This window comes from Enhydra lutris, unplaced genomic scaffold, assembly GCF_002288905.1.
Source record: "Enhydra lutris kenyoni isolate GAN:26980312 unplaced genomic scaffold, ASM228890v2 scaffoldscaffold43, whole genome shotgun sequence".
In the NCBI taxonomy this organism is placed as follows: Eukaryota; Metazoa; Chordata; class Mammalia; order Carnivora; family Mustelidae; genus Enhydra; species Enhydra lutris.
Genome location: NW_019154127.1, coordinates 1,556,095 through 1,628,183, shown reverse-complemented (window position 1 = coordinate 1,628,183; position 72,089 = coordinate 1,556,095). Strand labels below are relative to the sequence as shown.

At 36.6% G+C, this 72,089-nt stretch overlaps 3 protein-coding genes across 3 annotated transcripts; 2 read left to right on the top strand and 1 right to left on the bottom strand.

The window, feature by feature from the left end:
* Positions 1 to 51,109: 51,109 nt before the first annotated feature.
* LOC111155799 (keratin-associated protein 14-like) lies at positions 51,110 to 51,622 on the top strand. The gene has a single exon (XM_022516205.1). The coding sequence runs from the start codon at positions 51,119 to 51,121 to the stop codon at positions 51,620 to 51,622; it is 504 nt and encodes a 167-aa protein (XP_022371913.1). The 5' UTR covers positions 51,110 to 51,118.
* A 7,134-nt stretch (positions 51,623 to 58,756) lies between these two features.
* LOC111155656 (keratin-associated protein 13-1-like) lies at positions 58,757 to 59,332 on the bottom strand. The gene has a single exon (XM_022515950.1). The coding sequence runs from the start codon at positions 59,279 to 59,281 to the stop codon at positions 58,757 to 58,759; it is 525 nt and encodes a 174-aa protein (XP_022371658.1). The 5' UTR covers positions 59,282 to 59,332.
* Positions 59,333 to 65,663: 6,331 nt separating this feature from the next.
* On the top strand, positions 65,664 to 66,227 carry LOC111155801 (keratin-associated protein 13-1-like). The gene has a single exon (XM_022516207.1). It carries the CDS (start codon positions 65,715 to 65,717, stop codon positions 66,225 to 66,227), a length of 513 nt encoding a protein of 170 aa, XP_022371915.1. The 5' UTR covers positions 65,664 to 65,714.
* Positions 66,228 to 72,089: the final 5,862 nt, after the last annotated feature.

Genomic DNA, 72,089 nt, shown 5'->3' with positions numbered 1-72,089 from the left:
GAAGGAAGGAAGGCAGGCAGGAAGGGAGGAAGGAAGGAAGGGAGGGAGGGAGGGAAGGAAACTACACAAATATAGATTTACCAGAGCAAAATAGTAAATAAATTGTGCTTTAGTCATACAATGGGCTACTTTGCAGTAATGAAAACAACAAAACTAAAGTTATATGCAACAATGATGTATCTCACAGAGACAGTGATGAACAAAATCATTCAGGAGATAAAAGCTGCTGGTATACCATCTGATGCCATTCATGTGATGTCCAGATGAGACAAACTTCTAGAGAGTAATACTAACTTGGTAGGGTCAAGAGAAAATTTGGGGAGCTTGAGTGTGATCAATGTAGGTGGTCTGTCAATAAAAGCAAAATATCACTAACTTGTACACTTAGGACTTGGGTATTTTATACTATGCTTTAAACAACAACAACAAAAGCAAATGAAATGATGGCTATACGTTCCTCTAAAGCAGGAAAACTATTTGAGACAATCCCCCTTTAAATCCTCAGATGCATTTATAGAGATATCCATGTCTATGGAAGATGTGATCTTTACCTGTAAGAATCTTAGGGTGCATTCACCAGTTTAACTCGTCCTTACTGGTTTTCTGCAGCATGCTAGTAGTTGTTCATCAATCAACAAGTCCAGCTGGGAAAATACATCATTTTTATAAGCTCAAAAAAGCTGGATGGTATATTTGAAGCCATGAGAGTTTGAAAAGAATTTAGATGTTCCATTCAAATTAAAAATGTATCTGGTGGGGCTCAAGCAGGATTCAGGTCAGTCTTGGGTTTAAGTGATTAACTGCTTGGAGTAAGCTGAAGGACTTTTTGCCTTCAGTGGGTCTTTTACTCTACCCTTTTTACATTATACTTATATTTTTGGAGAGTCTAAAGACATTTCCAATGTTAAGACCTCTTTTTCACATGGTATTGGGCATTTTTTTTCTCAGCATCTAAGATCTTAATAAGCATTTCATATCTTAGTAGACACTATAAGCTATTTTCTGAAACAGAAAACAAAACACACAATAGGCAAAAAGATGTAATGAGTACTGGGTGTTACATGGAATTGATGAATAACTGAACTTTACGTCTGAAACTATTGATATACTGTATGTTAATTAATTGAATTTAAATAAAATAGGATAAAAAACTTAGGCAAAGAGAATACAAAGGCAAAAATATTATGGTAAGAGTGAAGATATATATGGAAGAATTTAAGTATGAATTGTATAAAAAATGGAGGGAAGCCAAAGAGAAATTGTATATATTTCATTTTTCCCCTATTTCCCACACCCTAGTGGGGACTGAGAGGAACTGAGGCAAAGTGATATTTGAAAACTGATTGGATAAGAAGGTAAATAATGGATTAGGGGAAAAGGAGGAAAAGGTGTCTATACAGCAGGAGGCAGATGTAATCTATTTTTGGATAGAAGATATACCAGAAAGGGAGTCTAGATGTGAAAAAAAGGAATTTTGAATAATCTTTAATGTTGCTTATGATTTTTGATTACTTTGATTTGTCTTTAATATTTGAGCAATATTACTTCATGTTGTTAATCCAAATGTTCATTTTCCAAACTAGTATGCAAAATCAGAAAAGAGAATATTTTTATGGTGGCCAATGATATAAAATAAGAGAAAAATGATAGCTTTATTTCAACTTCCATTTTTTCCCCTGAAGTTCTATACTGGTGTTCACAGCAGGTGAGCTAATGCCTCCAGACTTTCAAATGTTTCTTTAGCTTTGAAAAAAGACTTTACCATGAAGTATTAGATGCCTTTGAAGGGATATAGTAAATTTTAGCACCTTGAATTTAACCGATTTCTTTCATTTAATCTTAAGTGAAGCATAACAATTCAAGATAAGCCAGAGATGATGCAATATTTAATTTTAAAACATAACACTACCAAATGTGTTATTTAATATCCCTGGCTATAAGGAATTTTATTTTGTCTGGGATGTCCAGACTTTGAAAATACAGCAATTCTTTCTCATAAAAAGGATGCAGTATATTTAAGGGACACCATGCCTAGGCAACAATGCAAATTCAAACACTTTCATGAGATTGAGGGGCTCTTCATATGTCAAGATTGTGTCAAACAGGGGTAACACATAGAATGACTCAAAAATAGGTGGTATGTATTTTACCACGTGATCTGCTCAGGGGATATAAGCATCACTCTAGACATGTTGCCACTGATACTCAAAATCTTTGAACAGAAAAACAACTCACCACCCCTGATGCCAAGAGCCATTGCACCAACTACTATGGAGGCCTAGGTTGTGGCTGTGGAAGCTTTTGTGGCCTGGACTGTGGATATGGCTGGGGATGGGCCAACTTCCCCAAACTGGGCCATGGCTGTTGCTGGAGGGGCCACAGATATGGCTGCTGCCTCCCGCTGTGTTATGGAGGATACAGATTCTCTGGCTTCTACCAAACTCCTGTGTCAGTAACCCAACATCTAAAATTACAAGGGACTTCCCAAAACTGAGTGCAGTATCTGAACATTTAATATCATGCTGGGATTATTTCCACAAATGTACTTATCTTTTCAGAATTTTGGACTTTTCAATATATTCCTACATCTTCCTCATAATTTAAGCATCTTCTTCTTTTGCATTTATAATTGATTAAATTATCTGTTCCCTTTCTAATAAAATATCAACTTTGAATATGAAATATGGTTTTTATTTTGTTCATGGAACTCAAGTACATGAAAATGATATACTGTTTTTATTTTTAGCCCTATAAGACACATCCTCAGACTTTGGAACCATTACCTGATTAAGTGTGGAGTGACGGGGACTCAATAGTTATTTTACCTGCTCTGTACATTGAGACTCTACAAGACTGAAAGGAAAATGTTACTCAGTTGTCAATGAGGGAAGCAATCTCCCTGGTTTAGAATCTTTTTTTTCTCATATACCTCACAAATATGCATATAACTAGATGTAAAAACTAATAATTCTAGACTGAAATGAAAAAAAAGTTTAAATGGTTGTAATTTAATATTTTTCAAACTCTTGCTTTTATTTAGATAATGTTTAGATTTAAGTCAACAACAAAAAGCTAAGGCAATTTAATATATCTATGTATTTATTTATCAAATATATGTGTTTTATATAAGTCAAATCACATTTTTAATTCAGAATAATGCATAATAAATCTTTCCACTTATTCAAAATTCATTTGGCTTTTTTTATTTTAAGGACAATCAAATGATAATAGATCAAACATTTTCACTAGTCTAATTATGAAATAAATCGCCTTTCCAAGAATTTTTGAATTTGAATAATCTCATCCTGTGTATCATACTCTTCAGCACATTATTTCATTTGACATTTTGCATCAAGCAGCTGACCTATAAGTCAGTAATGAATTGGGGTAAATTTTTTCCTGTGAGATCATTTAACTCAAAGCATTTTAATTAAGACTTTTTAGTTAGTTCTCTTACATTCTTACTGTATCTTCACAACTAGTCACGGCATTATTCTCTACCACCATTCTCATATTGAAGAATTTTTTTAGCTCAATAAGGGAAAGAAACAACCAGACATAATTTTGAACTAATTTATTTTTTAGCTTAAACTGATGCTAAACACAGCTGAATCCACAGAGTCTTCTAATAGATCTGAATTTTCTTTGATAAAAATAAACAGGAGTGGAGATCTTACTGATGAAATAAGAAAAAAGATATAAGAAAATACCAATTTTTTTTCCTAAAATCAAATGATATATTCAGGTAACAGCAAAAAATTAAGATTTTTTTTAATGTGTCAAAATTGGTAAAATATATTTGATTCAATTAGATAGTAGTGTCATAAACTTGCCAAAACCAGATATTAAATGACAGCAAGGCTATGCATCATATCTTGCAGGTAAACACACACACACACACACACACACACACACACACACAAGCACGCACGCACACCCTCAGAAAAGTAATAGGCTTCTACAGAGTTAGGTAGGCTCTAGTAACAGAATCAGGACCAAGGCCAACGTCTTCTGAATCTAGGTGCAACAATGTAGCTTTCTCTGCCCTGTATTTTCTCCCTGTATTTTGAAAGTTCTGCTGAGCGTCCATGAACATACATGCCTTATGAGGATGTGAAGGATTACATTTTTTAAATAGAAAAACCATTTCTGTAACATTTTGTTATGATATAGAGAATTAAAACTTACTTTCAATGTTAGTTTTATCTGGATTTCATCTATATCTCTATGCATCTATCTCTATCAGAAGTCTTCCTTCAAAGGCATAGACTTATTCAGTCTACATAAAAATAACTTTTCTTGGCCATCAGTTATCACCTAGCCTTTTAGTTAATCCAGTCTGGGTGTTGTGGACTATCAGTGTACACAGCAAATGAGATACAGTTGTATCTCAGGAGTAGAGCTCCATTGTTTCACACTTGAACAGGTAATAGTTCCACAGTCTATAAACATTCCTTATAGGGCTAAAAAAAACCCACAAAAAACACAAAAAACGGCCATCCATGTCATTAGATTGAGAAACACTGTCTATGACACTCCTAGTAAGGTACATTATCATATACTATTACACCCTATTTTATGATTTAATTAATTTTTGTCTGAGTGAAGGAAAAATATTTTGAATTTATAACAGAAGTGCCACTTTGGAAAACAGTGTGGAGATTCCTTAAGAAATTAAAAATAGAGCTTCCCTATGACCCTGCAATTGCACAACTGACCCAAAGATACAGACTAGTGAACAGAAGGACCATCTGTACTCCAACATTAATAGCAGGAATGGTCACAGTCGCCAAACTGTGGAAAGAGCCAAGATGCCCTTCAACAGATGAATGGATAAAGAAGATATGGTCCATATATACAATGGGGTATTATGCCTCCATCAGAAAGGATAAATACCCAACTTTAGTATCAACATGGACGGGACTACAGGAGATTATGTTAGTGAAATAAGTCAAGCAGAGAAAGTCAATTATCACATGGTTTCACTTACTTGTGGAGCATAAGGAATAACACAGATGACATTGCGTGAAGGAGAGGAGAAGTGAGTTGGGGGGAACCAGAGGGAGAGATGAACCATGAGAGACTGTGGTTATCTGAGAAAAATACAAAATACCGAGGGTTTTGGAGGGGTGGGGGTGGGGGGTTGGGTGAGCCTGGTAGTGGCTATTAAGGAGAGCATGTATTACATGGAGCACTGGGTGTAGTGAATAAACAATAAATATTGGAACACTGAAAAAATCAAATTAAAGAAGAAAAAGTGCCCTTAACTTTCAAATAAAAACTATAATTCGGCCAGTGGAGAATATATTTTCATCATTTCATACATCAGTACAGGATCTGAGTTTCACATCAAGTCATTGCTTCCTTGTAGAAAGTTTCTGAAAAGAGAATGACAAAGAATCATCTAAGTCATTGAATCCACCAAATTAAGAGAAAAACAAACAAAAACTTTCAAAAAAATATACATTCTCAGTTTTCAAAGATAATTCATATCCAAAGGATACTATCATTTTTCTATTTTTTAACTCAGGGAAAAAAAAGCAATAAAAATATTTAGTTTATATATTTGATGGTATTATTTCACAACTTTTTGTTTTTAATCTCATACTCCTTTTCTTCTTTGAAAATACCTGAATAAGGATACATTTCATTATTGAGATTTTTAAAAAATTTGTGAAATATATTGATTTTTATCTTATACGGACATAGTTATTTGCATTAGAAATAAGTATATAAATTAGTCATCACAGTCAAACAATCTCGCAGATTTACTTAACCATTCATGGGATTCTTAAACTCACTAGATTTATTTGTGATTGTTTGGCTTCAAAATGACTTTTTGAGAATTAAAAAATTTTCCAACTTTTTTTCAAAATGAAAAGTAGAAATAGAACAAATTTTGATAAGAAGGCAAAAGGATTTAACAGTCAAGGCAAATACTGGGTTAAATATTCCTTTAAAACTTGAAAACCATTTTAATCCATATTCCATCTTAGAGAATTGCTACAAGTTATAGCTTGTAGAATACAATTTTTCATTAATTCATCAAATGTTTTTGTTTGTAAGAACAATTAACAAATCCAGCTGGGAGAATGAATTATCAAAAATGGTATTGGAGCGCCTGAGTGGCTCAGTTCCTTAAGGGTCTTAAGTGTTTGCTTTCTGCTCACGTCATAATCCCAGGGTCTTTGATGAGCCCCAGCATTGGGCTCCTTGCTCAGCAGGATGTCAGCTTCTCCCTGTCCCTCTGCCCCTCTGCCTGCTTATACTCTCTTTCTCTTACTTTCTCTCTCTTTCAAATAAATAAATAAAATATTTTAAAATGTTACAAAAACACTAAGTCAGGAAGTTCTGTACACCCATGTTCTTTGCAACATTATTTACAGTAGTCATGTGTGTAAGCAACCTGCGTCCATCAATGGATAAATGGATAAAGAAAGAATAATACACACACACACCACACATAGAATGGAGTATTACTCATCCATAAAAAAAGAAGGTAATCTTGCCATTTATAAGAACATGGATGGACCTTGAGGGCATATGCTAAGTGAAGTAAGTCAAGAGAAAGACATATATTGTATGATCTCATATATATGCAGAATCTAAAAAAACTAAACACTGAGCTCATAGATTGGTGGTTGCTAGAAGCAGAGGATGGGGGTGGAGTAGTAAAAATGGGTGAAAGGGGTTAAAAGGTATAAATCAGTTATAAAATAAGTAAGTCATAATGATGTATTATACAGCATGGTAACTATAGCTAATACTACTGTATTGCGTATTTGAAAATCTCTAGGAGAGTAAATCTTAAAAGTTCTCATCACAAGAAGAATTATAACTGTGTATGGTGGTGGGTGTTATTTAGACTTATTGTGATCATTTCACAATATATACAAATATCAAAACATCATGTTGTATACCTGAAACTTGTGTAATATTATATGTCAATTACATTTCAATAAATAAAATGTTACTTATAAATGTAACTTATAATGTTACATTTATTTAATGTTACTTATAAATTGTTACTTATAAATGTTATTTATAAATTTCAAAGCCAAAATAATACAATACAACAATAACAAAACAAAATGTTCTGTAACATGTCTAAGGTCATGTAAAGTAAACACACTGTTAAAAACCCAAGTCCAAGATCTGATCATGCTCCAGTGGGGCTTAAACTTTGGATTTGGCTTACTGTCTTCACAGAGTGAGCTGAGCAACCAGTGAGCAGAGGCCCTCTACTTTCCGTGTTTCCTGACTCAGTTATTTCCTGATTGCACATTCATTCTTGGGGATTTTCAAGTTAAGAGATTCTGTTAAAAATGTTATACAATTTTAAGAGTATATATGTTAAAAAAAAAAACTAAAGCCTTAATAAATAAGTAATAGCATAAAAAAGTTTGCATATTGCCTGAGAGAAAATAAAAAGGTGGACACACACATAATTGTAAAGAAAATATAAGAATAAAGATACCATGATGAAATTAGGGATATGAACAGAGGGATGAAATACTGAATGGAACACATGGGTAAGAACAAGAGTCCTAACTGCTGCAAGTATGTATTGGGGAGAAATGTAGAATGAGATTATGAGGTTTAAGGAGAGGTTTTATAAAATATATGACATATGGATTATGAAGAAAGGTAAAGAAAAAAAGGATTACTATAAATCATGAGGCAAGGTCATCTGCATTTTTAACTAATACTTTGGGGATGGCCTGATCTGGACAAATGAGTAGTGTGTAAAGAAAATATTTTTGAACTGCTTACAGATTGATTGATTGATTGATTGATTATAAAAGTGAGTTTAGTCTCTTGGATGGTCTCTCAGTTTCTGAAATAAATTTTCCTATGTTGATTAACCAAAAGTATGTTTTACAAACTGATGTATAAAGTCAAAATAGTTTTCTTTTGTGTGTATGTGTGTATTCAACTTGAGAAATAAACTTGACATTTGGAGAATTTGATAGATTTAAGAATCTTAAATGTGATCAGTATATTTTAATCTAGATGGAAGTAAGATACAAGTACCTAGAGAGTGCTATGAAAATGGGAGATGAGAAAATAATGAGAAAACACCATCAAATATGAATGATGCAATATGTTTAGTGATGAATTCTATGTAGGGAATTTTTATTTTGTGACTTTGAAGACAGATTTCTTTTCTCATTAAAACAGAAAGAATGTAATGAGTTCAAGGGTGTTCTAACAAGGCAACTAAGCAAGCTCAGAAATTTTAATGAGTGTGCACCTCCCCTTGTGTCAGCAAACAGATTAATGAGTTGCCTCAAGTGAATGAATAATTTGTAATGATACAAAGGAATGGCCCCATGTTTTATCACACTTTCTGCTCAGGGGATATAAGCACAGCTATATGACCTTCACACTCAGTATTTTGCTTTAAACAGCAAATGAGCTCACCACTCCTGACACCACGATTTTCTATGACAGCTATTACGGAAGCCTGAGCTATGGCTTGGGGGTTCATAGTCCAGGCTGTGGCTGCCGCTGGAGACATGGCAGCTTTCACAGATGGGGCTGGGGCTGGGGAGACCACAGATATGGTTGCCACTGCCCATCATGTTATAGAGGATATGGATTCTCTAGCTTCTACTAAACTACTGCCCTAATAACCTGAAATCTGTTGCCATGAGCAGATTGACCACACATTCTTCAGTCAACACACTGGATTACCCTTGGTTATTTGCCAAGAGAAATCTGAGAATTTCAGAAAATTTATTATTTTAAGGTATCTGCATTATGTCCTCTGGCATCCCAAGTTTGGGCACTAACAGATGATTTATGTTGAATACCAATAAATGACCTAACTTGAAATAGAAAATATGGTTTAGCGGGGTGGGGAGTTGTTTTACTCAGTTATGTGCACATACTTATATGTAAGTTTTGCCCTTTATAATTAGAAATACAGTACACACAATTACAGATGTGTGTGTACATATTAATGTATACAAAAGAACTCTGGTTTGAGAATTACTAATTCAAAACAATAGAATGTTATTCTTTTTCTTTACTTTAGTTATAGCTTTCAAAATTGAATTTGGCAGCAAAAAATCAACTGTGGAGTGTTAAATCTTCCTGTATTTTAAAAAAATAGAGTTGTTTTACACATTTCATATTTATTTACTTCTATTTTTTAATAGAGCTCAAAATTTGCAACTAATCTTCCATGTCTATTGTCTTCCTTTATTTTGTTTTATAAAAACAAGTGGTGTTCCATCTAGATATTTGTAGTTGCTAGACAACCACTCCATTACAACTCCAATCAGAGCAAACTTTCCACAAATCTCATAATCTACATTGCCAAATTTTCATAGAAAATAAACTCTGTTTTCCTATGAATCTTTTAAATATATATTATCTTCCATTATTCATGGTCTGCTTTCATCTATTTGTTATGCATGCAAAATAAGACAGACATGAAAGTTATTGATAAACTGGATAATCAAACATGAACTTGGGTCATTCATCTCCCTCATCTCACTTGTCTCATGGGGACCCTGCTCATCATCATCATCATAATCATCATCATCTTTACACTGGTTTCTGTAGTCCAGTAAGAATAATATACAAACAGAAATATCATTATGAAGCAAAATGTTGTGTGGCTCCAACTGACCCAAAATACCATTCAATAATTGTTTTAAAAAATTATATCCCATTCATCCCTTCAAAAATGACCATCCTATTGACATTGGACAGTAGCGCGCCCCCCTTTAATTATCAGTGGTTTTATTTTTTGTGGTTTCAGTTACCTGAGGTCATCCATAGGTGGGAGCAAATGATTCTCCTTTAGGCACATGGTCAGAAGATCAAAAGCAGCCTCACGCTACCTCCAACGCCTATGTCACTCACCTCATGTCATCTCATCACGTAGACACTTAATTATCTCAAGAAGTAAGATGAGTATAATAAAGGTATTTTGACAGAAACCACATTCACATCACTTTTATTACAGTATATTGTTTTAACTGTTCTATTTAATTATTAGTTACTACTGGTAATCTTTTCTGTGCCTAATTTATAAATTAAACTTTATCACAGGGATGTATGTATAGGAACAAACATAGTCTATGTAAGATTTGGTATTATCTGTGGTTTCAGGAATCCACTGAGAATCTTGGGACATATGCCCTGTGAATAAGAGGGGATTACTGTATGAGAAATAAGAAATAAAATAGGTAAAATACCAGAATTTCTAAATTTTTCCTAAAACTGAATAGCATCTTCAGGTAATGATATGAACCTATTGATACTTAGTATAAGCTGGGCCAATGTAATAAAAAAGGGATAAAATGAAATTACAGAGTTACAGATCTGAAAGGGACATTAAACTCTGTAATGCTATCCCATATCTGCTATTGCGGGCAGGGAACCTCAGAATAAGCCATTTTAAGGCTAGAGTATTCGATTGTACTATGGTCCTACTCTTTTTATCTATTTTCTCCTTGAATGTTGTCAAATAAACCATTTTGAAAGTTCTGGTAATGCTTATAAGAAAAGCTAAATTGTCACAGCTGATTTTATGGAAATTGATCCCTACTTAGATTAAGACTTTCTTTCTTTAACACTTTTGTTGTTCTGATATAGAGAACTGCACCTGTCAATTTGTAGGTTATCTGCCTTTGGATATAATTAAACAATGAGCAGTGCTAAAATTCAACTTTAGGTAACAAAACAAACTAACATAAAAACCCACGATGACCTCTTCTTTCAGTCTGTGCTATCTAGGGGTTGTTGGTAGCATCACTGGGCTGAGCAGGGGAAACAGAGCCAAGTCACTTACCCTACTGAAGGATCACACTGTGGAGTTTGACATTTCCATTTGGTTAGTTACCTCTAAGGACTGGCACTTTGGGCCTGACGAGCAGTAATCAATACAATTATTACTGCTATTGACATTTTTAGTATAATCAATATTATCATAATTTTGTCTGCTTAGATTATATGAATATGCACCTGAGGTGAGATAAAATGTTTGGAATTTATAAAAGACTTCTTCACTGCTAGGGAAATGTGAGAACATTTTTCAGTCCTCCATCCAACAATGTGAATAGCAACTTGGGCCATGAGTGAAAACATAAGACAATAATAATAATAATAATAATAATAGCGATGATCCACATCTGCTTTTGATCCACTGAATGGATGAAAAATAATAACCCCCAAAGAAATTTCCAAAGTACATTTTTCACTTATGCATATACATTTTTTCACTTGTTTCATATTTTTCAAATTCTTTTTTCTTTTCTTTTCTTTTTTTTTATAATGGATGGACATTTATAAGTGATGAATAACAAAGTCTTGTGTTTTTTTTTTTGAAAATACATTTAGCGTTTATTGTTAATGAGGTTTTTCATTTGTGTCCCATATTGTTTCCATTTATAAAGCAGAGATAGTCTTAAATGTTAAAAAAATAATTAAAAGCTTTTAATCATAGTTACATGCTCTGACAGAGCTACACAAGGAGACTGTGGAATCCTTAATGCTATGCAATTTATTCATAGTTCTAAATGATTCATTAAAAATGAAAATATTCATTCTATCAATTGGCTGATTTCTGAAATGAGGAATAAAAATGGAATGCAATTGGGTTGGAATAGCATGGAGATTAAAGGCTAATATTGGGGTTATTGCCACTCTGAAACCAGAAAGCCTGTTGGGACTCATGTCAGCTGTAAAACTTTTCCTACAATAGCAGATCAGTTGCTTAGGTTATGATATGCATGATCCTTGCTTTAATACCAGTGAAAGTCACACAACTCTTTCAAAAAATACTGAGTGCCACTAAATGCCAGGTTTTATTTAGATACTAGATCAGGTCAGTGGAGAGATCCATCCAAAGACTGTGTTATATTACTTATAAATCTCAGCAAAAGCTTAGTAAATGGTTATTGTTATAGAAAAGTTTCTGGAGTCCCAAGTGTCGAGGTATGGGCACGTTTGCATAGGGCTTTAGGTATCACTGACCAACTCTCTAGGCTCAGGTGAGGAACTCTGTGAATATCAGGCCATCTGTTTCCAAAGAGTAATTCCTTATTTTCTTCTTTTTATTTTTTTAAAGTGTTTATTTATTTATTTGAGAGAGACAGAGAGAGAATGCATGATAGAGAGAGCACATGCAGGGTAGAAGGGCAGAGGGAGAGGGAGAAGCCGACTCCCTTCTGAGTGGGGACCCCTCCACCAAAATGGGGCTCAATCCCAGGACCCTGAGATCATGACCTGAGCTGAAAGCAGATGCCCAACCAATTTAGCCACCCAGGCCCTCTTGTCCTTCTTTGAAATCGTTCCACACATGTAGGAAATTTCTTAGATATTCCAGGTTGTACACATTCTTCTAAAATTTAAGATGATTTTAGGAGTTTTAAAAACATTGTCAATATCCTAGAAAGTTCTAGTTTATATCTCAGGAAAGACAAGTTAGAAGTTACCTATAGAGAAAAAATGGGCCCAGAATAACCAAAGTGAAGACAGAGGCAAATCCATAATATTGACTATGGAGATATAGAAGGAAGGATGTTGTGTTCCTTTGAACATAGAGTTAGAGCCAAAACCATTTTTCTCACTTCACACTTATACCTAAATGCAGTAGTGAATCATGGAGGAAGAAAGTTGGGTGATGTTTGGAGTAAGATTTGAAAAATAATCTAAGATACATAGATAAATGATGAAGGGCAGAGAAAGACAGGAAAATGATGTAGGGAGGCAAATATAATCTGTACTTGTGGTAGCGGGAGACTAGAACGTATTCTGGAGAAAGGGCCCAGGATTTAAAAAAAAAAAAGGTAATGTGGGAAGGCTTCCCACAAGATGGATTTTTGATTGCTGTGATAGGCTTTCCATGAGTGATTCCAATTCCGTATTTAAACCCAAACAAGTATGCTGGCATTTAAAGCCGAAAATAAATCTATTAATTGTACATGACCAAAAATTTTAAACTGTAGAAGTAAGGTGCCCTTTTGTGGTGGTTGTTTTCTGGTACACATAGCAAGTGAACGAAATCTGTCTTGACAGAAAGTGTTCTTTTATATTCCAAAGAGCGGTGCATCTTTGTTTCTCATGATACAAAATACATGTGCCTTTTAAAGAAATTGATAAACTTAAGAGACTTGACTTTAATTATTATTTTGTGTGTATGTTTTGTAGAACCAATTACAACAACCCTCAAATGTCAGTGAGGAGAAGATATTTAATTAGAAATTCAACAATATTTAATGTGACTGATGTCAAGTGACTGGCAATCAATTATATTATTTAGGCTTTGGTATATCAATACTTTGAAGAAATAACAATTCATTCTAAGATTATAGCAGCAAGCTCTGCTCCACAACCTAACTATGTAGCCAAGCAGGTTCAGACAGTCTTATGCCTGTGGTCGGGGGACCACAGATTGATTAATTGTGTCAGGCAAATATAATTCATGGAATGACACCAAAGGAGGGGCACATGTTTTGTCACGTTCTCTGATCAGAGAATATAAGTCTCCTTGTAAAGAGGTTGACATTCACACTCTGACTCTTGCATTGAACCAAAAACCAACTCACTACCCTTGACACCATGAGCTTCTACTATGGCAACTACTACGGAGGCCTGGGCTATGACTGTGGAGGCTTCGGTAGCCTGGGCTATGACTGTGGAGGTTTTGGTGGCCTGGGATGTGGCAGTAGCTGGGGATGTGGCAGCTTCCCCACACTGGGCTGGGGCTGGGGAGCCCGAAGATATGGCTGCGGCCTCCCACTGTGCTATGGAAGATATGGATTCTCTACCTTCTACTAAAACTATTGTTGAAACTGGACGCAAAGGGAAAGCCTCCACATTTATTTGGTCCTATTTTTGTACTTCAATTCCCAAAACATCTATCCTATCTTCTCCAGGACAAATTGATAGCTATTTAATGGTTAAACTGCTTTACAAATATTTGGTGCTTTTACCTCCAGAGCCCAACATATTTTTTTTGAAGATTTTATTTATTTATTTGACACAGAGAGAGACAGAACAAGTTGCAGGAATGGCAAGCAGAGGGAGAGGGAGAAGCAGGCTCCCCATGGAGCAGGGAGCCCAACAAGAGGCTCAATCCCAGGACCCCAGGATCACAACCTGAGTTGAAGACAGATGCTTAACTGACTGAGCCACCCAGGTGTCCCCAGAACCCATCACCTTAAATGAATATTCAATATAGAAAGCCACCTGAGTTTGCCGTCCTCATTCGGTTTACTTCTCTTGCCACCATTACCATAATGGTATCTTTCTAGAAGGTCTTAAAGAAACTTTGTATTTTGCTTTGTCCAATAAGATGGTTTCTTGAAATCTAAATACTTTGGTTTTGTTTGATGTTTTAATTTTTATTATGTTTCAGCTTCTTTTGCAACTAATATAAAAAATTGCTTATGAAGCATTAAGGTCTGTGGCTATTGGTATACAGAGTATGATGCAACAGTTTCTAGTTCACCACATTATACAAGCTTGAGAACACATACGGAGTAATACTAAGTTAATGAAAATGACTTGCCCTATCTCTTCTTTAACGTGTGTGTGTGTGTGTGTGTGTGTGTGTGTGTGTGTGTGTGTGTATCACTCCGCTCAAATATCCTGTAAGTGTTTCTGGAACAGGGCGCCTGGGTGGCTCAGTCAGTTAAGCATCTGCCTTCAGCTCAGGTCATGGTCTCAAGGTCCTGGGATGGAGCCCCACATGGAGCTCTCCCTTTCTTTCTCCCCCTGCTTGAGCTTGTTCTCTTTCTGTCAAATAAATAAATAAAATCTTCAAAAAAGAGAAAAAGTGTTCCTGGAACTACTAAGGATTGTGTCATTCTCATATTTCCATTCGAGTACATGTTTCTGTGTGACATTGCTACTAGCTAAATATTTTCTTTCTTTTTAAGGCATTGTGTTAGTTTCACAATGTAACCAAGAGGAAGGTACTGAGATTTCCTACATACCCTCTGCTTCCACACCTGCAAAACATCCCCCAATATCAATATGCCCTACGAGAGTGGTACATCAGTTATAACTTATAAACCTGCATTGACACATTACCATCACCCAGCCCATACATGAGGGTTGATTCTTGGTGTAATACATTCTATGGTTTGGGCAAATATATAATGACATGAATCTATCATTATAATATCATACAGAATATTTTTACTGTCCTAGATACCTCCTTTTTTAAAGTTTTTATTTAAATTTCAGTAAGTTACCATACACTGTATTGTTAGTTTCAGATGCACAATGTACTGATTCATCACATTAAGTGTAATCCTTAATACCTACCTCCTGTGGTCTTCCTATCCATCCCTTCCCTTGCTGAATACCTTCTTGGTACCACCAGTCTGGCCAGACATGTCTTTGCTTTTTTATAAATTTTGTATATGAGCAAGGGAGGAGATTGGAAAGTATCACTCATTTCGTGGGCAGGAACTATATTTCTGTAGTTGGTATCTACTGAGGGCTATTGTCCCTTATAAGGCTGGTCTATCTAGCATTGTCATGGTGCACTGGAACTCAATGGTACCGTGTCCTATGGAAATAAAGGTGTATGGGAGGGTTCTTTTCTGATTTCTTTTTACACTCTGTCAGAAGGCTCTTAATATTTTGTAGATCTTCTCATGAATGAACAGAGTCAAACCTCAGGCACATACAAGATGCTTTACTGACAAAAGTGTCCCATGGATGGAAACTCTGGCCCCATTGCTCAGTCAGGGCCAAACAACCTAGCTCTTTCTTTCTTCAGAACTTATCCTCTCACAGAAAATTCCTCAATCTCTCATGAGGAACTTTCTTTTTGGCTTTTTTCATCAGTTCACCCTTTGGAACAAGCCTCTTGGAACATCAACAGTGAGCACAGATTGCATTCTCTTTTAGAAGGTTTCTTAGCCAACTTTTAAAGTGCCCAGAACAGCCTGTTTCACCAGTTTGTCTGACATGACTGGACATGTCTGAATTCACTCAGATTCATACTTGGACCCCTATGACTTATGTCTTAAGAAATTCTTTTTATCCTTCTGTAAACTGAAAGGGAAAACATTACTGTAAGAACAATTTGCCACAGCAAGAACTGATACCTTTTTACCTGCAGTGTAGTTTAGATTTTAAATCAGAAAAACCTAACAAGGAAAGTAAGAGAAAAAAAAAAGAGAGAAGAATTCATAGATCAGGGCCTGGTGACTTACAGAATATGCTTTACATATTTATGTGAGGATGACCTGAGAACCAGATGATTACCTGCCCAAGAGCTGTGAAACTAGAAGTTGTCAATTCAAAGGATCTCCAAAAGATCCCTTCTGCATGCATTTAATCTCACTATTAATGCATAAAGCTTAGTATGTTCATACATAAAACTTAGTGTGTTCTAAATCCCTGTGATAAAATAGAAAAAAATTTCAGGTGATTAGTTTATGCTCTAACCAAAAAGTACAATGGCATGATCCCTGTAGATTAATAATAATGATAACTATAGCTATTATTCTATATGATTTATAAATTTGGTTGTTTATTTTCCATTGTCTAAAATGTAACAATATGTGAACTAGTTTACACACTTATGTGAGCTCTATAAGAGGTGTAGGTATATATAAAGTTTGCCTTGACAAACATACGTAAGAAATTATAGGCCTTTTAAAGAACCATTACTTGGAACACAGAGTATGTGATTGCTCAACATAATTACCTCCAGATGGACAGTACACTGTACTGAGTTTGACCTTGTATATCATGCATATTAGATTTAAATGCTGCCCTTATTTGAAGGTCTTTTTGATTTTTGATCTGAACTGTCCAGATGCTATTAAATTTGATCTGTGGCCAAACATAATTAGTGATTCTCCTGAATGTCATGGCTTTCAGAAGCATATTGCAAAAGCTATGTTGATGTTCTGGGTTACATTGTTAGACACTTGGAAGCTGGGAACATGAAACACATTTCTAAATTGCAGTCACTAAATAGTGCTACTGAGAGAAATTTTGTTTACATCTCTTACATCAGTAAGATGTTACATTCTTCTGAGTGTAAGCAGGGGGAAAATATCCTGATTAAAGATAAATGTCCTCATTTCAAAGAAGCCATGACAGTGTTAGGTGTGCCCCTTGGGTGCTAGTGAATAGAAATCACATAATTTAGGATCCAGGATTAATGTTAAAGGATAGAATGAGAGAGAGAATAATTTCTTGAAACCTGGATGCAAAAAGTAAAATGTATTACCTCCACTGAAAATAGTTTTAGACATAATAATCATAATCACATCTCATTACTGACTTCAAATTGGTTATAGGCAATCTAATGATAAAAATCAATATAAATGGGGTGCCTGGGTGGCTCAGTGGGTTAAGTCTCTGCCTTTGGCTCAGGTCATGATCTCAGGGTCCTGGGATCAAGCCCCGCATCAGGCTTTCTGCTCAGCAGGGAATCTGCTTCCCCCTCTCTCTCTGCCTGCCTCTCAGCCTATGTGATCTCTGTCTGTCAAATAAATAAATAAAATCTTAGAAAAAATCAATATAAAAACTCTTTAACCAATAAAAGCTGTTTTATTAATATGAAGGGAGAGTTTAGTAAATATTTTATCATATATCTGAATAGAATAAAAGCAGTATAACTGATCAATTTTCTAAGTCTGAATAAAAGGTTTTTTTTAATATTTATAATTCAAGAAATATAATTGCTGGTCTCCAGAATGTGGAGGACTAGGGTGAAGCTATGGATCTCTCTATGGCTCTAACTATGAACTTGAAGATTTTGAGGCTTAATATTGTTATACATTTGGTTATGTTTCCACCAAGCACCTTGCTATGGGCTATAGGAACCATCTATAGGTTTTATAGTCCAATTGGTTGACAGTGATATTCTGACCCATACAGCCACTTAGGTCAGAACTTGTAGAGGCTTCCTGTATCTCTTCTCTCATCTCTGCAAGCAACTGGTAACTTTTGTGCTACGTCCTTAATATACTTACAGTATTTTACCCATTTTCTTAAGTCTGTGGTGACCATTTGCCCCTTGGACCATGGCTATACCTTCTCATCTATTGGTTTCCAGTATGCCAAGCTTCCCTTCACCCTTTAGTCTCTTTGTTAAAAGCTCTTTGTTTGATATGGCTCCTTATGTGTCTTGGGATGGCACATAATTTTATTATGAAGAAAACAACGCAGCTTCCAATGTGCTAGAATGGAAGGAAATCTAAGACAATTAAGTTAAAAATCAACTTGCAAAAGAGCATGGACCAGAGAACTGGTCCATGAGACGTGGGTTCAGTAGACATCGGCTGTATTAGTGTGTGTCATTACCTAAATAATCCAGAATTCTTCTTAACTATTTGCCTTTATCCTAGCTCCTGCATCACCTCAGGTGGTATGCTCTCTCTTTCCATCATGAGTTCCTACTCAACTTCAAAAATCAACCCAATTTTTATCTTTGTTCTTATTGCTCAAGATATCTGGTAGCATAATTTATGACAGTATCATGTGACTTCCTGACTATGCCACTGGCCTCTAGTCCCTTATATAGCTCTTTTATCATAACACTTATCACCAATAAGTATTATATATTTGCTTGTTTGCTCATATATTTTGTGTCTTTCTCAGAGAATGCAAAATCCTTATGGGCAAGGACTTATTCTGTCGTATTCACCGCTGAATCCTAAGTGCCTAGAGCAATGCCTGATCCATTGACAGTATTTCATAAAATATGTACTGAATAAATCTGTGATAGTACCAGCCTATTAATTATTTATCTATGTATGCCAAATTACCCATTACATTAGGAGTCTTCTTATTATAATATGAGCCTATTGATAAAAAAAGCTTTTATTTTTATTTTAAACTTTATACTTCATTCATCATTTCCATAGATACAGATAAACCATTTACGATACACTAGGCACTCTGCTTGGTGTAAAGTCATAGCCACAAGCCAGTGTCAATACAACTAAAAATGATAACTTATATTCATTGTGTACTTAATCTGACATTATTACCCCTAAACTTCAAAATTTAAGAGATAGTTATTGTTATTCCATTGGAATAGGTGAGAAAATTGTAATTTGGAGAGTTGAAATTACTTTTCCTAAATCATACAACAGTGAGCTATGAGTTAAGAAAAAACAATGACAAATTTAAAAAATAGAGGGTTTTCAACCTCAGCACAAGTTTGTGTACCTCAGTACACATACTGCACATGGTTATAAGAAGGCTTCTTGCCTGTTACTATGACAACCACAACTACCTCAGTGTTATATAACCATAAGTTTGATACTCATCCGAGAGCTGGGTTCACTAATAGGACTGGGGGTTGGCTGACAGTTGGTGTGGCTACGTGTGTTACTTGGCTCTGCCCCACAAGTCTCTTATTCTGCGATAGATGACCAGATGTGTTCTCATGAAGATGGCATGAGTATGACAGCAAAATAGACACCTGCAAGGATATTGGACACCTATACCTAGAACAGATACACCATTAATTCTGTCTTGCATTACTGGTCAAAGCACATTATATGGCTGAGCCAGGAGGCAGACTGGGAGAACACCACAAAGTCACAAGGCAGAGTAGATGAGACAGGGGCAATGCTTTGCCTTCTATCACAGACCCCACACTCTACCCTCTCTTTTGAGAAATTCTTTTTCTTAGGTTAATGTCATCTACTCAGAGCAAACCATGGTCTCCTCTCTGTAAGCTGATGACTCTCAAATCTGTAACTCCAGGCTGTGGAGATGCCAGAAAAAAATAATAGGACAACCCGTGAAACTTGCATTTCAGATAAACAAAAAAATGTGTTTTAAAAATAAGAATGCAATATATCACTTGGAACATACTTATAGTAAAAAGAAGTCATTTGTCTGAAATTGAAATGTAACTGGCACTCTGTATTTTTATTTGAACAATACAGTATCCCTTTCAATCTTGTCTCTCTTCTGGTGTTTTCCTGCTTGAAGAATGTTTCTGAATGTGTGTCAAAATAGGCAACTGAAACTTAACATGTTCTGACAATAGATTATTCTCTCACGTTTCCATTTCTGCCCCCAGACCTTCCATTCCAGCATTTCTATGACCTGGTACTCCAAGATTGAAAAATCAGTAATGAAAGTAATTTTCAATTTCTCTCCTCTCTTCATTCATTGATTATTAATTCTCCTTAATTCTGCCATTTAAATCTTACAGAAAGAGGGGGTGCCTGAGTGGCACAGTCGGTTAAGTGTCAACTCTTGGTTTTGATCAGGTTGTGATCTCAGATGGTGGGATCAAGCCCCACCTGGGGGCTCACTCGGAGTCTGCTTATGATTCTCTATTTCCCTGTCCTTGTGCCCCCTTCCTGCCATGTATGCATGCTTGCTCTCTCTCTTTCTTTCTCAAATAAATAAATTAATTTAAAAAATAAAATAAAATAGATCTCACTTGAAGAGATCCCATCTTTTTCATCACCAGTTCTCCTTCCCTCTTTCAAGTCTTTCCATATCTTCATACCCATTTTCTCTCTTAAGGGTCATCCTAAATCCTCTTTTATCCTGTTCACATCTTAAGGTTCTTCTTCATGGCCATCTTATTGGTTAGAAACCCAAATTTTGAAGTCAGACTGCTTGAGTACCAATATCAGTGTTGACTAACTCCAAGACCTTGGGCAATTTATTTTACTTCATTAAATCTCACTTTTATTATTTTTATATTGAAGATGATTTCACTGTTTTCCTTATAATGTGAAGAGGATTAGTGAGCTAAGGTTCATAAAGCACAAAAGAATGGCCAGACACAGTCTAAACAATATTAGCCATTATTATTACCTTAATGATTTTATCTCTTTAAAATATCTCCCTCCCCGCATATTTCACTCCATAAAATACCTCCTTAAAAACTACCCTTATGTCTCAGTGGGTTAAGCCTCTGCCTTCGGCTCAGGTCATGATTCCAGCATCCTGGGATCAATCCCTGCATGGGGTGGGGCTCTCTGCTCAGTGGGAAGCCTGTTTATACCCACCCCCCGCCTGCCTCTCTGCCTACTTGTGATCTCTCTCTCTGTCAGTTAAAGAAATAAAATCTTAAAAAAACAAACAAAAAAAAAAAACCAAAACAACAACAAAAAAACTACCCTTATGTCATGGGGGGAAAAGCCTATCCTCAATGTTATTCTTTTCACCTACTTTCTTTTTTCACAACAAACTTTATTATACCAAGTGATGATTGCTTATCTTTCTCTCCTTCTCAATAGCGAGCTTTTCTATTGAAATTTGAATTCACTCAGCTTTAATGCATCTGTGCTGAAATTCATTACAGACTCATGTGGTGAAATGTCTTACTTTCTTATTTCACTCCTGGCTATAATACTAGATGGTTATTAAACTTGATATAATCCTGTTGTAAGTTGAGTTTCTTTCATGCTATATTTTTATGTTGAAATGATAACTGAAATAATTTGCTAAAAAATTTTAAATAGCCCATATAGAACACTGGATTGTTTCTGGGCTGACAGTAAATGTACAAGGCAAGTGCAATAAATTATTAGAAACTTCATTTCAACCTCCATTTGTACCATATGAAGAGACCCAAACCCAAATTCTCCCCACCAGACTACTCCAAGGCTCTGTTCAGGGGTCCCAGGGCAGTGCTATTAAATTTGCAAGGAAGTAATTAAAGGAAAGATACCAGGCCAGTATCATTGTCTTCACTGTGTACTTTTCTTCCAGAGGTAAGACTGTGAAGAAAAAGACAATTTACCTGACATGGTTCTTCATTGAAAGAGATGGAAATCATTTTTAAAAAGAGAAACTTTGAGAATGTGGGTAACTCAAAGAACCTGTTGGTAAGTGGGGGGATGAAGTTGACAGGGTATCCAGGACCCAGGGATGTAAAGACTGCTGGAATAGTGACCAAACTAACACTACAGTAACAGTTTTGTTTTGATACCACTTTTTCCTTTACTGTCACAGCTGCTTTTAGCCACTACTGGACACCACTCTGAATGAATGAATTTTGAATTATTCTTTTGTCTTTTCATCACTTTGTCTCAGATCCAAGACCAAGTGACATCCTAATTCTTAATTCATGGATCCAATGATATCACTACTAGGAATAATAAAAGGAATTGTTTAGTCCTCCTCAGGGCCTGTCTATATTGGGAATTACAACATTTCCTCATTCTGGAACAAAGCTTAGCTACTGAAGAGCCCCTTCCCCCTCCCAAAAAAGTAACATCAATGACACAGAGCTGAAATTAATCTACATTAGATGTTTTCTTCCATACCAGATTCAGCTCAGAAAATACGAACATGGTCCTCTTAACTAAGTGAAATGGTAAGCTATTTGATCTTTCCATTATACCTCCTGTGATGGCTTGTTTTATGTGTCAGTTTGACTGGGCTATAGTACTCAGTTGATTTATCAAACAGTAATCTAGGTGTTATTGTTTTTGGGTGCTGGTCTTAGCCTACAAATAACCAATGTTGTGGTTCGGCTAGCCTCTGTAGTTCTTATTAAGATTGAAAGATGCCCTTCAGTGATAACCATGGTGAAACTTAAAAAAAAAGGAAGGGTTATTACTTATAAGATCTAAAAATTACACAGCCTATCTGGGACCATACAGTGAGGTCATCGGAGGGGGAGAGAAAGAGAGGTGTGTGCAAGAGAGAGAGAGAGACACACACAGAGAGAGAATGGACCTGGGCTTCTGCTTTTATTTGCTGTTGGTAAACTTAAAACATGAGAGGGAATTTAAAGCCAGGAAAAAACAAATGGCCAAATGGGCAGCTTCTGCAATCAAGTAATATCCCTCAAACCAAGAAGCCTTAGTGTGGGAAGGTGGCCTGGCCCTTTATTCAGTGTGTGGCTGGACATGTGTTTATTCAGGATCACAATCTTTGAAGTGGATGCCTCTTTGAAGTGGGGGCAAGCAAAGCTTAACTCAGGTACTTGAATTAAAAGAGAAAAACAACAACAAACAACTGTCAGGGTTTACAGGACACTGTGATGATATTTTGAAGATGTACTTAACATCTATAATCAGTTGACTTTAAGTAAAGGAGATTACTGTGTATAATGCAGGTAGATCTAATCCAATCAATTAGAGGACTTAAAAGTAAATTGAAGTTTCCTAAAGAAGGCATTCTACCTCAAGATAGCAGTGTCAACTCCTGTCTGAATTTCCAATGGGCCAGCCTTTCCTTCTTGTTTCTGATTTGCCAGCCACCACAATCATGTAAACTGGTTCCTTAAAACAGATCTCTCCATCTAATTATATGAGATCACCCACCACATATATATACACACACTATATACTGTACTATGTACAATATGGAGTAGCATGTACTATATATAAGAATAAATGTATGTATTAAAATAGCACACACACACTCATACATGACCAATATTGATTCAATTTATCTGGAGACTCTGATAAACCTCCCAAACCATTCCTCCAGTTTTCTATAGTTGATGAAAACTCCCCTAAATCAAAATTAGCACTTAAGGTTACGATATGGGATCATGGTTGGAACTGGAAATTAATTTCCTGGAGTTGAGACGAAGACCGACTGTCCGTACACACTAGACAAAACCTGGGGAGGAAAAGTAAAGAGCAGTAGGAGAAAATAAAGAGACAAACTTCAGTGAGAGATGTAGTGTTAAGAGAACAGGCTCACTGGGAGAGCTACAGTGAGAGACCTGGAACCCAGGAGAGAACCTGTAGTGAGTGAGTGTGAAGAAGAGATATGACAAGGGGGAGGGGCAGACACCAAAAGGAAATGGAGAAGGAGTCAGAGATCAACTATCTCTACAAAAATTATGCCCCAAGCTTTTATTGATAAAAATGTGTTGTAGATAATACCATCAATTGTCTATCTTACTCTCCTTCTGGAGGGCTTTCACAATCAGCAGGGCAGGCAAGTGGAAAACACATAGACTCTTGACTCTAAGGCTCACCTAAGTTTATATCCAACTTGTGTGCTGAATAGCTGTGATGCCCTTGCATATATTATTACTGAAATTCTCTGAATTGAGGGCAATAATAGTTTCTACCTCACAGGATGATCATATTAAATGAATTAATTAAATGAATTAATACATCTTAAGTTCCTGGTATAAAACAAGTATCAATAAACACTTAATGTTCATATTCTCACTAATATCACTACCTAGCTGACAGATGTGTCTTTCTCAGGGACTCAGTTGAAGTCATTAACCCTTCAACAGAGGTTTGTTTTGAAAAATGGTTAAACAGATCATGGCATTTACATAAGATATGTTCTTACAGAGAGTGTCATAAGCAGGAATATATAATTAGAGAACCCAAATAATCTTTTGAAACACAGTTGGCGTATTACCTCATGTCAAGGAGTGAGTTTATGGGAATCTAAACCAAGGTAGGATAAAAGCTAAGGCTTTGAGGATGGAAAAATTACCTCTAATAGGCACAAAGCTGATTAAAGGAATACTAAATTAAAACATGTTCACATGCTAGAATCAAGGGGATATTAAAGAGTTTGGGGGGTTCAGATGTCATTTGAACTGTAGAAGCTGCAGGCTTTCCCAGCTTCACTTCTGAGGATTTGTCAAGTCCTTGTGCAGAGAATGACATTTAAGCTCAAGTAACTCAGCTTTTACTACCCAACTGAATTCATTCCTGTAATAGAGAGTAAGCTGAGGTCATTGACAATCTGGGCTTCCACACAAATTTTGCAATGGGTATTGTGACCTTAGGGTTTTAGTCACCACTCTCATTTGGACTTGAAAAGGAAGACTTTGGAGGACAGGGTGAAAATAATATTCTGACCTCTCTCCGGTCATGGAAGGTTTATGTTCCCAGCAATCAGTTCAACTCTCATTAACAAGATGTTAACATTCTATCTTCATTGAGTTAATATCATCATTGCCCCATCACAGGGACCTATTTTGATCACAAGTAGACTGGGATCTTTCAAGCATGACATTTGTCCACCAAATAATTTCATTGAGTGACTATTTAATTGTATTTAATTTTTAGTATTTGTCATAGACTCTACCTCAACTTTGATATCTTACAAATCACATTGCAGTATTCCAGGCTGCTTAATTTCTACCTCAGACATATCATGTGGAAGGAAGTTTTTATGGGAAGGAGGAAATAAACTCATGAGGTACTTTCATGCCTGAGATGAGATGTGATAGCGTTTTTCAAAGGTGTTATTTTTCTGGTAGATCCCTTCATGTGAGTGTTGTATCAGTTATGTTATTTCCTATGTGGACACTTGGTTGCTATGGACAGTATTTTTTATTCTAAGTGGTGGAAAATATAGAAACACCATAATATTTTAAACCCCAAAAAGCAAATATTTAACAAGTACTCAGGGGCAGCATAGGATGCTAGTGAAAAACCAAGTCTATACCAATTAAAACAAATCAGTCCAAGAAAATAATCAAACAAGCCATTTTTGCAACATGTTGAGCAATACTATTATTAATTTTTCTTTAATATTTTTGATGCATTAAATATTTAGTATCTGGGGGAGAAAAAAACCTATATGACAAAACACTTGTAGGATATGGCATCCTAACCTCAATGAAGGTTTAATAGGAAAGAACATAATGACTTTGTATACAATCTAATTGGCCCATTTTTGTACCAGTTCTTCCATTTAGAAAGTCAGTTTTACCTACAGCTTTTAACTTTGTGGTTGTATTTGCACAATCACTTTGTTATATTTGCTGACTTGACCCCAAATATTCATTTATATCTTTCACAACGACTGTGAGCCATTAGTTTTCTCCTTGTATTTTCAGTTGGAATCTACTTGTTATTGTTATAAAAAAGCATTGATTTCTGAGTATCACGCTTCTTCGGTGTTGATTAGGTCTTCTAAATGAGCAATGATTTCTTATTTTCAGAGATAATATATGTTGCTCCCATAGGCACCTGATTAAAATGACTAGGTAGACATTTTTTTCAAAGCTAATTTAAAGGATGTAGCTGATATAATAATCTTTTAACTCAACAAAAACACATCTCTTTCCTTTTAGAAACAACAGTAACTAGTCCATGGTAAATTTAAGTGTGACTTTATCTGAGGAGTTAATTTTTTTCAACTTCCTTCCCAAAGAGTGGCACAATATAAACATCGTACATCATTTATGCGCCATGCTCACATCTGCATACTGCTTCCACAGTTCACCCAGGTACCCTCTCCACATCTGTAAATACATGTGTTGTACAATTCATGACCAAGGTATTTTGATATTCTGTGATTCTTGTTTTTACTGTTGCTACTGAACAGAGTTTCTTTTTTTTTAAATGTATTTTTTAAATTAAATTAAATTAAATTTTTTGGTGTATGTGTTCCAAAATTCATTGTTTATGCACCTGACTCGGTGCTCCATGCAATACATGCCCTTAATACCCACCAGAGTTTCTTTTTGAATACTAAAATTTTATTTGGAAAATAAAACCAAAAACCTTTAAAATTAGATATGTCTTTTGGGTTTAAGACAACTGGCTAAGAATTTTCATGACTACTACTACAAATTATTACCTAATACATGTTTTTGTGTTTTTTAATTTTAGCATAACAGAATTTCCTGAAATGTTGATTGCCTGCCTCATTTGGCTTTCTGATTATCTGTTAGTTAGCCTGTAATATCGTAAGGAAAGTGCTACATTTTTCAAGCCAAATATATGTTTCCAGTTTCTCCTAAAGTACAAAGCTATAAAAAAATAACTACCCCTTAGTGTTGACTCAAGAATCTAGTTAGTATTTAAATTGATGCCTTGAAATAACTTGGGTTAACTGATCTTTATTTTCAAGACATTTTCTTTCACTTCATAAAATGATATTTACTGCTAAAAATAAAATAAGAGAATATATGCATTTCGAAGAGTTTGAGTTACGGTGCTCAGCACTTAGTCAGGCTGGCTTCAACTTTAATCACCTGAGATCAATTCATTTGGATTTAATAAAAAAAATCCACCATTTAAAGCTGAATAATTTGCAACAATATGGATGAACCTGAGGACATCATGTTATGTGAAATAAGCCAGACGCAGAAAGAAATCCTGCATGATACCACTTCTATGTGGAACTTAAGAACATCAATATAATAGTAACAGAGAATAAAATGGTGGTTCCCAGGAGCTGGAAGTGGGGGAAATGGGGAGACATTGGTCAAAGGGTATAAACTTTCAGTTAAAAGATGGAAGTTATGGAGACCTAATGCACAGCATGGTGATTATAGTTAACAATAATGTATTGCATACTTGTAATTTGCTAAGAGAGTAAATAGCAAGGGTTCTCCTTACCAAAAAAAAAAAAGGTAACAATGGGAGGCAATGAATATGTTGGTTGGGTTGATTAGGGTAATCATTTCACAATGTAGATATAGCTTAAGCATTACGTTGTCTTTCTTAAGCATGTACAATGTTTATTTGTTCATTATACCTCAATAAAGCTGGAAAAAAACCCTCACTATCTAAATATATGATTTTACCGTAAACATTTCATCCTAATCATATATGTAAGACAGGGAAGCAGAAACCAGCAGGCCCCTCTACTTATAAAACTCATGAAGAGTTTGTATCCCCTTCATAACAAGGCAACAGTTGCCAAAATGCTCTTGGGTTCAGCAACTTTCTTTTATTTATCTGATTCCTTTCTTCATTATACCTTCTTTACATGACTTTATCTTATCACCTTTGTCTGAATTTCTTTTTTCCTCTAAATATTTACATTAAGCATTCTCTTTACTGAAACAGACAGAAAAGAATTCCTTTCCAACATATTTGCCTCCTTAAATTCTTCCTACAGTATGTTATATTTAAATTAAAGTGATACAAAATACACAGAATCAACTAATACATTTGTTTTTTTTTAATTTTTAATTTTTTATTTCTTTTCAGCATAACAGTATTCATTGTTTTTGCACCACACCCAGTGCTCCGTGCAATACGTGCCCTCCCTAATACCCACCACCTGGTTCCCCCAACCTCCAACCCCCCACCCCTTCAAAACCCTCAGGTTGTTTTTCAGAGTCCATAGTCACTCATGGTTCACCTCCCCTTCCAATTTCCCTCAACTCCCTTCTCCTTTCCATCTCCCCATGTCCTCCATGTTATTTGTTATGCTCCACAAATAAGTGAAACCATATGATAATTGACTCTCTCGGCTTGACTTATTTCACTCAGCAGAATCTCTTCCAGTCCCGTCCATGTATACATTTCTTGACACATTAGACACCACAAGTATCAAAGATAACTCTATTCTTGGTAAATATCAAGAATGTGTTTGCATTTGAATAAATACATATGTACGTATATTTTTGATTTTAACTTCCTATATGTGAGGGCCACCCCTTGTAGACTACTTAACTGTGAAATCTATATTAATCTTCATCTAAATCAATATTAGGAATAGATTTAATTTTAGATGGCTGAAAGTTTTTTGAGAATCTAACCTAAAAGAGGGAAAAGAAAATTAAAAAAAGAAAGTACTTTTTATATGAGTTGATAAAATATTAAAGTTGATTGTTTCAGCTTGAGTGTTCATCAGCTAGGGTCACTGAAATTATGAAGCCATAATTTTAGGTTGATCCCCTTCTATGTCTTTTTTTCAAAGACTCTGAAGGAAGAGAATTGAGTCTTCAAAAATCAAAATGAGAAATACAGAGAAAATAGAAATGTTTTCCTAAATTGCTTTTACTCTTGTTACACAAAGGTTGGGAAACAGTATGAAAGTTGGAAGGAGTGTGCTAGTTTCTTATATGTACCTTGATTGCTCACCGGAATTAATCACAACATTTATCTTTCATCTATTGATTAAAAACCAGCTTCTGGTAAGTTTAATAAACTCCTGTTAATACAAGCAATGTTCTTCTGAAACTGCAAGTTACTATGACTAGCACTTGAAAACGTATATACATTTCTAGACCTAGAAAGAAATTCTATACATCTCTGTCAGTCCTTATTTGGTGCAATACTTCCCTGCCTTTTTCTTTCTTTCTTTCTCTTTTTTTTTTTTTTTCCAAAACCTGTTTTATTGAGGTATGACTGACATTCAAAAAGCTGTGTATATTTAATGCATACAACTTGATGAGTTTGGAAATAAAAATATGAAACCATCACCACAATCTATGCCATAAATGTATCAGTAACTTCCAAAAGTTTCCTCCCATCCTCTTGATGATTATGATGGTAATGAAAACACTTCCTATAATAAATTTTTAGATGAGCAATACAGCTTTGTTATCTATAGACACCACACTGTACAGAAGATCTCTGGTATTATCATCTTCCATAGCTTAAACTTCGTACCCTTTGACTAATACCTCTTCATTTCTGCCTTGCCCCAATCCCTGGCAATGACCATTCTACTCTTTGCTTCTAGGATTTTGACTGTGCTAGAGTCTGCATGTAAGTGTATCAAGTCATATCTGTCCTTTTATATCTGTTTTATTTTAGATTTTTGTTCATTTATTTGAGAGAGAGAATGCACACAAGAAGGGGGGAGGGCAGAGGGAGAGGCAGGCTCCCCACTGAGAAGGAGCCAGATGGGGGACTCAATCCCAGGACCCTGAGATCATGATCTGAGCTGAAGGCAGATGCTTAATAACTGAGCCACCCAGGTGTCCCTTGCATCTGTTTTATTAACCTTAGCATAATGTCTTCCAGGTTTATACATGTTGTCACAAATGACAGTATTTCCTACCTTTCTAAGGCCGAATAATATTCTATTGTTTGTGTATACCATATATTTTACTCTATTTTCCTGTCAACAAACACTTAGCTTACCTTTATGTCTTGGCTATTGTGAATAATGCTCAGTGAATGTGGAAGTGCAGATATTTTTGTTTCTCTTTCAGGTGAAATGTATTGAAGTTTCCATGGGTTGCTTTACAAAGCATTGACCTTATACAAGAAAATTAATAAGGAGAAAAGTGTGGTTGCAGAGAAGAGAAATGAGATTGGCCAGCATTAAAGATACCAAGAATCTTAGAATTTGTGGACATAATAATAGATATATAACACACCAAAATAGTATAGTCCTCACTTATTCATTACCTAATTTAAGTAAAAAACTGAATAACTTACATAATCTCTGAAAACATTATAATTTCTAATTGCGAGAATAAAGAAATGGAATCAGAACATTTAAATGAGTTACTCAAGACCACACAGCTAGTAGGTGATAAAGTTAGGAATTGAACTGGGATCCAAAACCTGTGTTTGTTCTGTTTACTACGACCGCTATTGTCAGAGAGCACACATCAGTAGTGATATTAGCAACGATATTAAAATAAACTCTCACCGTGGACTATTAGAGATGGTGGATTGACTTTGTACTCATCATTGGTCATTTTTTAAAGAGATTTTATTTATTTATTTGACAGACAGAAATCACAAGTAGGCAGAGAGGCAGGCGGGGTGGGGGGGGGCAGGCTCTCCACCAAGCAGGGAGCCCGATGTGGGGGTCGATCCCAGGACGCCGGGATCATGACCTGAGCCAAAGGCAGAGGCTTTAACCCACTGAGCTACCCAGGCGCCCCCATTGGTCAGTTTAGATTGAACATATATTGGTAAAACTCAATCAAGTTTTAGAAACAAGAATAAAATAAAGAGAGAAAAGTGAGTCTTGCTTAAGATCACAATTTTTGACTGGAGCACAGCTGGGTAAAATCCAGGAGCCGCTTATGTCAGCTATCAATAGTTCTCCAGAGCATTCTGTTTTAGCAAACCTGATTTTAGATAAATTGGAATAGATTATCAATAATACTTTGTGTAGGCTGTTGAACAAGAACCATAATTCTAAATAGAGAATGGACAGAAAGGTCACCTTATTAGAGGAAAATTCTCTAGGCTCAGGACTGCAACAATGGGACTCAGTCTAGTGGGACATGATGAAGGAAAACCAGATGATTTTAATCTTTCCTCATTCTCCTCTTGTCCTTCTCCTTTTCACCATGGAAAATATGGTGCCTCAAACCCTATCTGATACCTTTTAAGGAAGATAAGCATTTTGCAAAAATGCGCCAGGGAAAGCAAAGGCAAAGCATTTTATGGGAGATTGGCTAGGTGTTTGGAAGGAGGAAATTTAAAAGGATAACCCAGAAAGATGGAAAGATCTGAAAAAAGGAAGGAGTCTCTCTTTGATAGAACATTTTCCTAATTTACAATATTGCTTAGCACATAAAGTCTAGCTTCTCTATGCTAAAGGTGATTGGACTTTACTGGAGGGCAGATGATTTGAACAGCAGAGGTAATGTAAATGAGGTGCTCATTAAATAGGGTTGTAAGGAAAATGACATTTTAAAGTAAAAAAGAAAATCACAATAGAGAAGATAATCTGCACAATTTTCTCACAATTAGAGATTCTATAGAAATCTCTGATACAGACATCTGTAACTTGAGTCAAGCAAAATGGCTGCAGTGGTGCTTTTGTACACCAGGGGGCGTATTATAATTGTTCACTCTGTCCACCACCTTTTGGGATTTCTAAATAATTTTCAGAACTCTTTCATTCACTCGTTCTGTCATCTCATTGATCATATGAATATCTTTTAAGACTGCCCCTTGTCTCTTCTAATGTTATTCTGGAACCCAAAGACCTGATGTAAGCTGGAAGTTTCTACTTTAAGTATCATTTATAGGCCAACTGAGAGCCATTTTAAGATTGGAATAAAACTTTTCAAACTTCCCATTCTTTATTTCCAGGCCTAAATTCTTTGTTCTATGAAGCCTGACATTTCTGTTGAGGTAGAAACTGGTGCAAATTAGGATGAGCACGACCTAGTTTTTCATAACTTATGCTTTGGGTGGTTGTCCTCCAATATTACCTTGCTGAGGATATTTTGGTACTATTCTCATTAAAAATCAATGTCAGATTGGGACACAAATGTCCTAAAATGCTGTTTAATGGCTCCTAAAGAAAAATTATTCATTAAGGAAACTCCTTTCTTTTTACCTACTAAAGAGAATAGATTTTTGAAGCTATTATAATCTATGGTATACAGTAAGTACTATTTAGTCAACAAAAATAAAAGGATATATGCATATCTGTATATTTTATTGCAATACATACAGTTTATGTATATAAACTTTTATATATAAGTTTATATATGTTATATATAGTTTATTACTATATATGGCATACATATTATAATATATAGTTTATTATAATTTCAGGACACATGGAAAATGTAAAATTGAATACAAAAAGTTATTCTTATACTTTCTTGAAGAAACAGTTCACAGTTTTAGTGTGTTGGACACCAATATTCTAGAGAAAGAGCTTTGTCAGCCAGTTGATTTTTAACACTTGAACCCAAAGGAAACAGGAGCTGTGTGTCAATAACAGAAAACATGATTTCCTATGTTCCTTGCAGAGCACAGCCTTTGTAAGGCAAGTACCTCCTACAGATCAGAATTAGGAAACATATCAGAGAGCAGCAACTAACGTAGCTTCTGAGGCATGTCATCAATCATACTCCATTTACACTCTGGAAATGCCTCTGCTGGTAGTCACCTCTGTTTTCAGAGGTCAAGTGGAGTACTCTTCTCCTCTTAAATGCAATGCAAACTACAAAGCAAAGCTTAGTGGCTGGATTGTGGTTTATTTCTCAAGAGACTCTGATAATTACAAGTGAAAAAATCCTGCACTGTTCTCATGATAGAAGGTTTTGGAAAGAAATATACCAATGCACAAGTGTTGCTTAGCAACATGGTTTTCATAAGGAAAGCCAATTGTTGAACCTTTCAGAAAGTCATCACTGAAGATACCATATTCCTACTCCTTTAATGAAAGGGTGAGAGAATTGGATAGAGGACTAAGTCCTTTTTGACCCCACTATCAATACTGAACTAGTGTTGCTTACATATGAAGTTCCAATATTTATTTCCTTATGCAATAATTCACATTTTATGGGACATTGCTGACAAACTAAGCATGTATTTCAGTGTGATGTCAACCCCTCACCCCACCAGATCATCTCCACTATCTCTTGAAGAAGTAGAAAATGAAAAGGAAAATGATCATTACATCAGAGTATTTTCATATTACTTAATGGCTTAAAATTGGCAAGGAGAGTAATATTGCAAGGATCATTATTTAAAACACTGACTGGGGAAACTTTTATAATTACAAATGCAATAAATATTAATGGAATATCTACTATGTGATTAAAAAAAGCTGGGCTGGATGTCGTATTAGATTTTTAATGAAGGTAATATTCAAATGGTAGGAAATAAACATGCATGAGTGGCCATAATACCAGGAGAACCCTGGTAAGTACCATCTCCTTAAGCAGAGGGACCCTTCTGAGGGGATGAAAGTATGAAAGGCTAAGAGTCTAGCATTTCAAAGTATAAAAGCAGAGCAATGTCCCAAACAAAAACAAAGGTATATCAAAGCCTGGTGTGAAGAGGAAATTAATGAACAACTTGGAGTGTGGTAAGAAATGAATCTGCAAAAGCAGCTTGGGACCAAATCAAAGACTCTTCTGTGAAAGAATTGTACCAAATAAAAAGCAGACAGAGATAAGCCCTGACTTCAAAAACCATTAGGTGTATATCCTTGGGCATATATTTGTTTTCTCCTATCTTGGGTACCTACCACAAAGAGTTGTGAGAATTAAGTAAGATACTTCATGCAAAGACAAGACTCCATAGGCACCCTGTAATGAGAGCTCCGCAGTTTATGTAAATGAGTATGAGAGAGCCACAAGAAAGGATTCAGGACATCTTATTTCAAATACTATCTTAGGTCACATTTGTTTTGTTTTGTTTTCACACAGACACACTTAGTGTATAAATTATATAGACATAGTTTTCTTTCACAAGGAAATACGCTCTTTTTTTTGTTTTGTTTTAAAAACATAGAGCCCTCTCTTGGGGCATGTTGGTGGCTCAGTTGGTTAAGCACCTGACTCTTGATTTTGGCTCAGGTCATAATCTCAGGGTCCTAGGAAGGAGTCCCTTGTGGGGCTTCGTGTTCAGAGGGAAGTCTGCTTAAGGATTCTCTCCCTCTCCTTCTGCCCACCCCCCCACACTCTTTTTAGTTAACATTTAACTGAGCGATGGGAGGGGTCAGACTAAAGCCAGAGGTAAGAAGGGGCCAGAGACCTGGTATCACTTTGCTAAGGGCAAACCAGTAATGGGTTAGCCTCTATGCTGAAATCAGCACTGGCATGAATGCCATGAATTGTTGTTGATTTAATGACTCAGCCTGGTAATGGTACTGGAATGTAAGCTCTCTGGGGTCAGGAACCTTCTTGGCCTCGTTCACCCCTCTACCCAGCACTTGCCTGACCTAATGGGTTAAAGGGTTGACTGATTGGCTGCTCATTGATGCAGAAGTCCTTTCTGACTCACCCACTCTAGGGTTCTACTCACAACTTATTTCCTTAATTGGATTCTAAGTATTTTAATGGTGGGAGGTGTTGACTTTTAATTCTTTTGGTTTCCCACAGTTCCTTTGAATGCCTGTGATATTTTTTAAAGGTTCTCAAGAAAGATGGGTGGCAATTAGTTTAAATTACAGCTTTTCATGTGATAAAGCTGTATGATCAGAATATTTTCAGGCATCCAGTTACCTCTGGTCATACTAGATGCTTAGCCATGGAAGACTCCAACTCAATGTTTGAGAACTAATGGCTAAAATTATGTTGAACAATTTCTTTAAAAAGATAGATTTCCAAAATTAAAGTATTTTATAAGATTTGTAATATATAAATAGGTTTCCCTCACCACCAACTTGCAGGAAATTCAACCAAATATTAATGTATGCGACAAATTCCTGCCAGCAATTTCATTAATGTAATAGATTTCTCCGAATCATCATATTTAGATGTTACACCCACTAATAACCCTTTATGGGTTAGAACACCAGGTGATACTCTATCTTAGACCACTTTCTAAAAACGAATTCAGCAGAACGACTATCATCTGTTATTCTGGAAACTTCAGTCAGGTCGCCGGGGGCTCCCTTTGGCTTCTGTCCTGCAGTTTTCCTATCCAAGCCACTTTATTGTCTTCCTAGTACTTTTCAAGATAATTACCAATTCCACAGTGACTGCCATGATTCTTTCCACAATACCAGTGGCTACCAGTATTGTGGCCAGTCCCTGTATTTCCAGCTAAGACTTTCTCCCTTTCCCATCCTTGGCAAAGAATGTATAACAGATCTTGGGATTCTGGGAGTGAGTTCTACCATCTGAGCAGAATATCCCTGGGGTTTCTACCTTTGATTTATGAACATCTGTGATATTGTACCATGGGAGAAACTGGTCACCTGTGACTGATTCAGAAGCATCTGGGAACTACCACTAAGTTTGCAGGAATTCTCAGTCAATGCCCTGGCCCTCTTTCTAGAAGTCTTCTAGTCATGAATATTAGTAACTTACAAAGTCTCCATTCTGAGGAAATTGCAAAGCAATGCCTTTATGAAAGTAACAAATATCTTCTATGATACAATAAATGGTGTTCATGAGATAATGCATGTGTATTAAAGTCCATATAAACTGTAAAACACTACACAACATTAAACTTTGTTGAGTATTACTTGAAAGAATTCAAGATTGATTATCTACTTAATTAATCTCTTTCTTGGATCACTAATATAAGCAGAGATATATGTGAATTATTTTTAAAAACATTGATTTAAACTTGCTTCAATGTATTTTCTAATTTTTACTTATCCTAAAAGAGATAAAGGCTCTGATTTTGTCTTAACTATCTTTCAATCTAAGGCTTGCAATTTCATTCAATAAAGAGTGTTCAGAAATCTAAAATTTCTTCAGTGGACATTTAGTGACCTGTGGTTGAACCTTGGTTTGCTAGAATTTTTTTTTTCCCACTTACTGGGGGAGAGACAGTGGTCAGTTATATAAAGGAATGGAAATTTTTTGAGATCATTTCAAGCAGGAAGACACAGAATTAGCTGCTTTAATAACTCCCATGTGGGCAATCTCAATACCAAAAATTTCCAATATCTGAGCCTTATATCATTAGTGGGCCACAAAAATCTATTTTTTTGATGGTGATAAGTACTTCTTTTAATAAGAACTAATAGAATGGAATGAAATGAGATGGGATGAGAGATGATAGAAGATGGTAGAGTCAACCTACACATTTTTTTTCCTGAATGTTTGGTTCTTAGGAAACAGAGAGAGAGAGAAATACACACAGAGAGAAAAAGAGAGAGGCAAATAGGTTCTGAAGTAAAACATGTTTCTCAGTATGGGTTCAGGTCACACAAGTTTGAAAGCCTTTGCTCTGCAAGAACCTTTCTTGGCACCTATCCCTGTGGTGTGGACACTCTGCAGTAGAGCTGTTCTGGATACAGTTTTAAAGACACATGTATTTAGAGGGAGAAGTAATAAAATTCCCATGGCAAGTGTCCATTTAAATTATACAGCATTTGAAAACAATTTTCTTCTTTAGCCAGGTAAAACTTGTTTCTAATGCACTTAGACACACATGGAGATTTTCTTTCTACCACTTTTTTCCTTTTTTAACTGCCCTATAAGTTGTTTGAGGGTAAGAACTATCTTCTCATCTTTGTAAACCCAAGGACAGTGCAGTGACTGTCACACAGCTGACATTCAGTAAATATTTCTTAACTATCCACTGAAGAAATCTCCATGGTTGAGGACATGTAAATTAAAATTAGTAAAATAATAGCGGATAGAATCTAGCATTTATCAGCTGTCTTACGTTAGATAACACACGTTGTCTCCTTTAAATCCTTAGCCTAATCCTACCACATAGATTATTTTATCCAATTGTAAAAATGAAGAAATTGAGGCCAGGATGTGAGTCACCCAAGGTCACCAGCTCATGGGCCAGAAAAAAAATCATGCTTGACAACTAAATTTAACAGGAAAAAAGAATTTAATAGATTTCTCAAGAATGTGTGTAAACTAAATGATGGGATCTTAAGTCATCTTTCTACCACATTCCAACTCAGAGGACACTCGGGCTCTTAGCTTATCAATAAATACCTCTCTCTCACTCTCTCTATCTCTGTCTGTCTCTGTTTATCTTTTTCTCTTTGGTTACTTAGTCTTATTGAATTTATTTTTTCAAAGATTTATTTATTTATGTTAGGGAGAGAGGTTGTGAGTGGGAGGTGGGGGGGGTAAGGAAGAAGAAAAGGGACAGAGAGAGAGAGAGAATCTCAAGCAGACTCCACACTGAGCATGGAACCCCATGCATGGGGCTGGATCTCATGATCTGGAGATCATGACCTGAGATGAAGTCAAGAGTTAGACTCTGAACCAACTGAGCCACCCAGGCACCCCAGTCTGCTGGTTTTAAGAAACACTTTTAAAAAAGGGAAACATTTTTATTCTTAATAGAGCTCATGTCATGTCCGGGTGCCTGGGTGGCTCAGTGGGTTAAGTGTCTGCCTTCTCCTCAGGTCATGATCCCAGGGTCCTGGGAGGAAGCCTCACATCAGGCTCTCTGCTCAGTGGGGAGTTTGCTTCTCCCTCTTCCTCTGCCTGTCATTCCCTCTCCTTGTGCTCTCTTGTGCTCTCTTTCTCTCAAATAAATAAATAAAATATTAAAAAAATAGAGCTCATGTCAAGTTTTATTCTTCATAAAGTCCATTTTATACATCAAATATTGTTGTGTATGCAACGGAATAATAAAATATAAATAAATACTGAGTAGTTAAGTGTACCCATTGAAATACAGGGTATCTTTGGGGGTTAAGGGGAGCAATGGACAGAAAAATAAATATTAATTTCTCATAAAAGCATCTGTACAAAATTGACATATTTCATGATTTTTGAGGAAATAGAATGAATTTATAATTAATTGACCACAGCTTCAAAGCAGCCTGGTACTATGAGCTTAAGCAATTTAGGATTTATCATTATAGACTTTCATTACTTTGTTTCAATATGCAGCAAAAATATTCTGAGGATGACATATGAAAGAGCAAAATTAAAATGTTTCCTATTTTTAATTTTCTTGCTGGTTCTTTCTGTGTTCCCTCTATAATTATGTAAAATCCAGTTACTTAAGTCAATACCATAATAGTTAGAAATCTCTAATTTAGTAGTTATGAGAATGTAGTAGCCAAATGGGTTTACTGGGAATGCACTGTATTTTATACAAGAAAGCCTGCTCTTTACTTAGTTCTTCTGCATGAACATTCCTATTTTTGTGCAGATATTTAAATCTAGGTAGGATCTTTCTCCAACTGTATGTAATGCCATCCAATTCTTCAGACTATTTCTTTCATATTATTGTTCCTCAATTTGTGTTCCACTTACCCAAATAAATATTCTTAAATGTTTCATCATATGTCCTGCCATATCCGTTTGGGATTTTTTTTTAAAGCATTCATTTACCTTTTGTAGAGATTTTATTCATAAAATAAATTTGTGGAAATGCAATTTGTTAATGGCACAGATTCCTAATAACCAAATCCTACATTATCTAAGATCTTTGAATAAAGTAATGCTCACTATTTCCTTGATGTCAAATGCTCGGAAACGTTATTAAGTCAAATAGACATTTTACTACCTAGAAGATTGTTGACAATTCACCATCATCAAGATGAGTGCTCTCTTGTTTGTTTGTTTGTTTTTACTCTTTGGGTAGGATTATATGTTTTTTAATAGAGTTTTAAAAGTAGAACTGAGTTTATAATATAATATTGACTAGCTGTGTGACTTTGGACAAATAAATTTCTATGTACCTAAGATATCTTATTAAAAAACAGACAAACAAATAAAACCAAATATGAAAACCAACTCTTTGTACTGTTCTATGGATCATAAGAATTTATTGCTATAACATGTATGGTTAAAAATAAAAGCCCACAACATTTTGACAAGTGTTTTTAAAAATAACATAAAGGTGAATAGACTAATGACCTCAATTTTCACAACTTATTTTTATTTTTAGGTATAATGATGAATCAGTTGCTAACATTCTATTAAATGAGACTCTGAAAGTAATAAATTATGTAGAAGATCACATTTCTGTCTTAAGGGTTCCTTTCAGACAAGGTGGCAAGAGTTGGAAAGTAGCATAGAGCCCATAACTACAAAAATATTTCTAGTACCTTCCGGCCAGGATTCCAATGACAAAACATGGGGGAAAAAGTGAATTAGAAATATTATTGCAGGGGTGCCTGCATGGCTCAGTGGGTTAAAGCCTCTGCCTTCAGCTCAGGTCATGGTCTCAGGGTCCTGGGATTCAGCCCCATGTTGGGCTCTCTGCTTGGTGGGGAGCCTGCTTCCCCCTCTCTCTCTGCCTGTCTCTCTGCCTGCTTGTGATCTCTCTCTCTCTGTGTCAAATAAATAAATAAAATATTAAAAAAAATATTATTGCAAATGAAACATCGACTAAAACAACCAAGTAAAAGTTCTTATTTAAAACATGCTCCCCCAAAGCACATTAAATTTAGGTGATAGAAGGAAATTCTAGAATTACTCAGAAATTTCCACTGTTCTTCAGTTCCTTTTGTCATCTAATCTAAATTTGTTAGCATGATATCCATGGACAAATAGCTTTTCTAGTTCAAGCTCTTTTCCAAATGCAAAGGGAAAGGGAGAGTCCTTGCCCTTCCTCAAACAAGTGCTTTGCACACTGTACTTGTCCTATTTCATTTTCTGTGACTTTATTCTGCCTGATCAAATGCATTATCCTCTAGGTCCTAACTTGAGCTTCACTTCTTCTGGGAAAAGTCCTTCAATCTCCATCTCTTTTCTTGTGAGACTACGCAGGTCTGATTAGAGTTATAGTTAATTCATAATATTGATAGGCATGTGCCGAATTCCATTACATTGTTGCTTAAACTTACATCCTCCAGGACTTAACATAAACTCTGTCATGTAGCAGGGATGAATAAATATTTGTTTAATGACTTGTTTTCTTGTATTTGAAATATGAATCTCTTTGAACAGATGCTTGTTAGCATGACATATTTGGTAGACACAGCTTAAGAAGTTCAAAGTCAGTAGAGTGCTCATATGATGAATTGAAATGAGGTGTTGAGATACTTAAAGAGTGAAACCCGTGGTATCAGCTTCCAAGCTTCAAAATGAAGTAAGGTAGTTTATGATCAGCTCCATCACTGCTGGTCGATACTAAGAATTGAAGTTTTTTTTTTGTGGAGTACACAGAATGAGTCAGACAAATTGAAGAAAACTCTGAGAATACCCAAAGATATTAAAGCAAAGTCCATAAACCAGGAATTGGTCTCAGTTGGTCTTAATTATCTGAAAATATAGTGAGAAGATAATCCAAGTCTTGCTATTTCTCCTTGGTCCAGAATGATCAAAGAGTGAGTATGATTCCCATAGAGAACTTAAATGTTCTGGGACTGAGAAACTGGTCACCAAAAATGCCATTTTTTTTTTCTCTAATTGCAGTTGAACAGGTCATTACAATTATCAACATCATCACAATTACTACATTCGTGTGTGATAGTGGAATAGTATTTACCAAGTAAGTAGCTCAACAATATTTTAGATTTATGAAATATACAGGCATTTATCCAGTAGCCATCACTTATAACACCTTATTCATGCATGGAGTAACACCATGTTTTATTTTCACTGCCCTATCTCCATCCCAAATAGGGGATATGTTCAGTGTTCACGGTTAAGAACTATCCCAAGCACCTCATTCCCCAGACTCCATCTCAATCAGTGGTCCTAAATGAAGAATAATTTTGCCTCCCGCAGACAACTGGTAATGTCTGGTGACATTTGTGATTGTCACAAGGGAATAGGGTGTGTGTGTGTGGAGGGGTTGGCGGGTGCTCCTGGCATCAGGTAGAAGAGGTCAGGGAAGCTACAAAATATCTTACAATGCACAAGACACCCCTATCCTGACAAAGAAGTACCCAATGCAAATGCTAATAATGCCAGGAGCTCTGGAAACTATAAAGAGAATGAATGCTGGGTTAAAGTGCAGGAAGCAAAGCAGAAAGGTAGAGAATAATAAAAGAAGGGCATGACAAAAATGGGGTGGAGTAGTGCTCCTGGCATCAGGTAGAAGAGGTCAGGGAAGCTACAAAATATCTTACAATGCACAAGACACCCCTATCCTGACAAAGAAGTACCCAATGCAAATGCTAATAATGCCAGGAGCTCTGGAAACTATAAAGAGAATGAATGCTGGGTTAAAGTGCAGGAAGCAAAGCAGAAAGGTAGAGAATAATAAAAGAAGGGCATGACAAAAATGGGGTGGAGTATGACAAAAGCTAATGAGTGAAATAAACATGAGAAATATATCATGACCAGAAATAGCATAAGACGGGCAAATAGATTATTGGGGGTGGGGGTGGGGGAGGAGGAAGGAGGTGCCTGGGTGGCTCTGTTGGTTAAGTGGGTGACTCTTGGTTTCAGCTCAGGTCATGATCTCAGGGTTGTGAGATGGAGCCCTTCATTGGGCTTGGTTCTCCGCAGAGAGCGGGGGTGGGGTCTGCTGGAGATTCTCTCTCTCCCTTTCCTTTACTCCTCCCCTACCCCCACCCCCAATAATCTATTTGCCCGTCTTATGCTATTTCTGGTCATGATATATTTCTCATGTTTATTTCACTCATTAGCTTTTGTCATACTCCACCCCATTTTTGTCATGCCCTTCTTTTATTATTCTCTACCTTTCTGCTTTGCTTCCTGCACTTTAACCCAGCATTCATTCTCTTTATAGTTTCCAGTGCTCCTGGCATCAGGTAGAAGAGGTCAGGGAAGCTACAAAATATCTTACAATGCACAAGACACCCCTATCCTGACAAAGAAGTACCCAATGCAAATGCTAATAATGCCAGGAGCTCTGGAAACTATAAAGAGAATGAATGCTGGGTTAAAGTGCAGGAAGCAAAGCAGAAAGGTAGAGAATAATAAAAGAAGGGCATGACAAAAATGGGGTGGAGTATGACAAAAGCTAATGAGTGAAATAAACATGAGAAATATATCATGACCAGAAATAGCATAAGACGGGCAAATAGATTATTGGGGGTGGGGGTGGGGGAGGAGGAAGGAGGTGCCTGGGTGGCTCTGTTGGTTAAGTGGGTGACTCTTGGTTTCAGCTCAGGTCATGATCTCAGGGTTGTGAGATGGAGCCCTTCATTGGGCTTGGTTCTCCGCAGAGAGCGGGGGTGGGGTCTGCTGGAGATTCTCTCTCTCCCTTTCCTTTACTCCTCCCCTGCTCGTGTGCTCTCTTGCTCTTTCTAAAATAAAAAAAAAAAAAAAATGAATCCTTCAAAGAAACTTTTCTTGGAAATAAAATCCCTGAACATTGTCCTCTACCCTAATACGTCTCATGTGCACAGATAGCCAGAGTTGTGTTCCTAGCAGGACTGCATTACAGAGATCATTAGCAGAGAAGAAATGGTTCTTATCAACACACACAGACATGTATTTCCATATTCCAGTGGGCAACTGTGAAACTGCTAGAAATCTCTCTTACAAAATAGACTTAAGAATCTGAAAAATGGGGGCTCCTGGGTGGCTCAGTTGTTAAGCATGCCCCTGTGGCTCACGTTATGATCCCAGGGTTCTGGGATGGAGCCCCGCATCTGGCTCCCTGCTCAGCGAGAAGCCTGTTTTTCCCGACCCCACTCCTACTTGTGTTCCCTTTCTCATTGTCTCTCTTTCTCTCTGTCAAATAAATAAATAAAATCTTTAAAAAAAAAAAAAGAAAAATGATCTTTAAAAAGTATGAAAATAATTTTATAAACTGAGAGGAAGATTATTTACAAGTAAAATTTTAATTTACTCCTGCTTAAGGTCTTATGCACTAATTTATACTGTATATGCTATGCAATAGATACCCTCAGCCCAGATTTTAAGAGAACGGAGATTGTGGTAGATAATTTCTATGTGTCAGCTGGAGTAGGTTATGGTGCCTACTTGCTTAGCCAAGAACTAGTTTTGCTGTTCTTGTGGAGATATTTTGTAGATTTAATTTTCATTTATAATCAGTTTTCTTTTAAAGAGATTATTCTAGGTAATGTGGGTGGGCTTTGTCCAATCAGTTAAGGCCTTTAAAGCAAAAACAAAATTTTCTCCTAGAGGAAGAAATTCTGCTCAAGATGGCAAATAGAAAGCTTGCCTGAGTTTTCAACCCCCTGGCCTGCCCTAGGAGTTTTGGACTTGCCAGCTCTCACAGTCATATGAGATAATTCCTTAAATCTCCGTGTGTGTGTGTGTCTCTCTCTGTCCACACGTATGTCCCTTTCTCTAGTCACATCCTCAAGAGAAGACACAGCCAAACCATTTTATAGTTTTTGAGAATGTTTTAGCCTTCAAGAGAAGCTTAGGCATTCCTAAGGTTTAGACATTCATAAGGGGGAGAGATTTACTCTCAAGTAGTTCATTCTGATAAAATGATATCACCCCTCCCTCACAACACACACACACACACACACACAGAGTACTTCTCATTTCTTGTGAAGGGAGAGAAGGTCACAAGTACCATCCGTGGACAGTGTGGTGGCTTCCCAGAAGTGGCGACAGTAATCTTATCCTATACAATAGGAATATTTTATATAATAGGAGCTCAACAAATGTTTGTATAATGAATGCCTAACTGAAAAAAAAAAAACAAAAAAACAAAAACTGAAGCAATTAGATGAATAAAGGCACCTAGGAGAGAATATACATTTCCCAAAACATGAGCTATGTCATAGATTTCAACTCTTTTTTAACCTCTCTCCTTTCTGTCCAGCAAAAATGTTAATAAAATATATGAAATAAAATATATGAAAAAAATATGAAACAAAACAAAGAATGTTGACCCAATGAAGACAGTTGAAAAGTACAGGATGCATTTGCTAAATGTGCCATGTTAATAAAAAGAATGGGAGGGGCGCCTGGGTGGCTCAGTGGGTTAAAACCTCTGCCTTTGGTTCAGGTCATGATCCCAGGGTCCTGGTATCGAGCCTCGCATCGGGGGGTCTCTGCTCAGCAGGGAGCCTGCTTCCTCCTCTCTCTCTACCTACCTGTGATCTCTGTCTGTCAAATAAATAAATAAAATCTTTTAAAAAATAAATAAAAAGGATGGGATACCTGTGGGATTTTGTGCTTAGTGCCACTGAGGGGACAAGGCAGAAAATTGTCTATGTTTCTTGGAGGCTGTGAGTTACAATGACTAGTATTCCCTGTATCTCTCCCAAAATGCTGCAGTGAGCCATCAGCATTGGCTGGGTGAAAAGAAGCTGCTCTAGGAGCAAACTCTGCTTCCATGGATAGGCAGATAGTGTGTGTGTTTCCTCTCGGCCAAGAGGTCTGTCTCTAGAGCAAACAGAAGCTAGCAAAAGAAAGCTGGATGGGGCGTAGCTCTGGTGGCGGGAGGGACAGAGGGTGAGGAACTAACGAGAAGCTGTGGAAGAGTGTGGTCACTGTCAGGTGAATGGTTCAGTACAGAAGGTTCCAGGCAGTGGTATAAGGTGGTAAAAAGATGCTTTCTGGAAAACACACCACAGTCTCCACTAGGGAAAGAGCCATTATTCAGACACCTGTGAAAACTGAGGATCTTCAACAGCAAAGACAGATTCACAAATAACACTAGCTAAGTGAACATTTTTATGTCCCTTTGAACACCTTTGAATATCAGCCAGTGTGTTACTTAAACAAAATGAAATATAGCCAAACTTCCTGCATGAGGGGAGGATGCTGGGAGTTTGAGCTGTTGACTCCCAAGAGAAGTGTTAGAAGTGAGATTCTAGGTTCAAATGGTGTCAGGGCAGGAAATTGATTGGGACTGGGCAAACTTATTATGTGATATTGTAGGACTGGCGAACGTAGCAAAGAGAACATACTGGCACAGGTCTCTCAATAAGCAAATGGTTGCTTACTTTGTGCTTTGTTTTTCCAGGTCTATAGATCACTTTGTCCAGTGAGTGAGTCCATAAAAGTTTCCTGAAGAATACAGTGAAAAGATTCATTGGTTTAATCTCACCTTTTCCCAGGAAAAGTTTCCTGAAACAAAGAAGTCACGTTGGCACAAGTAGTCTAAAGCATGCTGGAACGGATGACCTGAGTTCTCATTTTCTTTCCTCCTGTCTTTTCTCTCTGGCTTGAACAGGAGAAATTGGGAGCAGCATATTGATGGAAGACAAGGGAGAGCAAGGAGTTTAAACCAAATGATCATGTCACCAATGGTCTGTCAAATCACATGATAGGCCTAAATTAAAGAAAAAGGAGGAGGCTCGATGTAGCTATAATGCTGATTTTTAATTTATAGTGGATTGAAATTAGCTACTAATGTGAGATAAAGATGTTTCTTAATATCTTAACGTGATCATAGATCTGCCCATGGAATTGTTCAGAGATCCAGGCTAGTTAGAGCCCTCAGGTCAAGTGTGAAATTCAGTATCATGAGAAAGATTTCTTAATTATACCCTATTGGGTCTAGCATGTTTAATACATTAGTTATATTTAAAATCAAAGATGGCCATCCAGTAATTCTCAATTCTTTCTCATATTCACTGTAGAGTTAGAGTTTCACTCACTGAGTCCTAGATAGGGTCTGTTTCAGGAATTAATTTTTTGACCTAATTAAGTAAAAAAAAAAAAAGATACTGAATTTAATTCATGAAAAATTCCATCTTTTTATGTATCATTTCACCATTTATCACTATTTTGCCTTATTATAAATCAGAATAAACATCATAGAAGCTATGAAAATGTAGTTCTCACACCTCCCTCAGCAGGGAAGATAATTGAATGACATCTCTAGTCTCCAGTCTCTGAATCTACCACCACATGCATGCCAATGTCATACCGTGCCCTCTCCTTGGCCAGTTACTGAGCTTGGCAGGGATACTAAGGCAGGCCCGTCTCTGTCTGTGAGACAGGAACTACTTTAATGGATAACTTATCAAAGCTTTCTTGGATCTGCTCTGAAGAAGGTTATTCCAACCCAACATTCCTTCTTTGCTTCTCTCTTTCCTTCACTGAATTCAAATCTTCATTGTGGTCTGATGACTCTCCCAGAATTCTCCAGCTACCTCTCCATATTCCCTGACAGGCATTTTCTCTAATAAATTTCTTTTGGCAGATATTTCTCAAAGGACTATAACTAACACATTAGGTCAACAAGATTTATTTTTTTTTTAATACGAAATTGTAACTCTTTGGGTTGTCAATGATGAGTTTTATGTGATTTCCTCACACTTTTTTTCCCCTCACACTTTTTTTGAAGTCCCTGTTCTTTGTATTCCTATTGAAACTTAATTTTTTGTCCCCATTATTGCACTTGCTACATGATAGTAAATTAGAATGGTATGTGTGTGAACTTCATGAAGGCAGGGAATTTATTCCTTTATTCAGGACAATGCCAGATCTATAATCAAAACTCAATAAATATTTTTGCAGTGAATGCCTAACTAAACACAAAATTTTCTAAAGCAATTAGATAAACAAATTCATCTATCAGGGTACATAAATCCTTAACCTGTACGATATGTCATATATTTAAATTATCCTTTAAATTCCTTATTTTCTATTCAGTAACATATTAATAAAACCCATGAAACAAACAAAACAAAACAAAAAGGTGCTTACCTAATGATGACAGTTGAAGGCACTGGCTACATTCAACAAATGTACCATAGGAAAAAGAAAAATGGAGTGCTGTAATTCATGATACAGAAAAATTTATTTTAAATGCCAGTGCTATTTGAAATATACTTAAGTGAAAGAATCCTAAGAGAAAAATAAGAGAAAAATCTTGGAGAGGAATGAAAGGGACTCTGAGCATTGACATAAAAATGAAAATCCAAGTTTTATCTCATATGACTGATTTAGAAAAGGTCACAGGCCAAGGTTACTTTGTCCACAGTGAGTCACATACTCTGGGAGAGATGGTGATGGCAAGTGCTGGTGATGCAGATGGTCAGTAATCGCAGATATTGGACAGGCTACATGTTAAGGTTTCATAAGGCACAGACACAATGGTGAAATGATGGGGAATACTTAGCAAGTTGATCGAAAAAAGCGAGAGCTAAAGGCTCCTTGGTAACACGTTGACTGGCAACTCCTGGAAGTAAAGTAAGTTGGATGACTGAAGCTGGACCCACGGCCCAGAGATTGGAAACCAGTGCTTCCACAATGAAGAGACCCAAGGCCAATATTTCCACATCCCAGAGACCCCATGTAATTTGTTTGATAGGGACTGAAGAAGATGGAATTCTTTGGGTGGAAGCTGGATTTCTGGTAGGATCTGGCTCCAGCACAGGACGTCCTTAAGCTGGTAGGCTCACAGCAGATCTTCTGATAGCCACCGAAGACAGAGGAGCCTAGCTGGCAGGTGCTGGGAGAGTAGACTACATTGCTGGGGTAGAAAGAATTATAGGTGGAACATGGGTACCCCAGGTAACCTCCAAGAGAGTGGTTGGAGAATTTTCCAGGGCGGCAGTTGTAATGCACGTCGAGTTCTGAGTTCAGCTGAGTTGCAGAGAGGTTTGCTGAGTGTGACTGTTACCTTCTACTGGATGCTTATATAACCTAGCAATGGGTTAGTAGCATGTGGCCATTTTAATAAGAATGCTTAACAAGTCTCCAGTCAAAATGAAATACATTAACCTTCAAAGACCTTTTTTTTTTTTTTAAATGAAGGCAGACTTTTAAATGAAAGAATTTCATTTAAAAGGTTTTCAAAGCAATTGTTTATGAACAAAGATGTCATCTCTCATTCAACTAGCTTGGGTAGATGAATATAATTGTATGGTAATTGTCCCTATAAGATTGGTGTTTTATTCATCCTATCCCTCAAGATATTGTATTGAATGGGTAATACAGTGAGAATTTTGTTCTGTTTAAAGTTCTAAAAAAATACTTTGTGGTCTGGAGGGCAAATTTATTTTGTCCCAAGTTTAGGAACCCAGTTGAGAACAGAAAATAAAACAAAACAAAACAAAACAAAACAAACAAAAACCAAACCAAACCAAACCAAACCAAACCAAAAACCTATAATCCTTAATATCTGTTTCATTTTCCAAATCTTCTAAGAACTCTTAACTGGTAAGAAAGCTAAATGTGTGTCCTACATATTTGGATTTTGGTTTTCTTATAGCACAAGTATCCAAGCTGCTTTTGTGTGTTCAGGTTTTTGATTTAAGAATGAAGGGTCCAGGGGCACCTGGGTGGTTCAGTCAGTTAAGTGTCTGCCTTCAGTCCAGGTCATGATCTCAAGAGTCCGCAATCCAGCCCTGTTTTGGGCTCTCTGCTCTGCAAGGCATCTGCTTCTCCCTCTCCCTCTGCTGTTCCCCTTGCTTCTGCTCTCTCACTTACACATTCTTTCTCTGAAATAAAGTAAAGTAAAATAAAATAATAAAATAAATAAAATAAAATAAAATAATAAAATAAAATAAAATAAAGTGCACAGGGGCATCTGGGTGGCTCAGTGAGTTAAGTGTCTGACTTCTGCTTAGGTTGTGATCTCAGGTTCTGGAATAGAGTCCTGTGTGGAGCGTCCTGCTCAGTCATGAATCTGCTTCTCCCTCTCTCACTGCCTCTCTTCCCCACATACTCATGCTCTTGCTCTCTCTCAAATAAATAAAACCTGAAAAAAAAAAGCATAAAGTGTCCAATATTTGCAGGAGTACATTGAAGATTACATTGTAAAAATACTGAAGTTAAAGAATCCTCGCCCTGAAGTTGACTTGCTTTTTGATAGAAGTCATGGATAAATTATCAAAAACTCTTCATCCCCATAAAGTTTAAGTAAATTTTTGGTAGGGTTGATGTTTTGAGAACAGAAAAATAAGGACTACACATAAAAAAATGGACTTTTGTTCTCTTAGTTTCCTTTCATATTGTAGGAATTTTACTACAGAAGGTAAATAAAATCAAGTAATTAGAAAAGTGTCTACGCCATGTAGACTTCAAAGAAAGATCAAGTGTTGGAAGAAGTCATAGTTATAAATGATCTTTATAAGTTGAAATGGGGTGGGGGGAATCAGAACAGATGATAATGTGAAATAAAGAATGAATGCCTGTGGGATCTCTGATGTGACACATATATCAAGTGACATATATATTCTGCCTAGAAGACTAGTATTAAAAGTATTTTTCTAAATCCTCCTATCAAGTGCATCATTGATGACCACAAGTAGAGTAGTGCATGGGTGTGGGAAATGGCTTAAAATAACCTATCGGAATGGGCAAACCTCATAAGACACCCATCTTCAAAAACCGATATGTTGTCCAATGGAAATGAGCTGAGACTTACTCTAGAAAGAACTGAGATTGCTAGGTGGAAGTTTTAAAGGAAGATTCAGTTAGGGGCGCCTGGGTGGCTCAGTGGGTTAAGCCGCTGCCTTCGGCTCAGGTCATGATCTCAGGGTCCTGGGATTGAGCCCCACATTGGGCTCTCTGCTCAGCGGGGAGCCTGCTTCCCTCTCTCTCTCTCTCTGCCTGCCTCTCCGTCTACTTGTGATCTCTCTCTGTCAAATAAATAAATAAAAATCTTAAAAAAAAAAAAAAGGAAGATTCAGTTAAAAATCTAAAACAATTCACTTTTGTAGATAATGAGATTTCCATCTTGAGGGGACTGAGAATACCTTGTCAGGATATTATAAATGTGATTCCAGTCTGGTAGAGGACTGGGGGTAACTGCTAAACCCCCAAATTGTAAACTTTGTGGGTCTGAACATTTTGAATAGACAAAATGGTTTTCAAGTATTTTTCATTTATCATTCTTATCAGCTATTTCTGTAGAATAATATTCTATGAGTCAGATATTAAGTAATTTTGAACATTCTTTTCTCAACAAAATGGAGGTTTTTGCACTCCAACACTTTTGTTCAGAAGTGGAAGGGTATGCTTTAGAGTGAAAAGAATGAATCAAACAGCCCAGAAGCCATGGCAAGATGAACCTTCTCAATCAAGGTATCAATCTTCATTACCCTACCATGTAGAAGTGGAATACAAGTCATAGAACAAGAAAAAATATGACCATTATTTTAGAAATTTTGTAATACTTGTCAGAAACACCTGAAAACAATTTAAGTTAAAGTGATGTATGTTGCTTTCCGAGGCAAGGAAGAATCTCCTTAAGATGGCTGCTTTGGTCCAATACTTCAAGGCAATTACCTTATAAACTTTCTTTAGAACAAGAACATTTTCCAGGTTCTGGGGAGTTTTTTTAGTGATAAGCACTGCCTTTGATTAGAGATAGAAATACATGGGGAATTTTTGCCACATTTTGTTATTTTTAATGTTTTTTCTTTTTTTTTAAAGATTTTATTTATTTATTTGACAGACAAGAGATCACAAGTAGGCAGAGAGGCAGGCAGAGAGAGAGAGAGGGAGAAGAAGGCTCCCCACTGAGCAGAGAGCCTAATGTGGGGCTCGATCCCAGGACCCTGGGATCATGTCCTGAGCCGAAGGCAGAGGCTTAACCCACTGAGTCATCCAGACACCCCTTTAATGCTTTTCAACATCTTAGATGAATCTCCTCTAACACTCCAGAATAATATAAAACAACTTCAATATTTAACTTATACCAAAGTAAATGCTTACACAAAAGAAAGAAAAACTGAGATCAACTCTTACCAGTCTGCATACGGTTTAAGCAAGAACATGGGAAATGAGGGAATCTCAGTTAATATTTCACTGAAGCTGTTCAAATTGAGAGCTGACTTAAAAAAAAAAAATCCTCCTACATCTTGCATATTATCACTGCTGCTTTCTGATGACACTGTTCATTAAGTAAACTTGCTTGGCAACAATCAGTGTGTGTTTTTGTTTAAAAGAAATGACTATGACTAGATCAGTTAGTTAGCAACTTTGCTATCCAGATGGCAACAATTTTGAGACAGATTGTGAAAGGGGTATCAATTATTTTTAATTAAGCTAGCTTTCCTCATCCCAGACACTGTCTACCTCTGAAGCAGTACTTTGAGTGATCTGCTGGGTGACCTTTGGTAGAGGGAGATGACTAATAGCTTTGAAGATTCAGCACTATTACCTGAATTCTAAGGCACAAACACTACTGCACTTTCCAGTTGTAAAACCACAAACACTACATATGTTTGATTATGATGATCTTTTCAATTCAGTTAAAAGCAGAAGGTAACCTGTTTTTATGTGTCATGTGGGTGGCACACCCGATGATAAGGGTATATAAATGCCCCAGTCTGAGAAGTGACATTCAAACTCAGAAGCTTCTCATTGTACAACACATCTCCTGCCACCATGTCCTACAACTGCTGCTCTGGAAACTTCTCCTCCCAGTCCCTTGGGGGATACCTGCGCTACCCAGGATCTTTCTGCGGCTCATCTTACCCCAGCAACCTGTTCTGCAGCACTAACCTCCAGTCTCCTGGCACATACCAGCTGGGCTCCTCCCTCTCCAGTGGCTGTCAAGAGACCTGCTGTGAGCCCACCAGCTGCCGGACGTCCTACCTGGTGTCCAGACCTTGCCAGACATCCTGCTACCCCTCGAGGACCTCCACACTTTTCAGTCCCTGCCAGACAACTTATACAGGGTCTCTGGGCTTTGGCTCCAGCGGCTTTCAATCTTTTGGTTGTGGCTCTCCCTCTCTGGGCTTTGGATTGGGTGGTTTCCAGTCAGTGAGCTGTGGTCCCAGTGCCTTTTCATCCCTGGGTTGTAGATCCAGCTTTTACCGTCCACTCTACTACTCTTCTAGAAGCTGCCAGTCTGCTTTCTACCAACCAACCTGTGGATCTGGCTTCTAATAATCTTATGTTGGAACATAATACCTACTATGTCTAGAAATTTACCACAATACCAACTATGTCAAGATCCATGCTATCTATTGATGTCTGTCCTTATCATTAGCTTACAAATTTGACTTCTATTGTGACCTTCTATGGTTTAGAAATAATTTGCACTCCAGTAATTGGAAAATACATTCATGGAAGAAAGATGTTGAAGCAACTTTCTTATGGTTATATATGCAATATTGAAACATATTTCTTTTAAAATTTTTCTTAATATCTCCTAGTTATTTCTCCTAGTACATCTGTTTCAAATTTTACAAAATGGAAAAATCTAAGTTTAAATAAAAGTATGTTACGTGACATTCACATATATGTTTTCGTGTTATTTGTTTACTCTGTGTCTTCAAAACTGTATTTGTATTTATCATGCAAAAATTTTTTATTTAATGGACTCCTGGGTGGCTCAGTTTATTGAACATCTATCTCTTGATTTTGGTTCAGCCTGATCTCAGGGTTGTGAGATTGAACCCCATGTTATGCTCTGTACTTAGCACAGAGTAGTCTTCTCCCTCTCCCTCTGTTCCTCCCCACTCATGCTCTCTCTCTCTCTGAAATATATATATAAATATATAACTATAATATATAATATATAATATATATATATTTACTTTAAAATAAAAAATAAAATCATCAACTGCCTTTTTGGTTTGAAAGAAATTGTTCTATCTTTAATCTCCACTCCATACCTTCATATGATAAAACCTAGAAACACATTTTTAAGACTACAAAGCATTGTGGCCTTTTGTTCTGTATGGAGTTAGAAATTTCAGTGTTTTTATATAAAATAATTATAAATTATAATGGATATTAAATACACTACAGAATTTTGGAAGGAAGGCAACTCTAATAAAATATATCCTAAAGTACATGCAAAAGTGGAGTGAAGCTCTCCAGTCAGAAGTTAGATGTTAGTAAGTTAGATTTGGTGAGGTTCCACTCACCCCACTCAACTGACATAGGAAACCAAGTCTTGAGTGTTGAGTCACTATATGGTACACTTGAAACTAATGTAACACTGTGTGTTAACTATACTGGAATTAAAATAAAAAGTAAGTGATAATAATAATGATAAAAAGAAATCAAGTTTCTAAAGGAAATATCTAACACATTCCAACATTTATTGGTAAATAGCCCCACTATAGTCAGTCCTGTAGGTTTGATGAAATCTCAACTTGCTCCTGCTCCTTGGTTGTTCAGTTAATAACACTTGTTTGAAAACAACAACAGAACAAAACTCAAGACCAGTGCAAATATTCTGTTGTTCCAGCATTCAGCTAGACATCCAGGCAGCTGATGACCTGGAAATCAGTTCTGCCCCAGACTTTTATCCACTAAGTCAAGGACTACACTACTAAAGGCACAGATAACTAGATTCTCACCCACAGGGTATCCGTATGTCTTGGTTCATTCTGTTTGTCTCAGCATCCTGTCTCCTCTGGTAATGGTCTTAGTTTTTTTGTTTGTTTGTTTGTTTTTTTTGTTTTTGTTTTTGTTTTTTTTTTTTACTTTTTATTTATAATGAGTGATAATTGAATTAACGTCAGTGAGATTGGTTTGGGAGACCTCCAACTTCGGTCATGCTTTTAGCTCATGGAGTATAAGATGTATGCATAGTGAGCAGTGGTTTTACTTTAACCAACGTTAAATCTGGAAGAAGACAAGACTTTTCCTGTGCTTCCTTTGTTCATCCTTTTTTAAGTAAAATAGAACTGTTACTTTTCTGTCAAAGACAGTGTGCAGAGGGATCACTGAAAGACAAATTACACTCACATACAAGGGATAGGACCGCTTACACATGCATATCCTGGTGGCAGGTTATTTGCTGCTCTAAAGCAGCCCATAAATACTGATAGGGTTCTTTCCATAGGCTGCGGCATGCAATAATATACAACAAGTGACCAGTAGATGGAGATAGTGAGGAACTTGAGAATTACCAATGGGTTGTGCGTGAAGTAAGAGCAAGAAATTGAGGCTGCCACACAGCGTATAAAGAATAATTTGCATGCTCTTGCTGGAGTGGCTTGACCATATATTATATTGTTTAAATCTGCAACTATTTGTTTTGTCTGGGAATATCTTTCTTCCTTAAACTTTGCAAAAATTTATTTTTAGGAGCAATGAGCTAAAATGGAAGAAGTTCATCTTTAGTGAAAAAGTGAATAGGTAATTTCTGTTCCTAAAGCAAGTTGATGGTGAATATTTCATTTGTACAACAATTTGATACTATTTACTATCTACCATGGGGGTCAGCAATGTCACAGACCACATGAAAATTCAGAGACAATTTTGCTGAAGAAGCAACAGTAACCAGTTCAAAAGAAAGCAGAAGTGTTCCTTGAGTTTTTTTTTTCCTGTGTATGCATGTGTGTATTTACTTATTTTGTATTTGTGTAAGTGAGTATGTAAGTAATCTTTATACTTAATATGCAGCTCAGACTCACGACCTGCAAATCAAGAGGTGTATGCTCTTCCAACTGAGCCAGCCCCCCGAAAGTAGTTTTTTTTTTCTTTTTTAAGATTGTGATGAGAGAAAAACTCTCTAAGGAAGCCATTTTAGGCTTCTTTCTAAGTCAGCATGACTGTATATAAACTTTGTTCAAACCGGAAGTCTGATTTATGGCCCACCACGCATGCATTGTACACCTGCTTTGTGAATGAGTAGCCTAAAGGAAAACCATCTTGTCCTTGAGATATCAATCAGTGCTCCTACTCTCCGAATTCCTTGATGTTAAAACTTAGGATTTCTACCTATATGCTCATCTACATTTTTTTTTAGCTTTTCCAAGATGTAGAAAAGCATATTATCCTATAAAGACTGTTCATTCTCTGGAGCACTTTCTTTCTCCTGAAGATCCTCTATCCTGGGCAGCTGTCCTAATTGGGGCTCTATTTTCTTCCATATTGGAGTTCTCTTTCTGGTAAATTTACATCACCAGTTGCTTCCAAAGATGATGACTTATCATTAGCAGTTGCAAAAGATTGTTATTAGATCACTGAGATGCATACATTTTCATTGAGGTCAAATAACTATTCTAAATGATTTTCACTCACATTAAACCCTAAATTTTCCTGTGCACGCAAAACAACACACATACAAAAGCAATAGCTGTGGATGTGCTCTTCTATTAGCAGCAGAAAAACTTCACTAAGGATTAGATGAAGGCAGTTTTATGTCCATATTGTCAAAGGCTTACACAGAAAATGAACTAATTCTAATAATGATTTGATTTCTTCATCCATTTGAATCTGCCACCTCAAAATATGCCTCCTTGTCCTGGCGATTATTTTAATCTGGGTATTTTTTAAAAAACGCAGACACAGAAGAAGATCTGAAAATTGAGTAGAAGTTACCCTTTTATAAGAGATATTTATATTCATAAGGGAAACCTCTGTTTGTAAGAGTGCCACCTCTGTCCCACCGCATGCCAGGAAAAGGGGAAGGACTCAACAGTCCAGAAATCTCAATCTGCGTAACAGCTTCAGCCTTGTTTACTGGTCTTTTCCTGGTCATCTCTATAACTGACTCCCTACCCGCAAAATCTTCCTTTGTCTTGAGCTACAGATGGTATTTAAGCTGATGGCTTTGGCCATTTCAAGGGGTTACTCCCCACCCTGGAGTTATACAATAATTATTAAACTTTTGTCTTACTCCAGTTCATCTGGTTTTGAAAATTTTTTAAAAAGATTTTATTTATTTATTTAACAGACAGAGATCACAAGTAGGCAGAGAGGCAGGCAGAGAGAGGAAGGGAAGCAGTCTCTCCGCTGAGCAGAGAGCCCAATGCGGGACTTGATCCCAGGACCCTGGGATCATGACTTGAGCCAAAGGCAGAGACTTTAACCCACTGAGCCACCAGGTGCCCCAGTTCATCTGTTTTAAATCAATTTAATTATTAGACCAGCCAAAGAACCTCAATAGTAGAAGTAAAGTGTTCCTCTCTCCAGCACAGTAAAAGAATCCAAGTAAAGTTCATAATGCTCTATTTGACCATGTTAATATAAAATTATTTAAAAAGGTCAACATCAAAGATAAAATTATTGGTTGCCTCAGTAATAATAAAAAGTGTAAATCTGGAAAAGGACAACATCTTGGTAAAGACAGGTAAGATTCCTATGAAGAAGAAGTAACAGTTGTTAAGTATTGCAAACAAATAACTCATAATTGTATCCAAACAAACTGTAATATTCTGCTAATGAAAGAGGAAGTTGTAGTTTTAAAATTTTAAAAGCATTCATGAATATCCACAGTAGGTTAGTTTGGTAATCAATGCTTTTCTTTACCTCATAAATCACATCTGTTGTATTATTATCCTTGTGCCTTTGTGTTGCTGGTTTTTAGGCTGTTAGTATACTGTTTTATATAACAAAGCACACACAAGGGATTTTCTTCTCTTTCTTGATTGGGCTACTACTCTGCCATGCTAGATTCTAAATCTTCCCTTCCCCGCCCCCCAAACACACCTATGGTACTTCTGTGCAAACAGTAGTAGTAGTAGTCCTTTTCTCTACTCAAGGACTTTCCCATGGTTTTACTCAGATTGCTTCCACTCCTTCAACCCAACTCACCAAGATGGGACTGCCGTTTACAGTTTTTGGGAGATATCACAAGATTTTGGCAATTTTACTGTTTCTCTTTTTTAATTTTCATAGAAAAGTTTCTAGGAACAGCAGTGTTAATGTTGGGGAATTTGAAAGAAAATTAAGAAATCTGGCAAGTTACATAAGAATCATCTTAATCTTTTTATTTATTTTCTTTTTCAATTAAAAAAAAGATTTTATTTATTTGACACACACACAGAGACATAAACAGAAAGTAGTAAAAGGAGAGGAAGAAGCAGACACCCCCTGGAGCAGGGAACCCAATGCTTGATCCCAGGACTCTGAGATCATGACCTGAGCTGGAGACAGATGCTTAATGACTGAGCCACCCAGGCACCCCATTTTTAAAAGTTTAAACAAGAAGTTGATCATCTCTAATTGCTGGTATTGAACTTGAATATACCAAGAGAGGTGTGAGAGTGCTTTTTTTTTTTTTAAGTTATTTTTGTTCATGGTGTTAGTATTAAAGACAGGAACATTGTGATGTGACACTAATAATAATAATTAAAGTGAGGAATATAGGATTTGTCACAGCACTCAGGATTTCCACAGATCTTTTCCTGAGAGGTAGTCATATATTTCTCTCTCAGTCTTTTATTAAGTATTATAGTTAATACAAATATTTTCAAATAAAATTAGCTCACCCTTCCTTCACACATTTCTCCTAAATGCTAAATTTGTTTTCATTTCTACTCTTTATTCTGGGTACTATTCATGAGGCTAATGAAACAAGATCCCATAGGAGTTGAAGTCTATTCATATGAAGGAATTTCTGTAGTACCAGGGGTACTCAGCTACTCTTTGGTTAAACAAAGAATTGTATATTAAAAAAACAAAACAAAACAAAACAGAAAGAACAATAAAAGATAGATTCAAGAGGTCAGATTCTACAAGATCTTTGATTTATAAACTTTGGCAAGCTTCTAATCCTTTTGAGTTTTTATTCCCTTATGTCTGGAAAGGTCTATAGGACACAATGTTTATCTTTCTCACAGGAATGTTTGAGCATTAAATGGAAGTGGTATATCTGATACCTCTTGTGCCCTCCTTTATATCCTCATTCTCTCGGCGGATCCCAGGCACAGCTATAGTGAACAATTTCACCCAGACTCCAACTCTCTTTGAACAGAGTTTCTCCACCCAAACACAGCATTTCCTTCACTCTCTCCCTGACCTACTCTGAGATCACAGCCAGGAAAACAAATGGAACCCATGTGAATCCTCCTTTGTATACTGAATGACGTTCCAGGAAATTAACATACATCTGGCTACAACACTGAACCAATGAGAGATGGAGCTGATGGATAAATGCTTCTGCCTGTTGATCAGATCCTGGGGTAAATAATTCTGAAAGTCATCCTATAAGTCCCTAAAAAAGACCAAGAAAGATTATGTTCCCATTGCCCTCTGTAATATTAACTAAAAAGTGTTTCCCTTTATGAGATTCTCCTCCCTGATTCTTTAACCTTCCATTATCTCCCAAACCTGCTCCCAGGGATCCTTAGACCAAGGAAACCACCTGCACCCAAGTTCTTGATTTCAGTTCTATTTTGCGGAGACAGAAATTGAGGCTAATATTAATAAACATAAATGTTTGTTCAACACTGCTCATGTGTGTTGCTCTTAGCTTGAAAGGTTGAACCTTGGAGAAGCATCAGGAGGTTATTCACACTTCCTTAACCTTTCTTAGGTAGGTACTCCCTACCTAAGATTTCAAAACTCATATACGTTTATACATAAGGGTCAGGAACACACCACTTGTGGTAGGCAGGGATCATGACACTTAGACTAACCAACAAAGAGCATACATAGCGTCTATCCTGGGAGTTAAGGCTCATCTTTTTTCTGCTGAAAATCCACACAGATGCTAGACTCTGAAGTACATGTCTATTGATGTATAACTTTACCTTATAAATTATATCATATTCTTATTGTCTACATTTCTAGTTTATGTACCAATTTCTTTGTTTTCCTTTATCAGCAAAAATTCATGACCTTTATTCTCAGCCATGTCACTGACGTTGAGATATGCAAAATATGGACCTTCAGGAAATGAATACTCCCCAACGAGAAACATAAAGAATGTCAACAGATATTTCTTCAAATCTATCATATTGTGTGTCCAAACCCAGTCTCAGAGTCGTATTGATCTTTACAAAAATATCCCAAATCCATGAAGCACAAAACTGCAGGCAAATAATAATAATAAAAAGAAGATCGACAATATATTTGAGTGCCAGCTTACAAAAATTTATTAAATTAAAATGTTAATTTTTAATTACTTTTCAATGAAAATCCAATAGCATATATTCCATCAATTGTACAGAATTTAGTTCATTTGAGATTATTCATTAAGTTCAGTTGGCCAAAATTCAGTGCTACAAGAAACTTATGATTTAGGAATAGAATAATAGTAGTAAATGGTGGAGTTGAAAACGATGGCTGTATAAGTAGAGACTTCAATTTCAATACTCAAACGCATCTGGATCCTCAAAAATTTGCTCTATAAAAGCCAGATCCACAGGGTGGCCTGTAACACAATGACTGGTAGCTCCTAGAGGTGAAGTAGGTTGGGTGGCAGAATCTGGATCCATAGCCCAGAGAAGGGAAGCCACAGATTCTAAAACCCAGGGGTCTGAAGCCCTGGGATCTGCAACCCAGTGAGTAGCAGCTTCTGGATCCATAGCCCAGGGAATGGTAGCTGCTGGATCCAATGCCCACAGACCCGGGGTAAGCAGTCCAGCTGGGACTACAGAGTGAGGAGGTCCTCGGGTGGTAGCAGAACGTCTGGCAAGGTCTGGACACCATGCAGGATATCTGGCAGCTGGTGGGCTCATAGCAGGTCTCCTGACAGCCACTGGATGGAGAGGAGCCCAGCTGGCAGGTGCTGGGAGAGCAGAGGTCAGTGCGGTAGACCAGGTTGCTGGGGTAAGAGCCACAGGAGGATCCTGGGTAGCGCAGGTAGCCTCCAAGGGAGCGGGAGGAGAAGGTTCCAGAGCAGCAGGTGTAGGACATGTTGGCAAGAGATGTGAGTTCAGCTGAGTGACTGTGAGGAGATTCTGTGTTTGAATTTCATCTCTGGACTGGGGTGTTTATATACTCTCAGCCACAGGTGTGGCACACTACAGAATCATGGCTCCTATGTTAGATCTGCTCTTTTGCATATGTGTAACTCAATAATATCCTTTGTAATTGCAGTTGAATAGTTTCCCACATTTGGATTTATGGATGCTATAATTTCGGTGTTACAGTCAAAGCCAATGAACCTCTCCTATGTCAGAAATGCTGTGATTGTTTGACATTAATGTTCATCCCATCATGATGAGGAAACACCACAGCCAGGAGAGCTTTTCCTTGGGCTTATGTTATCTGCATCGGCGTCCTGTATATCAACATCTTTCCGCCTGGATGGAGACTTCCTGGAATGATCCAACTTGTCACCATACTCTACAAGCTCCAAAATTACCTGCTGGTAATTTGTTATGGTTGCAATAGAGAAAGAATGCATCAAGTAGTGGTTACCCAGTGTGTCTCTTATCCAGTGAAGAGAGAACAAAAATAGATAAAACAAAGAGAGAGATGGCTAGATACTGACAGACACCTGGCCACATATCTAAAGAAAAGGTGACAACACAAGGACTCAGCTGAAGCAATCCCAAGGAAGGTCAATGTAGACCCATTTCTAGGCAGTCAAGAGGAAAACACTAGTGTGCCGAGGGCAGGCAATAGCTGAAAGAGAATAGAGAAAACAGAGATTTCAGCCTTTTTTCTGGTGTAATCCTCAATGATGATCTGTTCCATCCCAATGTCTTTAGAATTAGAACCTTTCAAATTTGACAGAGAGAGATCACAGGTAGGCAGAGAGGCAAGCAGAGAGAGAGAGAGAGAGGAGGAAGCAGTCTCCCTGCCGAGCAGAGAGCCCGATGCGGGGCTCGATCCCAGGACCCCGAGATCATGACCTGAGCTGAAGGCAGAGGCTTAACCCACTGAGCCACCCAGGTGCCCCTCAAATTTAGTATTTTTATGAAGAGTGATGTATTATCCATTTTATCATCTGCATTTATAAATATCCAGGGCTTCTAATGTTTTAGAAAGTTTTAGTTTTTCACTACTCGGGTTTCGAATGATTTTCTGGCACTTCCACAACCTGGTACCACCTTTTTTCATTTTCCTACCTAAATGTTTCTTTTCCAGGTCCCTTTTCCTCTGGGGGTACATGAATCTGTTTCTCTTTCTCTCCTTTTTCTCTATCTGTCCCCCTACCATTTTTCATTCTTGTTTTTTTCTGTGTTTAAGTTTGGTTTTCTCCATTTTTCTTGTCTTCTTCTTCTTCTTCTTCTTCTTCTTCTTCTTCTTCTTCTTTTTGCCATTGCTTAACTACAGATTCAATTTTCTTAAAATTTTGATAATTTATCATATTCTTACAGTGTAACTGGCTGCTAAGTTCAATGTTAAAATAAAATCAGTGAAAAAACAAATAAAATAGGGGTGCCAGGGTGGCTCAGTTGGTTAAGCATCTGACTCTTGGTTTGGGCTTAGATCATGATCTCAGGGTCATGGGATCAAGCCCCATGTCAAGCTTCACCCTAGGTATGATGGCTGCTTAAGATTCTCTCTCTCTCTCTCTCTCCCCCTTCGCACCACCCACTCTCTCTAAAAGTTAACTAATTACTTGATTAAAATCAGCTAAATGATATTCTAGGCCTGGAAGAATGTACTATTATGGTTGATGGCAAAATTTTATTTTACCAATAAAACCGTAATAAACTCACAACAGTAATGTTAAAAGTATTGAATTCTTCAATAAAATTTATAGCAGTTTTAAAAGAAACATTATAGACTTTCTAGAAGGAAGAGAACTGAGAAAAGATGTAAATGAACCCAATTCAAATACCTACTTTGTGAGTCCTTGATTTTCTGTTCATCAAAATCAGAATTTCTCCTTGCTTTTTGCTTGGTTCAGCAAGTAGGTAAAGGGTCCTATTGATACAATACTGTGGATGTTATGATTTCCCCAATTTTCTGTTTTCAAACACAATTCCTTAAAATAAATTTGGTCAGAGAGTACAAGATTTCAGTCATGTAGGATGAATAAATTCTGGGGTTTCAATATACAATATGGTAGTTGTAATTAGTAAAACTACTAATACCTCTTTTATTTACTTAAAATTTGCTAAGAAAGGTGTTCTTAAGTGTTTTAACCACCCATGCAAAAATTGCAACCATGTGAAATGGTGAATATTTTATTAGTTTAATTTTGATAATCATTTCACGATGTAGACTTATGTCTAAACATCACATTGTATACCTTAAATACATATAAGCTGTCATTTATACTTTAATAAAGCTGGAAAAAATAAAATAATATTGAAGGTAAAACTTATGGGTTAAAAGAGGAGCATAGATTTATGAGGTAAACCATGAAGTTTAGTGAATTTGTTTTCAATTACTCCAGGCTCCTTGTGTAAGGATCATTCTCTGACAAGAGGTATTCTTCTCTTCTCTTTACCTCTAAATTTCTGAAGCTTCATCCACATTAAGTTAGTATAAATTTCAAAAGGATTTGTTAATTCCCCACCTGTAAACCAATTCATTAACCTTAGACCCAGTGAATATATTGTTTGTTCTATATAGCATAGAGCGCCACCATTTTTTGAACTGATTTATTTCTCAACAACTAAAAATTGAGATATTTCACATAGAATTGATCACTCTGGGCTGTGCACCCAGTGACATCTAGTCTTTTTTTTTTTTCTTTAAGATTTTATTTATTTATTTGACAGACAGAGATCACAAGTAGGCGGAGAGGCAGACAGAGAGGGGGGGAAGCAGACTCCCCGCTGAGCAGAGAGCCTAATTCAGGGCTCGATCCCAGGACCCTGGGATCATGACCTGAGCTGAAGGCAGAAGCTTTAACCCATTGAGCCACCCAGGTGCCCCGACATCTAGTTTTGTTATTGCAAAGTCCCATCACTAGCCTATGAGCAAAATTGTTTTGATATTTGAGTCATGTTTCCAACAAAATCTCATCCATAGTTGAAAGTTGCAACTTTGGGCACCCACCTGCTGCTCTTCTTCATATTGCATAACAGGCTGAAGATCTTTCTTTTACTAATTATCTAGGTTAGACATCCAATAAGCAAAAGCTAATACTTTTAATTTAAAGATTCTAATACTATGTATTATTATTTATAGTGACAAAACGTGTTATTATCCAACATAGATTAGAAAACTTTTGAATTCTGTATTCTTGAAAATATATTTGTTGTACAAAGATATCATGGCTGCTTTTCTTAAATGTGCTACATGAAATATTAAATCACATTTCTCTCTGTAATATATTCTTGGTATTTCTCCCTAGGGATCATTTCATTTAAATTTTATAAGGTAGAGAAACACTGAAGATTTCTCAATAAACATATCAGTGAGGTATCCGAGTATGTATCTTTTTTTCCTATAAATTATCCAGAAACAATGGTTGAGAACATGAGTTCAAATGGAAGTTATTTGTTTTGGAGGGGATACCAGTAATTACATGCAGGGGAGTGGGGAATATGGCAGACAATGGAAGGAAGGCAATGCAGGGTGCATTACTAAGCCAGACACCACTGCAAACAACTGAAACCCAGTCCTAATGGAGAATTCCCCACACAGGGTGCAGCAAGTCTTGTGGAATGAAAAAGCCCTTAGGCAGAATTTTACAGATACTCCCCAGTAATCAGTACACTTCGGAGTTTACGGATGATTACCCAGGGGATGTAGGCTGGGTGTGACAGCTTCTGTTGGGAATGAGGTATTACTAGAAAAGCAGAGATACAATAAATATGGAAAGGAATAAGATAAGATTTGGAAGTATAAATGGGAAAAGAAAAGCAGAAAGTTGTGAAGTCACATGGTGAATTCAGGTCATATTGTGACACAATGTAAAGCATGTAAGGTATGGAACAGGAGACAGGTTTGGAAAGAAAGGCTGAATACCCACAACTGTGGCATTTGAGTTTCCTGAAATTTAGAAGGTGTCATCTATTACCAGTGAAACTACTACAACAGGACTTTTCAATGGCTACCTTCACTGTAGCTCCTCACTTAATTTGAATCATTCCATTGTATTTTTAAAAATAAGTACATCTTTCAAAATTATGTAAAATTAACAAGTTAACATTACTTAAAACAGTGAACCCTTCTGCTCAATGAGAATAGAAACTCCAGTGAAAATACATTATCATCATCACCTCTGTTTGGAGACTTCAGAGAAATACCGAAGTATTTCAGAGTCCCGAAGGTACTATATGGGCCAGAACTTAAGTCAAAAGAAATAAGCGTCCATCTGGAGTTGCTATTCTCTTAAAATTACATGTTGATTTTGAAAGTAGTGACCGAGAGGCTAAGAGAATTCCATAAACTCAGTGGGCTTAAGAAATAAAATTGGAATTCAGCAACTATCAGAGTTGAGATCATGGCAAATATCCCAGACCTTAGAGAGCCAATTCCTAGAAGTAAAATTGAAGTGCTAATAAGCAGCTTTTCATAAGGACTGAAGCCCATTTTTGAATTATCTCAATCCCTGATTGGATTAAAGTGATCTAGGATGCTGGTGACCTTATCTTAGCAGCCTGCCTGAAACGTAAGTAAATTCTTTCTGGAGGAAAGTAAATCATTTTGGGATGTATGTGTGTGTGTGTGTGTGTGTATGTGTGTGTGTGTTTCATATATATTTCTACTCCTCTCAAAATATAGTAGGAATATGAGAAGAAAAGATTGAAACAAAAGAGAGCACCAGAAAATAGAATCTGAAATACATGGTCCATGTGCCAAAATCAGACATTAAAATACCTTTGTGAAGAATTTAACCTATTAGGAAATAGGAAGATATTATCAAGGAATAATTATATTTAAAGAAATGAAGATATGTTTGAGAATTTTGACAGAAAACTGAAAGTGATGCAACAGAACCTCATCGAAATTTTGGAAATTAACAATATACTAACTGATCCATAAAATTTAATTGATGTATTTTTTTCAGGAGATGAAACAGAGCTGAACAGACAATTAATGAATTGGGGGATGGAATAAGAAGAAATTCCCAAAGTTAAGCATAAAGAGATTAAAAGAATGAAAACAAAGAAGAGTAGAAAAGGCATATGTAACATTATTTAATAGTGTATTTTGCTTATAGTTAGAATTTCAGAAAAAGGGAGATGAGAATGAGACAGAAACAACATTTGAAGAGACTATGATTAAAAATTTACCCAAATTGATGAAAGTCATGAGTAGAGTTGGCTTGACACCAAGATGGAATGAAAGGCACAAGGATTTACCCAGGAAATGTCTGTGAGAGAAGTTAGAGAAGTGGGTGAAGAAGCTAGGAGAGCTGTTAGACTGGGTAAAATAATCTGACCACAGTGCCTGAGGCAGCCACACAGACTAGTCCTAACTCCCTGGGGCCATTGGTGAATCCGCAGTTATTGGCTATCAGAGAAGTTCCATGTGTCCCAGTTGGCTATCAGAGAAATTTCATGTGTCTCAGGACAGAACTTATCTAATGTCTCTGCCGCACATGGTGTCCTTGGTCAACTCAACCTCCTCCAGTTGAAGATCTGAGAAGGGAAGTCTCAGAGTTGATATGCATATGGAAAGAATCTGTTAAGATTACAGGTCTCATATCAGACACACTGAACCTAAAACCCAGTTATTCCTTCCCTCCTTTCTATATTGTTTAGCTCTTTGGTTCTCTGCCTAAGGCCCCTGATTGATCTCTACTTGTGACTCTGTCTTGGTTCTGTCCTTCACTGTAACCACATCTCCAAATAAATGTCCAGGTTTCTCTCTGACTTTAACCATCAATGATATTTAATTTGTATCAGCTGACATTTTTGCCCCTTTCCATTGCATCTGAGACATACTGTGTAATAGAATGTGGATATAGTTGGACAATAATTTTGGAAAATGAGAAAACATGGTGACAGGTAAGGTCAGTATTTAGTCTGTTCCTACTAAAGCCAAAATCATACCTCTGATCAATTGACAAAGCAGAAAAATAGTTATATTTCATTTCTTGCCATTTGAGAAAAGTATGTGCTCCATTATTCCCAGGAATAAAACACATGAAGGTTATGGCAAGAGGAAAGGAAGGGCTTTCCTGGCTGAGATGGGATGAACATTAATGTCAAACAGTCACAGCATTTTTTACATAGGAGCTGTTCACTAGCTTTGGCTGTAACACCAAAATTATAGCACCCATAAATACAAGATATGGAAACTCTTTAGCTGCAATTACAGAGATTACTGAGTTACACATATGCAAATGAGGGTGCACAAATGTGTAAAGAATGACCATGTAGGTTACCACACCTGTGGCTGAGAGTATATAAACACCCCAGTCCAGAGATGAAATTCAAACACAGAATCTCCTCACAGTCACTCAGCTGAACTCACATCTCCTGCCAACATGTCCTATAGCTGCTGCTCTGGAACCTTCTCCTCTCGCTCCCTTGGAGGCTACCTGCGCTACCCAGGATCCTCCTGTGGCTCTTACCCCAGCAACCTGGTCTACCGCACTGACCTCTGCTCTCCCAGCACCTGTCAGCTGGGCTCCTCCCCCTCCAGTGGCTGTCAGGAGACCTGCTGTGAGCCCACCAGATGCCAGACATCCTGCGTGGTGTCCAGACCTTGCCAGACGTTCTGCTACCGCCCAAGGACCTCCACGTTCCATAGTCCCTGCTGGACTGCTTACCCCGGGTCTATGGGCATTGGGTCTAGCAGCTACCATTCCCTGGGCTATGGATCCAGAAGCTGCTACTCACTGGGTTGTGGATCCCAGGGCTTCAGACCCCTGGGATTTAGAGTCTATGCCTTTCCTTCCTTGAGCTATGGATCCAGTTTCTGTCACCCAACCTATTTTCCTTCTAGGAGTTTCCATTCATCTTGTTACTGGCCAGACTGTAGATCTGGCTTCTATTGATTAACATGTTGAAGAGCGAAATCCATTTGGGAAAGGCAGATTCTGTCCTGAGATTATCTACTGTCTTAATTTCTTCCATTAAAATATATCTAATATTCCCTAATCACCAGTAACTTTACCTTACCATCCCTCAACGCTGGCTGATAGAACTTTGTTAAACTATGATTAATGAGTAATTCAAATTGCATTGTTGATAGAAGTTATGGTTTGCATTGCATTTCTCCCAAAAATAGATGGAAAATCAAATGATTTTATTTTAATAAAATCTTTATTCTGCTATCCAAATATGTTGTTAATATTTTTATTTATTAGTAGTGTGTCAACTAGGATTTGTGTTATCAATGCTTTTGTTAATGGGCTTTGGAAAGCTCAGGTTTTAACGGCCATGCACTAATTTTTGTTGGGTTTGAGTATTTCCTCCTGTTTAAGCAGTTCCTTGGATGCATACATTTTCTAGGTATAGCCTTTTTCTCAATGAAATCCCAGGGATTTGAGTATCTTATTCACACAATGAATATAAACTATGCATACAAAGACATAATAAAGACATTATGTATCAGAGCTTTGAGGAGTGTAAGAACAAAGTTTAGACTTACATGCTGAGGTCTATGCATGCAGGTTATCCAAATTGAAGACTGGTGTGTGGGTGTAATATTTTAGAGAAAGAACACCTATGAGCTTTAGCTAATCAAAGTGAAAGGATGCCACATATATTTTAATTGACTAAATCCCTGTAATCCCCCTGTAATCCCAATTACTATTCTCAATCTGCTCAAATTATCCCCATTTGTGTAAGAACAACTTAGATGGGAACAAACTTAGCTGGGAAGGAACTAGACTCAACAGGTGTAAAGTTGCACCTGTGTTCTTTGCCAACATATACACCAAATCTAATTAAATGAGAATCTTTTCTAAAAGAGAAACTTTAAATATCATTGAAAATTATTGTTTCTGCTGTATATTGACATAAAATTGGGTATCATTTATTTACACCATTCTTCTCTTCTACACTGGAGTGTTATAAATGCAAGGTGCTAACATGTAACATAGAAACTAACCATATGGTAGATAATAGAGATACCATAACATACTCACATAGCATGATAACAACTGGAGACATGATATTCATATAGAACAACTAGTGTTTAAATATTTTCCCCTAGTCTTTATTTTATAAGATCCTCAAACATCCCTGAAATTAGGAAATGGAATGCAGAGTACTTGAAACTTGGATAAAACCCAGTCTGCCCAGTTTATCCCAGTATATATCACCATGTTTTCTTTATTTCCTCCTTAACTACCAACATAGTAATATATGAAATATAAAAGGAGTGATGGGGCCATTAATTAAATCTACTTACTCCACAGAGGGGAAAACTGAAAGCTAGAGAGCCAGATAGAATTTTACAGGACTACACAGCAAGTTATTAGTAGAATTATCAGTAGAGTTGCTTTATTCTATGCATTCTCTCTAATTCTCTCTTCCCTCATATGCTCCCTCTCTTCTTTATTTTTCGTTCCCTCTTCCTCCTCCTCTACTATTTGAGAAAATAGTCATGACACATAGCTAAAGGAAAACATAAAGGAATAATGGAAGGAGATTTGGGGAAAATTTCATTAGCCATTGTGCTATAAAGTTTAAAATACTCAACACCTCTGTAAACAGTCTTGCTCATGAATTTTAATGATCCAAGTTGGTCTCATGCCCATTATCTTCAACCAAAGGAAAGAGTCCAATTTTGTACCCCAAAACATAAGCAATGGCAGAGTAGTCATGAGAAGCAGCTGGAGATTTTTGGCTAACCTGAAGCCACATCTGTTAATGTCTCCAGATTTTACATGTCGGAATGGAAAATTTTCTGGCTTTCAGAAATATATTAGTGTCTTAGTTTTCCTGTTATTGATAAAACAAGTTACATCAAAATCAGTGGTTTAAACAATACAAATTTACTATCTTACAGTTCTGTAGGTCAAAAGTCAGATATAGTCTCATTGGGTTAAAATCAACATGCTGACAGTGCTATATTCCTTTCCAGAGGTTCTAGTGGGGAAATCTACTTTCTTGCCTTCTTTAGCTTCTGGAGTCCAGCTGCATTTCTTAGCCCACACTCCCCTTCTTCTGTCTTCAGAGCCAGCAATGATGGGTCAAGTCGATCTTGCTCTATATCACTCTGACCACAACCCTTATGCCTCTTTTTAAGGATGCTTAAGATTATGTTGTGTCCACCTGCTAATCTCCATATTTTATTTTATTTTTTAAAAAGATTTTATTTATTTATTTGACAGAAAGAGATCACAAGTAGGCAGAGAGAGAGTGGGGGAAGCAGGCTCCCTGCAGAGCAGAGAGCCTAATGTGGGGCTTGACCCCAGGACCCCGGGATCATGAACGGAGCCAAAGGCAGAGGCTTTAACCCACTGAACCACTCAAGTGCCCCTAATCTTCCTATTTTAAGGTCAACTGATTAGCCCCTTTAATTCCATCTGCTACTTTAATAACCCTTTTTACATAAAGTAACATATTCATAAATTCTGAGTTTAAGATATGACTATGTTGGAGAGATCATTATTCTGCCTACCAAAACTAGTGAACAAGCCAATTTACCAGAAAACAACAACAGAAACCCAACCAAATCAAAAAACGAAACGAAACAAAACAAAACAAAACACCTCAAAGACTGATTGACTGTAAATAGGTAGCCATGTGGTGAAATGCTCACGAATGGAGAGCAAAATTCAATGGTGAGGACAGCAGATTTGCAATACCAGGACTACACACTAAGTTACAGTACTCCATTTCATGTTGGTAGCCAAGATAAGAAAACTGTAATATTTTACAAGAAATGTGACTCCTGAGCTGATGTCATGCCATGCTCATTCAAGAAACTGCCCCTTCATCTATTCCATGTCTTTGGTACCTACTAAATTTCCCAGAGTATAGACTTTCTTCTTTCTATATTTTAGTACAGTGAATTGTGGTCTTCCTATTTTCACCAAATTAACTCCACTCCACACAATGAACAAAAGACCCGCTGGTACTTGTTTGGCTTCCTCCTGCTGCATTGTTTGACAGATGCCTAACACCTTGGATTTTGAACCTAAGGGCTTAGGTCCCAAGCTTCTGCCACTGCATAACTATAATTCCAGAAGCGGCTGATCCTCTGTCTGCCAAGTGGTTCCCAATTCTGACTTCTAAGAATAAGTGTGACCAGTATCCCAGGAAATATGCCAATGAATCATTCCTAGGCACTTGATCTCAACAATTTCTATTAATTATTATTTATCTCATTAGTGATTACAGATATTTATCCTCCCCAACTCCCTGCCCTCATGTTTGTTTGTTTTTTTCTCATTAGTTATGGCTCAGAACACATTGTCAAATATTTTTTAAAACATTTTATTTATTTATTTGACAGACAGAGAGAGATCACAAGTAGGCAAAGAGACAGGCAGAGAGAGAAGAGGAAGCAGGCTCCTTGCAGAGCAGAGAGCCAAATGTGGGACTCAATCACAGGACCCTGAGATCATGACCTGAGCTGAAGGCAGAGGCTTAACCCACTGAGCCACCCAGGCATCCCTTATTATCAAATATTTTGTTAGTACCATTAGTTTTCACATTTTCACTGAGCCTTTAACATGAGTCAGAATCCATGGAATGGAAATGTGTTATTGAATGTATTTTTAAAAATAAGTTTATATTTGTGTATTACTGCATAATTTAAAATATATTTAAAATATATTAAGGAAATGTGCTCTAACCGGTCTGAAAATCAAAGACAGAAAACAAGTACTAACTAAATAACTATTTAATTACAGTAATAATGAGCTATGAATGAGTTTTTGATACTAAAATAACATCAAGAGAAACTCACCAAGTCTTAGAGGTCAAGAAAATTTTCCCAGAGGAATAGCATTTGGAATAGGTTGGAAGAGTAAATAGAGAGGATGGATAGGTAGGGTTTGGAGAAGTATTTTTAGTATTTTTAGGACCCAAGTCTTGAGATGTGCATTATAAAACTGAAAGGCATTTTGTCTTTTCAGTGAGAGAAAATGAAAAAAAAAATTACTTGAAATTAGGTCAGAAAGATTTGAGGGCCATTTTTTTTTTTTTAGGTCTTCAGTGGTCTGGTTCAGGGTTGGATTTTCTTCAGAAAGCAATGAAAGCCACTGAATGATTTTAGGCAGAGTTATAAAATTGTCTGATTTGTTAGTTTTTGAAATAATCTTTGTTATCCAGTTAATATTCACACAAAATGAAATGAACAGATTTTAAGGGTAGAGTTCGATGTTTTTGACAAATATATACACCTATGTTACAACTACCTGATCGTATATAGACCATTTTTCCTGCTCAGAAAGTACCCTCATGCTTCTTCTAAATCAATCTCTGCCAGCTCAAGCCAACTACTGTAATGATTTCTATCATCATAAAATGATTTTGCCTCTAAAATTTTATAAAAATTAGACCATACAGTATGTTCTTAGGTGTATCCAAATTTTCTCATTCAACATAATGTTCTTGAGATTCCCCATGGCGCTTATGTTTTACTCATTTTATTTCTGTGCAATGGTCCCTTGTGGGAATAGATGATGATGTGTTTATTCCTTCACCTGTGGATGGATATTAAATTGTTTCAAGATTAAAGGAACTTTTCTTAATCAATAAATCTGCAATTGAACATCAATTCTTCCAGTCTTTTTGTGGACATATGTTGTTAGTGTTTTTGTATTTGTTTCTTTTTTGAAATTCAAATGGAATTTCTGGCTCATACAGTGAGCCTAAGTTTAACTTCATTAGAAATTTCTGAAATTTTCAATGTTGATTTTATCATTTTACTCTACCACCACTGATGCCCTGGATTTCTGGGAGTTCCACATTCTCATCAACATTGGTATCATCTTTCTCTTAACCATTTGCTGAATGAGAGTGGTATCTCATTGTGATTTTAAGTTTCTTTTTGTGTGTGTGATTTTAAGTTTCACTTGCTTGGTGAAAAATGATTTTGAACAGCTTTTCTTGTGCTCATTGGTAATTCTCTTGACTTCTTTTGTGCAGTGTTTATTCACGTTTTTCCACATTTTATATATGTGTATATATATGTACATATATATACACATATATAAAATGTGGAAAAACGTGAATATATGTATATGAATATATGTATATATATATACATATGAATATATGTATATGAATACATGTATGTATTATGAATATGAATATATGTATATATATACATATGAATATATATACATGAATATATACATATTTTTGTTAATATGCTGGATTTCTTTACCTACTCTGGAAATAAGTCCACTGTTTGATTTATGTATTGTTAGTAATTTCATATTTGTCACTTGCCTCCTTATCTTCATGATGACATTGGATAAACAAAAACTTTCATTTTGATGAAATCAAATTTATCAGTTATTTTCCTTTTGTTGTACTTTTTTGCCTCCCACTAGGTTGGAAAGATATTCTCTTATTTTTGTTCTAGATGCTTTAAAATTTCATCTTTTATATACAAGTTTGTGACATGTATCAACATACATATTTTTTTAAGTTCTTTACATGCATCCATTAGTTCAAATGCCATGTGTTGAAAAGATACTTTTCCCCACTTGAGTTGACTTGACATCTTTGTAAAAACAAAGTTGTCACTATACATAGAAGTCTATTCTAGAACTCTATACTGTTTCAAAGGTTAATTATCTATACTTATTTCAGTACCACATTATCTTAATATACCTTTATATTAATGAGATTAATTAATTAATTAATGAGATTAATGGGATAATGAATGTCTTCCAACTTTGTTCTGTTTCAAGATTATTCTTGCTCTCTTGCAAAATATAAATTTTAGA

Bases quoted from the DNA above. Each gene is read 5' to 3' on its own strand.
- LOC111155656 (XM_022515950.1), bottom strand. From the start codon at position 59,281: ATGTCCTACACCTGCTGCTCTGGAACCTTCTCCTCCCGCTCCCTTGGA.
- LOC111155799 (XM_022516205.1), top strand. From the start codon at position 51,119: ATGTCCTACAACTGCTGCTCTGGAAACTTCTCCTCCCAGTCCCTTGGG.
- LOC111155801 (XM_022516207.1), top strand. From the start codon at position 65,715: ATGTCCTATAGCTGCTGCTCTGGAACCTTCTCCTCTCGCTCCCTTGGA.